The sequence below is a fragment of the Arachis stenosperma genome, chromosome 4 (genome assembly GCF_014773155.1).
Source record: "Arachis stenosperma cultivar V10309 chromosome 4, arast.V10309.gnm1.PFL2, whole genome shotgun sequence".
NCBI classification, from domain to species: domain Eukaryota; kingdom Viridiplantae; phylum Streptophyta; class Magnoliopsida; order Fabales; family Fabaceae; genus Arachis; species Arachis stenosperma.
The window spans coordinates 6,114,924-6,186,795 of NC_080380.1; the positions used below are offsets into that span (position 1 = coordinate 6,114,924).

At 35.2% G+C, this 71,872-nt stretch overlaps 6 protein-coding genes and 2 long non-coding RNA genes across 11 annotated transcripts in view; 5 read left to right on the forward strand and 3 right to left on the reverse strand.

The window, feature by feature from the left end:
• The first annotated feature begins 14,419 nt into the window (after positions 1-14,419).
• Positions 14,420-18,382, forward strand: LOC130974198 (calcium-dependent protein kinase 2-like). The gene is made up of 8 exons (XM_057898975.1): positions 14,420-15,304; positions 15,906-16,049; positions 16,181-16,333; positions 16,766-16,881; positions 17,198-17,365; positions 17,467-17,594; positions 17,722-17,821; positions 17,903-18,382. The coding sequence occupies exons 1-8, from the start codon at positions 14,581-14,583 to the stop codon at positions 17,975-17,977; spliced, it is 1,608 nt and encodes a 535-aa protein (XP_057754958.1). The 5' UTR covers positions 14,420-14,580; the 3' UTR covers positions 17,978-18,382.
• A 6,832-nt stretch (positions 18,383-25,214) lies between these two features.
• Positions 25,215-26,452, reverse strand: LOC130976666 (MYB-like transcription factor ETC3). The gene is made up of 3 exons (XM_057901580.1): positions 26,239-26,452; positions 25,957-26,047; positions 25,215-25,469 (listed from the first exon to the last, which is right to left on the reverse strand). Exons 1-3 carry the CDS (start codon positions 26,303-26,305, stop codon positions 25,361-25,363), a joined length of 267 nt encoding a protein of 88 aa, XP_057757563.1. The 5' UTR covers positions 26,306-26,452; the 3' UTR covers positions 25,215-25,360.
• A 1,434-nt stretch (positions 26,453-27,886) lies between these two features.
• On the forward strand, positions 27,887-35,209 carry LOC130977133 (uncharacterized). Of its 4 annotated transcripts, none has more exons than XR_009084847.1 (5): positions 27,887-28,181; positions 28,267-28,394; positions 28,478-28,577; positions 28,658-28,804; positions 34,563-35,209. It is a non-coding gene; the product is annotated as an uncharacterized LOC130977133 (long non-coding RNA). The 4 variants fall into 4 exon arrangements; XR_009084845.1 differs by lacking the exon at positions 34,563-35,209 and adding an exon at positions 30,352-30,795; XR_009084846.1 differs by lacking the exon at positions 34,563-35,209 and having other exon boundaries at positions 28,262-28,394; positions 28,658-29,095.
• An 11-nt stretch (positions 35,210-35,220) lies between these two features.
• LOC130977134 (uncharacterized) lies at positions 35,221-37,336 on the forward strand. The gene is made up of 4 exons (XR_009084848.1): positions 35,221-35,332; positions 35,416-35,515; positions 35,596-35,742; positions 37,270-37,336. It is a non-coding gene; the product is annotated as an uncharacterized LOC130977134 (long non-coding RNA).
• Positions 37,337-43,970: 6,634 nt separating this feature from the next.
• Positions 43,971-47,592, reverse strand: LOC130974472 (uncharacterized). The gene is made up of 4 exons (XM_057899351.1): positions 45,944-47,592; positions 45,446-45,834; positions 44,838-45,172; positions 43,971-44,522 (listed from the first exon to the last, which is right to left on the reverse strand). Exons 1-4 carry the CDS (start codon positions 47,590-47,592, stop codon positions 43,971-43,973), a joined length of 2,925 nt encoding a protein of 974 aa, XP_057755334.1.
• A 95-nt stretch (positions 47,593-47,687) lies between these two features.
• Positions 47,688-48,725, reverse strand: LOC130974473 (uncharacterized). The gene has a single exon (XM_057899352.1). It carries the CDS (start codon positions 48,723-48,725, stop codon positions 47,688-47,690), a length of 1,038 nt encoding a protein of 345 aa, XP_057755335.1.
• An 18,026-nt stretch (positions 48,726-66,751) lies between these two features.
• On the forward strand, positions 66,752-68,353 carry LOC130976007 (ATP synthase gamma chain, chloroplastic-like). Its single transcript, XM_057900734.1, has one exon. It carries the CDS (start codon positions 66,906-66,908, stop codon positions 68,031-68,033), a length of 1,128 nt encoding a protein of 375 aa, XP_057756717.1. The 5' UTR covers positions 66,752-66,905; the 3' UTR covers positions 68,034-68,353.
• Positions 68,354-71,641: 3,288 nt separating this feature from the next.
• Positions 71,642-71,872, forward strand: part of LOC130973900 (soluble starch synthase 3, chloroplastic/amyloplastic-like) — a 7,028-nt gene continuing 6,797 nt past the window's right edge. The window contains exon 1 of the mRNA XM_057898587.1: positions 71,642-71,872. This exon is cut by the window's right edge and continues 105 nt beyond it. The gene's annotated coding sequence lies outside the window, so the exon portion shown is untranslated.

Genomic DNA, 71,872 nt, shown 5'->3' on the forward strand with positions numbered 1-71,872 from the left:
GTTGGGCCTTTTGCCTTTCCAACTGACTTTGTGGTGCTGGAAATGGAGGAGCACAAGAGTGCAACTCTTATTCTAGGAAGACCTTTCCTAGCAACTGGACGAACTCTCATTGATGTACAAAGAGGGGAAGTAACCCTCAGAGTCAATGAGGATGAGTTCAAGTTGAATGCTGTAAAAGCTATGTAGTATCCAGACACACCAAATGACTGCATGGGCACTGACATTATTGACTCTCTGGTAGAAGAGATCAATATGGCTGAAAGCCTAGAATCAGAGCTTGAGGACATCTTCAAAGATGCTCAACCTGATCAAGAAGAACTAGAGGAAGTAAAGGAATTTTCGAAAATTCCTCAGGAGGAGGATAAACCTCCCAAACCTGAACTCAAACCTCTACCACCATCCCTGAAATACGCATTTCTGGGAGAGGGTGACACTTTTCCAGTGATCATAAGCTCTGCTTTGAATCCACAGGAAGAGGAAGCACTGATTCAAGTGCTAAGGACACACAAGACAGCTCTTGGGTGGTCCATAAGTGATCTTAAGGGCATTAGCCCAGCTAGATGCATGCACAAAATCCTGTTGGAGGATAATGCCAAACCAGTGGTTCAACCACAGAGGAGGCTAAATCCAGCCATGAAGGAGGTGGTGCAGAAAGAGGTCACTAAATTACTAGAGGCTGGGATTATTTATCCTATTTCTGATAGCCCCTGGGTAAGCCCTGTCCAAGTTGTCCCCAAAAAGGGAGGAATGACAGTAGTTCATAATGAAAAAAATGAATTAGTTCCTACAAGAACAGTCACAGGGTGGCGTATGTGTATTGACTACAGAAGACTCAATACAGCCACCAGAAAGGATCATTTTCCTCTACCATTCATAGACCAAATGCTAGAAAGACTAGCTGGTCATGATTACTACTGCTTTTTGGATGGCTATTCAGGCTACAACCAAATTGCAGTAGATCCTCAGGACCAAGAGAAAACAGCATTTACTTGCCCTTCTGGCGTGTTTGCCTACAGAAGGATGCCATTTGGTCTGTGTAATGCACCTGCAACCTTTCAGAGGTGCATGCTCTCTATCTTCTCAGATATGGTAGAGAAATTTCTGGAAGTCTTCATGGATGACTTCTCAGTATATGGAGACTCATTCAGCTCCTGTCTTAACCACCTAGCACTTGTCCTGAAAAGATGCCAAGAGACTAACCTGGTTTTAAACTGGGAGAAATGTCACTTTATGGTGACTGAGGGAATTGTCCTTGGACACAAAATTTCAAGCAGGGGAATAGAGGTGGATAAGGCAAAGGTAGAGGTAATTGAAAAATTACCACCACCTGCCAATGTTAAGGCAATCAGAAGCTTTCTGGGGCATGCAGGATTTTACAGAAGGTTTATAAAGGATTTTTCGAAAATTGCAAAACCTTTGAGTAACCTGCTAGCTGCTGACACGCCATTTGAGTTTGACACACAGTGTCTGCAGGCATTTGAGACCCTGAAAGCTAAGCTGGTCACAGCACCAGTCATCTCTGCACCAGATTGGGCATTGCCATTTGAATTAATGTGTGATGCTAGTGATCATGCCATTGGTGCAGTGTTGGGACAGAGGCATAACAAACTTCTGCATGTCATTTACTATGCTAGCCGTGTTCTAAATGATGCACAGAAAAATTACACAACCACAGAAAAAGAATTACTTGCAGTGGTTTATGCCATTGACAAGTTTAGATCTTATCTAGTAGGATCCAAGGTGGTTGTGTACACTGACCATGCTGCTCTTAAATACTTACTCACAAAGCAGGATTCAAAACCCAGGCTTATCAGATGGGTGTTGCTTCTGCAAGAGTTTGATATAGAAATAAGAGACAGAAAAGGGACAGAGAACCAAGTAGCTGATCATCTGTCCCGAATAGAACCAGTAGCTGGGGCGTCCCTCCCTTCTACTGAGATCTCTGAGACCTTCCCAGATGAGCAACTCTTTGCCATTCAGGAAGCTCCATGGTTTGCAGATATGGCAAACTATAAAGCTGTGAGGTTCATACCTAAGGAGTACAGCTATGTGCAAAGAAAGAAATTAATTTCAGATGCCAAGTACTACCTCTGGGATGAACCATATCTCTTTAAGAGATGTGCTGACGGAGTGATCCGCAGATGTGTACCCAGAGAAGAAGCACAAAAGATCCTATGGCACTGCCATGGATCACAATATGGAGGGCATTTTGGAAGTGAGCGAACAGCCACTAAAGTCCTCCAGTGCGGCTTCTACTGGCCTACTCTCTATAAAGATTCCCGAGAGTTTGTGCGTAACTGTGACAGTTGCCAAAGAGCTGGTAACCTGCCTCACGGATATGCCATGCCTCAACAAGGGATATTAGAGATAGAATTGTTTGATGTATGGGGAATTGACTTCATGGGGCCATTCCCACCATCATACTCAAACACCTACATTCTGGTGGCGGTAGACTATGTATCTAAGTGGGTAGAAGCAATTGCTACACCCACTAATGATACCAAGACCGTGCTAAAATTCCTCCAGAAACACATTTTCAGCAGGTTTGGTGTTCCCAGAGTACTAATCAGTGATGGGGGCTCTCATTTCTGCAACAAACAGCTATACTCTGCTATGGTTAGATATGGAATTAGCCATAAAGTGGCAACTGCATATCATCCACAGACAAATGGGCAAGCTGAAGTCTCTAACAGAGAGCTAAAAAGAATCCTAGAACGGACTGTGATAGCCCGAAGAAAGGATTGGGCAAAGAGCTTGGATGATGCTCTATGGGCATACAGAACAGCATTCAAGACTCCTATAGGAACCTCTCCATACCAACTGGTGTATGGGAAGGCCTGTCATTTGCCTGTGGAACTGGAACATAAAGCCTACTGGGCAACCAGATTCCTAAACATGGATGCTCAGTTAGCTGGTGGAAAAAGATTGCTCCAGTTAAATGAGCTAGAGGAGTTCAGACTCAATGCCTTTGAAAATGCAAAAATTTATAAGGAAAAGGCAAAGAAGTGGCATGACAAGAAATTGTCAACCAGAGTCTTTGAGCCAGGACAAAAAGTTCTGCTCTTCAACTCCAGGCTCAAATTGTTCCCAGGAAAACTCAAATCCCGGTGGAGGGGTCCGTATGTGATCACAAGAGTGTCACCATATGGATATGTTGAGCTTCAGGATGTTGATTCTAACAAAAGGTTCATTGTTAATAGACAGAGAATCAAGCATTATCTTGAAGGCAATTTTGAGCAAGAATGCTCAAAACTGAGACTTGAGTGATTCTCAGTAAAGGTCCAGCTAAAGACAGTAAAGAAGCGCTTGCTGGGAGGCAACCCAGTGATTAGGAGGTTATATGATTTGTTCTTACAGAGGCAAGTATCAAAAATGAAGGAATTTACAGAGTTGCAGACAGATTCAGCTCAAAAAGCAGAGAAAATGAGCTTACTGGCGAAAAAACGCCAGTAAGGGGCATTTTGGGCGTTAAACGCCAGAATGGGTACCATTCTGGGCGTTTAACGCCAGGAATGGTGCCATTTTGGGCGTTAAACGCCAGAATGGGCACCATTCTGGGCGTTTAACGCCAGGTGTGCAGCATCCTGGGCGTTTTGGAAAATCGCCCAGTGATAAAGGATTTCTGGCGTTTAACGTCAGCCAGGGCACCTGGCTGGGCGTTAAACGCCCAAAAGGGCAACAATGGGCGTTAAACGCCAGAATGGTGCCATTCTGGGCGTTTAACGCCAGCAAGGTGGGGGGACCACAATTTTGTTTTCAATTCAAATTTTTTTCAAACTTTCCTTTTCTCACCCATACTTTTCTACAAAATCACACTTCAATCATTCATTCTTCACTTTCAAATCTTCAAAAAAATCAAAACCTTCTTCAATTTATTTCAAATCAATTACAAACATTGTTCAAAAATTCACCCTTTTCTCAATTTCTTTCCAATTCTCAAATCTCCTTTCAAATTTCTCTTCTTTTTTGCGAAAACTTCCCTCCCCACCTTATAATACACGTTTGGCTCCCTCATTCCACCACACCATTCGATTTCCTCTTCCTCCCCCTCTCTTCTCTCTTTTCTTTTGCTTGAGGACAAGCAAACCTCTAAGTTTGGTGTGCTTTTCCGATCACTGAGCCAAGATTCATCAAGATCATGGCTCCTAAGGGAAAACAAACCAATTTAAGAGGAAAAAAAGGCTAATCCAAAGAATCTTGGAATCAAGAGAAGTTCTTAACTAAAGAACATGAAGACCATTATCACAAATATGGGTCCTGAGGTCAGTGATCCCGGAAGTAAAATTTGATCTGAAGAAGATGAATATCCGGGATCCAAGAGCAAATTCGAAACAGAGGATGGGAAGTTCAACCATCCGAGACAAAGGTTGGAAGGAACATGGTTCAGGAATTCTACTCAAACTGTGGCTGACAGACAAGCAGAGAATGACTGGAACCGCTTCATCTGGACAAAATAAGAGAAATCTTCAAGTTGCCTCAACTGCAAGATGATCCTGACTTCCTAGGAGGATGGTGAGAGTAGATAAAGGGTTGGATCAAGTTCTAGAGGACATATGCCTCCCTGGAACTAAGTGGATAACCAATTCTAAGGGTGTCCTAAACCAACTCATGAGGGGAGATCTCAAACCAATTGCAAGAGGTTGGCTAGACTTCATTGGGCATTCCATATTGCCCACTAGCAACCGTTCTGAGGTTACCATCAAGAGAGCAGTGATGATTCATTGCATTATGCTTGGAAAAGAAGTGGAGGTTCATCATGTGATTGCTTGTGAGATCTACACAATTACAAATAAAAATTCCACTGAAGCCAAACTGGCTTACCCAAGCTTGATCTCCTTGCTCTGTAAAGAGGCTGGGGTGAAGATGGGAGTAGATGAATTCATACCCATTGAACATCCAATCACCAAGAAGTCAATGGAAGGACAAGTGCAAGAAAACTCTATCAAAAGGAGGGCGCAGGAGTTCCTCCCTGAATTTCCTGAAATTGGCTACTGGGCCAGCCTAGAAGCATCTATTACCAAGTTGCAAGAAACTATGGAGCAGCTGAAGGAAGAACAGCAGAATCAGAACTGCATGCTCTGCAAATTGCTGAAGGAACAAGAGAAGCAGGGGCGTGAACTCCAAGAGATGAAACGCCAAAAGCTCTCCTCTCAAGCTGAGGGAGCATCTACTTCTCAAAATCAAGGTTGTTGAGTCCTAACTCTGTGAAAACCTCTATCATTAGGAGCCTATTTTTGCGTTTCTCATTTGTTTTCTATTTTTATTTTTATTTTTTTTAGTCTCATCTTATATCTATATTTGAGTCTTATTCTAAATTCATAATTAATAAAATTTAAAGTTTATGCCTTAAAGCTATGAATGTCCTATGAATCCATCACCTCTCTTACAAGAAAAATGCTTTAATCACAAAAGAACAAGAAGTACAGGATTTCGAAATTAATCCTTGAAACTAGTTGAATTAGTTTGATGTGGTGACAATACTTTTTGTTTTCTGAATGAATGCTTGAACAGTGCATATGTCTTTTGAATTTGTTGTTTTGAGAATGTTAAAATTATTGGCTCTTGAAAGAATGAGGAGAAAGAGAACTGTTATTGAGGATCTGAAAAATCATCAAATTGATTCTTGAAGCAAGAAAAAAAAAAGCAGTGAAAAAAAAAATTTTTTTCGAAAAAAAAAAGAGAAAAGAAGAAAAGAAAAAGAAAGAAATAAAGTTGTGAACCAAGGCAAAAAGAGTGTGCTTAAGAACCTTGGACACCTCTAATTGGGGACTCTAGCAAAGCTGAGTCACAATCAAAAAAAGGTTCACCCAATTATGTGTCTGTGGCATGTATGTATCCGGTGGTAATACTGGAAGACAGAGTGCTTTGGGCCACAGCCAAGACTCATACACACTAGCTATGTTCAAGAATCATTATACTTAACTAGGAGAATCAATAACATTATCTGAGTTCTGAGTTCTCATAGATGCCAATCATTCTGGACTTCAAAGGATAGAGTGAGATGCCAAAACTGTTCGGAGGCAAAAAGCTACTAGTCCCGCTCATCTAATTGGAACTATGTTTCTTTGATACTTTGGAGTCTATAGTATATTATCTTCTTTTTATCCTATTTTGATTTTCAGTTGCTTGGGGACAAGCAACAATTTAAGTTTGGTGTTGTGATGAGCGGATAATTTATACGCTTTTTGGCATTGTTTTTAGTATGTTTTCAGTATCTTTTAGTTAGTTTTTAGTATATTTTTATTAGTTTTTAGTTAAAATTCACTTTTCTGGACTTTACTATGAGTTTGTGTATTTTTCTGTGATTTCAGGTATTTTCTGACTGAAATTGAAGGTTCTGAGCAAAAATCTGATTCAGAGACTGAAAAGGACTGCAGATGCTGTTAGATTCTGACCTCCCTGCACTCGAAGTGGATTTTCTGGAGCTACAGAAGCCCAATTGGCGCGTTCTCAACGGCATTGGAAAGTAGACATCCTGGGCTTTCCAGCAATATATGATAGTCCATACTTTGCCCAATATTTGATGGCCCAAACTGGCGTAGCAATTTGGCCTCAGAAATTCCTGCGTTAAACGCCGGAACTGGCATAAAACTTGGAGTTAAACGCCCAAACTGGCATGAAAGCTGGCGTTTAACTCCAGAAAAGGTCTCTACACGAAAATGCTTCATTGCTCAGCCCAAGCACACACCAAGTGGGCCCGGAAGTGGATTTTTCTGTCATTTACTCATTTCTGTAAACCTTAGGATACTAGTTTTCTATTAATAGGACCTTTTTGACATTGTATCGGTACCTCATGACATTTTTATACGTTTCTTTGTGTACTTTCCACAGCATGAGTCTCTAAACCCCATGGTTGGGGGTGAGGAGCTCTGCTGTGTCTTGATGGATTAATGCAATTACTACTGTTTCTTATTCAATCATGCTTGCTTCCATTCTAAGATATCACTTGCTCTTAACCTGGATGAATGTGATGATCCGTGACATCATCATCATTCTCAACTATGAACATGTGCCTGACAACCACCTCTGTTCTACTTTAGATTGAGTAGATCTCTTGGGTTCCTTAACCAGAATCTTCGTGGTATAAGCTAGAACTAATGGCGGCATTCAAGAGAATCCGGAAGGTCTAAACCTTGTCTGTGGTATTCGAGTAGGATTCAATGATTGAATGACTGTGACGTGCTTCAAACTCCTGAAGGCGGGGCGTTAGTGACAGACGCAAAAGAATCACTGGATTCTATCCGGCCTGATTGAGAACCGACAGATGAATTCCGCTATGACTGTGATAGGGCATATGCAATCGCTTTCACTGAGAGGATGGGAGGTAGCCACTGACAACGGTGAAACCCTACATACAGCTTGCCATGGAAGGAGTCTTGCGTGTTTGATGAAGGAGACAGTAGGAAAGCAGAGATTCAGAAGATGGAGCATCTCCAAAGCCTCAGCCTATTCTCCATTACTGCTGAACAAGTACCTATTTCATGATCTTTTGCTTTTCACAATCATTCCTGATAATTTCTGACATCCTCACTAAGATTTACAAGATAACCATAGCTTGCTTCAAGCCGACAATCTCCGTGGGATCGACCCTTGCTCACGCAAGGTATTACTTGGACGACCCAGTGCACTTGCTGGTTAGTTGTGCGGGATTGCAAAAAGTGTTATTGCAATTTCGTGCACCAGCTAGCAAGACCTTTAACCACACCTGTAAAGAGATTTGCAATCAATATAAGCCAGATTTGGTTATTTTTCTTGAAAGCAAAATAAGCAGAGGCAGAGCTAAAAATGCTATTAGAAATATGGGTTTTGATAACTGAATTATAGAAGAGCGGAGGGGTTTATAGGGAGAATTTAGATTTGTTGGAAAGGGAATGCTTTTAGCATCACCCACTTAGAGTCCAATCACCAATACATTCATGTTAAAATTGAGATTTTTGAAAAAGAAGATGAATTTTTGACAGCAGTATATGCCAGTCCTCAACCTCACATTAAAAATTTGCCCTGGCCAAAGATTCAAAATCTTGCCAACAACATTAATACACCCTAGATTATGGTAGGGGATTAGAATAAAATTAGAGATCACAATGAGAAGAAAGGTGGTAGCCCGATGGATGCTAGAAGCTGCAACCGTTTCAATGTTTGAATTAACAAATGCGGACTCATTGACTTGGGTTTTGTGGGTAGTAGATACACTTGGAGAGGGCCTCTTTGGGACGTTTATGAGAGTTTTCAAGAGACTTGATAAAGCTCTCTCAAATCTGAAATAGAGGCTCAAAAACCAAGAAAAAGTAGTGACTGTTCTAAATGAGAAAAAAACTAGTGAAGTGAATCGTTTGGTGCACGACATTCAATTTCAAGGACTAAAATGAGTCACTTAATGAAAAGTGAGAGACTAATTTGGTGCATCTACACTGATGACATAATGGACGACACGTAAACGAATACTATTGCGATACGTGGCAGAAACGAACACGTGGCCAAATAGTATTGTGACACGTGGCACAACCATCCACATAAGCATGCCACGTATCACTGGTCACCACATCATCATACCATTACACGTGGCTAAATCACGGAGTGATACGTGTTACTAACAGCCCACATCATCAAGTCATGTCATCACATTGTTAATGAAAAATGAGTCAAGAACTAACGTGGTGCTCTTTTATCAATCTCAGGGACGTAATTGATACAATTCTCATGAACAATTTTGAGTGCACGACGCCAATTTCAGGGACAATTTTAGGGTTTCACTCTAACAAAATATTAAAGTTTAGACCAATTTCTGATTAAGATAAACATCAATTAAAATATCAACCAAGATTTAAAATATATTTTTTTTAAATGTCTTCTTCCTTGAAAAGCAAAATTCACCAAAAAAAAAGAAAAATCTCGTTTTACCTGGATTAATTTGCATAAATGGTCTATAAACCAAATGCCAATTATAACTTTATAAGGTTATTTATGTTCTTTAATATTTAAAATGAAATTATCTTTGCTAAAGACAAAACCACCTACTTTTTATGTACGTCGTGAAAGTGATTCTTCTTCCATATTAATCGATTATTTCAAAATAGTTAGAGAATAGAAAAGCATTTTAATGTATTATTTAAAATTGTTAGATTTTGAGTCTGAATGTAAATGTTAAGATTGAGGTAGTTTCGATTTATTCGCTGTAAAAAAATTTAATATCTAAATTAACAAGAGTTTAAATAAATTTTAAATGAAATTAGATTAAAAAAGATATTTGAGTACATCAGTATTTATAGAAGGATAAATGAAACTTAGTCATTTTTTGAAAAAAAAAATTAAATATAATAAATGATTATCTTTTTTATAAAGTAAGAAGTTAGTTATCCTATGTTTGAGAATGGCGATAGTTATTAGTTTAGTGATAATAATTAAAGTAGTAAAAAAATTTAGGGGTATTCATAGATTAGATCGTATCCGTAGATTCGTAATAAATATTCGCATCCAATTTAAAAATTGTGGATACGATCTGATCCGCATATTGATCGGATCGGATAAGATCCGATTCGCATCCTTTAAGGATCGGATTGTGGATATCTACTCTACATCCGCGTATCCAATTCGCGGATCCGCAGATCTACACAATAATAATTAAAAAATAAATAGATATATGTATGTTTGGTATTATATTTACTTGTTTATATGTTTTAGTTAGCAATTATTGTTCATATATTGTATTATTTTATTTTTGTTATTTAGAAAAATTTGATTAAAAATTATTTTAGAAATAAATAAATTTAAAAGTGTGAAAGAAATATTTTTATTAAATTTTTTACATAGAAATATGATTAAAAAGAAAAGGTTCAATTATGCGAATATATTCAATATCCAATATCAGATCCGATCCGCACATTTGCGGATTAGATCGGATCGGATCGAATCTGTCATTAAAAAATGTGGATACCATACCCAATCCGATCCGATAAAAATTGTGCGGATCGAATCAAATTTTTGGCCAATCTGCGTATACCCCTAAAAAAGTTATTTAACTTTTTTTAAGTTAGGTCAGATATAGGTTATAATGGCCCGGATACAAGTTGGTCCGACCATGTAAATGAAGCCACACGGATCGAGTGATAATAATAATAATAATAAATGAAGATTGAGTGATTATAAATAATAATAGAAGATTGAGTGATTATAATTAAAATATGGAGTTTTTTTGTGGCGAGTATCAAAGTTAGAGCCCGGGCCTCGCTTCCTGTGTAACGATGGCCCAATGTATGCTACCATGGTAGATTACTAGCTCGCAATAGGTTGGCATTGAGAAATAGGGCAGACCACAAGTAAAAGACCCAACTTCTTCGTTTGAAGCCCATTTCCTTTTAACAAATATATAAAGCCTAGTGTTTGGGCCTTTAAATGTAGGTCAGAATATGGTATACTAAATATTTCATACCAAAAGAGAAATATAGGAGGAACAAATCAAATTGGTTGGTTCAGGTGACAAATTTTTAAATAGTTTTTATTTGCGATAAATTAGCCTTTAATCTGTCGGATTGAAGAATACTAAAAAAAATCTAACAAATTGTCTGTTATTTTTAAAGTTTTGAAAATCGGTTCGAATTGGCTAATCGAATCGATCGAACCGTGAACCGGCGAACAAAACCGTTCGGTTAGAAACCATAACCACTAAATTCAAAAATTGTTATTGAACCATTAAACCGGACGAGAATCGATCGGTTGAACCAAACCGAAACCCAACCGGTTTTCAAAAATTTTCACCAAACAGTGCCGTTTCGTTCATTGTGGGAAACCATAACTCTGCGAACGTGAATCTCTTTCCCAAAATCCAAACGAAGCACTCTGCCACTCTCTCACTCATGCGACACTCCTCCTCGTTCCTCTCCAACTTGAGCTCCTCCTTCACTCCCACACATACTCCGTCCAGCCATCGCTGTCAAAGCCACCACCTTGCTCGAAGCCGATCGTCTCTGTCGTTGTTCGAACTTTGAAGCCACCGTTGCCGCTGCAACTGGTCTCACCTCGTTCCTCCATCGCACAGCCACTGTCCCGCCGCACCACCTCTGTTCCACTGCGTCAGCCCCATCGTCGTGCTCCTTGTCCCGCTCTGTGCTCGGTTTCGAAGGATCTAGTCCGTTCCTTAATTGATTGAGCAGGCAAGTACATTCATCTTTTTCCTTGACTAAGCCCGAACGAGTTGAATTTTTCACAACGATACTATAACCTCTACTCTCTTTAGAAGTTTTTTTTTTTCAACTGTAACTGTTGTTTTAAACTTTTAATTGGTTAGTTAATGTATGATTTTTCCATCTTGCTTCTTCAATTGTTGTTATCATTAGTCATTATTTTGATTTAGGATTGTTGATAATCTTGAATATTGATTCTGATATGCTCTGATTCTATTAATTGATTGATTTGGTTTTGATAATTCTTGATTTGAACCTTGGTGAAGTTGTTCATTTATCTAACTTGTTGGAATTAAACTTGAGCAACAACAAACTAGAAGGAAGCATCCCCTCTGACTTCAAGTTATTTGGAGCTCTCTATTCTCTTGATCTTAGTGAAAATTTGTTGAATGGAACAATACCAGGAGTACTTGGAGAATTGAAGCAGTTGTAGTCGTTGAATCTCTCTCGCAACAATTTTTATATTACAATTTCATCTAATTTTAATAGCAGGTCAAGCTTAACTTTTGTCAAAATATCATATAACCGGTTAGATGGGCCTCTTCCAAATAACATAACCTTTCTTCATGCGTTAATTGAATCATTGAAAAATTACAAAGACTAGTGTCGTAATGTCACTGGCTTGGTGCCATGCCCAAGCAATGCTAGGCTGCTAGCGGCAAAAGTCTTGGTCATGTTATTGGTTCTGCTTCTTATCTTTTGAATATTAGCACTAACACTTTGTGTGATTGGTGTTTTAAAGAAATGCAATCAGAAAAACAAATTTTTCATATGGAGTCATCATGAAAAATTGGCATTTAAAAACATCAATAAAGATGCCAATAATTTTGATGACAAATATCTCATTGGCATTGGAGGGCAAGGATCCGTTTACAAAGCTAAGCTGCCTTTAAATATGGTTGTTGATGTGAAAAAAACCTTCACATGGAATCAGATGCGGAAGATAAGTTCAATTGGAAGGTATTTGAAAATGAGATCAAAATATTGATAGAATTCAGGCACCGAAACATCATAAAGCTGTATGTTTTTTGCCAGCATTAACGATTCTTCTTTTTGGTATATAAATTATAATTATGTTTTAGTATTTTTATTTATATTTTATTTATTATTTATTATAAAACAGTTATTTTGGTTGAACTACAATTAAATCGGTTGAACCAATAAATTAATAAACTAGTTGTCAGAGTAGTTCAATAACCGATTCGATTTTTAGAACCTTGATTATTTTGTTGAGAAATACTGGGGCCCACTATGTGTATATTATATGGAGGTCCCAACCTGGAATCGGTACCTTAAAATGTGACATTAATTCATTAAGAAAAAGTATAGGTAGACAATGAGAATACTAAATAATGTAAACAATTGATATGTTGGATGTTCAATTTAATATGTATGCAGATGATTATGATCATTATTTTTAATTGGATGATTATTTCTTTTGATTTAGTTTACTCATGTACAATTAATAATAGATAAATATTTAATTCATTAAGTGTGCAGATAATTATCTTAATGTTAGGATTTAAGAGATAATTTGGGAGTGAATTTTTTTCATTTTATTAAGCCAACTCTAAAATTTATTATTCATATTATCCACAAAAGTCATTATCTCCTTAACAAAATCCATTCATTAAAATCAGTAGATACCCAAGTGAGTGTCTATTGTGATTTTAATTTGTAAAGCTGCTACTAATTAGGATGTAGATACATTCTATATTAAATAATTTAATTAAATATTCTAAAATATCTAATAAATTTTAATTAATTTTTTGATATAAATATATTTATATTAATAGTTATCAATAAAATTACTCGGTGATTACCGGTTAAAAATGCAACACAAAAGTAGCAACTAGCAAGTAATTCAATAGAAACAAAACATCATGATTAGGTATGACGACGGTGAAAACAAAAATTATATTTCACCATGAAAGAAAAGCTCTAGTGGTCCAAGAAAAGGAGGTGAAAAATGAAAAGAATATCTTTGATAGATAAAATGATAAAATATTTCGGAATATTGCATTACATTGCGGGGCATCAAGCCATCACATGTTATAAAAGGATAATAAATTACATCATCACAACTATGATAAGTACAGGAATAAGTAAATAATATTATAAGAAATTAAATTTTAGGTTCTTTAAAATATAGTTGATGGAATTTCTTTTGTTTCTCATACTATTTTTTAACTTGACAAGAAAAATATAATTCATCATAATAGAAAAATTTTTAATTACAACAATGTGATTTGATAAAGAAGATGCGGAGAAAAAAAATAAATTGTTGCTATAAATCCATTACAATTATAATGTATTTCAAAAATATTAGCTTGTGTATATAAAAAATTAATTATTAACTTAATTAATATATATTTATGTATATATACTATTTTATATATTTTACATAAATAGTTGATTAGTAGTTAATTTTTGATGTAGTATGGCTAAAAATATTTATCTGTATGTCCTAATACTACTGGCATCAAATTTAGTTAATTTACTGTTTTGGAACCAAATAGAAATATTGGAGATTGTTAATATTATGTGTTAATTAAATATTTTATTGAAAAGCAAAGGCAATGCTCTGTCCTTAAACAAAGGAATTGATATTTTTGGGACATGACAAAATGCCTTGCGAAGTGTAAACATCAATGTATAAAATCCAATAATTGGAAATTTCATTTTTTTAATTTTTGTTTTTAGAGTTCAGACATAGTGTCTTCACCAATCTCAGTTATTTACCCAAAATAGAAAAATCTCAGTTATAAACCAAAATATTTCAAACTAAAATTAACTTGAAAAGACTAAAATGAAATCTAACATTTAAATAATTTCAAAAAATAAAACTCAGCATATTTTGCTAGATTCATAATTAGTTAAAAGGTATCTCAAGATTTTAACGTATCATAAATTATAAATATCTCGTTAAATGGTCATAGATATGTCATAATATGATAATACAAAAAAAGTTAGAAACTTTATTATTGAAGATTCCAAAAGAAAAATAAATTAGTTCCCAAAATTGACATTTTCTTTTACTTTAAACCTAAAAATATAAAGCCATCTCCTTTTTGTGGTTGTTGAAAACAACAACATGAAAGAAATAAATAGATGAATTTTATATTCCATCTAAAATAAATAAGAAAAAGATTTAAAAATGAAAGAGTAATTATGAATAATAATACAAATCTTTTTGCAAAACACGTTTTTGATGAATGGCTTTTGAATTTTTCTAATTTTGTATTGTCTGGTAGTGGCTGTCTAGCAGTAAAGCACTGCACTGTGTACCCCATTGCCATAGCCCATAGTCTCTTCATCTCAATCTCAGATTTCTCATTCCCATTCTCTTCAATTTCCAAACTTTCTGATCTTACTCCAAAGAAAGACAGAAACTTCAATCATGGGGTGCCATGGTAGCAAGGAAAAAAGACCAGCAACAAGTGGCTATGGATCAATTGAAAGCCAGCATCAAAGTAACCACACTGTTCAGACTCAAGCTCACACATCAGAAACAAAGAATCAGCCACAGGTTCAGCAAGTGCAAGTTCAAGCCACTACCACCACCACCACATCGAAACCTTCTTCACAGAATGTGAGGCCATTTCAGAAGTCTGAAGCAACCATTCTAGGGAAGCCATTTGAGGACATCAAGAAGCACTACACACTTGGAAAGGAATTAGGAAGAGGGCAATTTGGTGTCACATATCTCTGCACTGAGAACTCAACAGGGAGCACTTTGGCATGCAAATCAATCTTGAAGAGGAAGCTTGCTTCAAAAGCTGATAGGGATGATATGAGGAGGGAGATTCAGATCATGCAGCATCTTTCGGGGCAGCCAAACATTGTGGAATTCAAGGGTGCATTTGAGGACAGGTACTCTGTGCACCTTGTCATGGAGCTTTGTGCTGGTGGTGAATTGTTTGATAGAATCATTGCTCAGGGTCATTACTCTGAGAGAGCTGCAGCTTCCATGTGTAGGGCCATTGTTAATGTTGTTCATATTTGCCACTTTATGGGTGTGATGCACCGCGATTTGAAGCCGGAGAATTTCTTGCTTTCTAGCAAGGATGAGGGAGCAACACTTAAGGCCACTGATTTTGGATTATCTGTCTTCATTGAAGAAGGTTGAATCTTCACTTAGTACCTTGCTTAGCATATTATATATGATTAGTGTGTCTATTTGTATGTCTGAGTTCTCACCTTTTAGGCTCTGATTAAGCTTCGTCATAAGTAGTACATTCGGTTAGCCAAGTTAGAACATTACATAATATGCATATCATACTCTGCAGAACATGAGATGTAGTAGTGGAATAGAATAGAAATGGAATAAGATGGAATGGAAGAGAATTGAGTAGAGTGACACTATAGTTTCGTTCTGTTGTTCGGATATTTTAGCAATGGAATATACTTGTGAAGAGATTCACATTCCATCTCATTAGGATGGAATAGATTCCATCCTTCCCTATTCCACTCCATCCATTTTTATTCAATCCAAACATTGAACTCTTAAAATTCCTTCCACTCCTGGTCCTTTTTCCACCTTGTTCCACCAATTGATTTTCATTGTAGGTAGCTGATTGCTCCATTGTAAGTGATAATTTGTTTTACTAGTAAATGTGATGAAATGTATCAGAATTTTAGATGAGGTTTGTTCCAAAGGAACTACATGACATTGTCATTAATTTACCTGTTGATAGTATTTGAGTATCATATATCTTTTTTCAGGGAAGGTTTACCGTGATATGGTAGGAAGTGCTTACTATGTTGCCCCTGAGGTATTGCGTCGTAGTTATGGAAAGGAAATAGATATCTGGAGTGCAGGCATCATGTTGTATATTCTCTTGAGTGGTGTACCTCCATTCTGGGCTGGTAAGTACAAATTATAGTTTGACAAGGTTGCATGTTTGCACTTTAGGGTGAAGTGTCTAATTTGACAATTAGCACCCTGATATACATTTGGACTAGAATATGATGCTAAACTTATTTTGTTTTTATTGCAGAAACTGAGAAGGGAATATTTGATGCCATATTAGAAGGTGTAATTGACTTTGAAAGTGAACCATGGCCATCAATATCAAATAGTGCTAAAGATCTAGTCAGGAAGATGCTGACACAGGATCCAAAGAAGCGGATCACCTCTGCTGAAGTCCTTGGTACTATATTATTGTGTTATTTTTTCATGACATTCGGTTTTTGTTCAGTGATTTTTATGACATAAGTGTTTCTGTTGTTAAATTAAAAACCTTTATTCTCTTATTCTAGTACTAGTTTCAAAGTTCAGCTGCCTTCTGTTCTTTCGTTACTATGCTGTGAATTCTTTTATCTGCTATTCTTGTCCATTTTATAAAACCTATTAAGTATTGAATAATTTTGTTGGTGAAAACTAGAAATATTGATATTCTATTGAGTGTCACCAAAAATTCTCAGTTTGGGGAAACAGAATCACCATAGCAACAAGTTCTTCAATCAGATTATTAACCATCAACTAAATAAGTTATCATCCTTCGTTTAAGTTGCCAGTGGTTTGTCTATTTTTCAATGACACTTCTTATAGCCTGACAAAGATTAATTATTTGTTTGATAAGAACATCCATGGATCAGAGAAGGTGGAGAGGCATCTGATAAACCAATTGATAGTGCTGTCCTGTCTAGAATGAAACAATTCAGGGCAATGAACAAGCTAAAAAAGCTTGCATTGAAGGTATGGCATCAAACTCTGATCAGAGAGAACTGTTTTGTTTTCAACCTTTTCATTCTTCATGGTACATAAAGCTATGAACCCCTTTTGCTATGACTTGAAAAAGGTTTACACCTGTTCATTTAGCCCTTAGTAAGAAAACCGTCAAAGTAAATCATGCTTTTAGATTTAATTTAGGAATACAAATTCATAGATGAATTCATCTATAGTTGTCCAATTTACTGATATAAGATGGAAAAACCTGCACATCCAAGGTTTAAACTTCCACATACTGGTATCATGCTGCCTTGTCTGCATGATAAACTTTGTTATTTCATAGGTTATTGCTGAAAGTTTATCCGAAGAAGAGATTAAAGGTCTCAAAGCGATGTTTGCAAATATGGACACTGACAACAGTGGCACTATCACCTATGAGGAACTGAAGACAGGTTTGGCCCGAATCGGATCAAGACTGTCTGAGGCTGAAGTGAAGCAACTTATGGATGCTGTAAGTAGTTACAGACCTCTCCTTAGACCTTAATTTGTTGAACATATTCCTTGCATCCAGAACTCAATTGGAATTGTTGCATTTGTTTTAATAATTATCAGGCTGATGTTGATGGGAACGGATCGATTGATTATATCGAGTTCATCTCAGCTACAATGCATAGGCACAGACTTGAACGAGATGAACAACTCTATAAAGCATTTCAGTATTTTGATAAGGATGGCAGTGGGTGAGTCTATTAAGAAGCAAATTATTAATTCCACTCTAAAAAGTTTAGCAATAACTTGTTGAAGTTGTAAAATTTATGGCTTGGAAATGACTCTGATGAACTCTGCCGTCTTCGAATTCACTCACAGGTATATTACTAGAGATGAATTGGAAACTGCTATGACTCAGCATGGTATGGGTGATGAAGCTACTATAAAGGAAATAATTTCTGAGGTGGATACAGATAATGTAAGTTGGTTCTAAACTTAAATCTGGGGAACTTCCTTATGAAAAATATTGTTATCATTACTGAGATTCTTAAACTAACAGGATGGAAGAATAAACTATGAGGAATTCTGTGCAATGATGAGAAGTGGAACCCCACACCCCGGACAACTACACTAAATCTCTTGAATTCAGTCAATTTCACACCATTGATCAAGTGGCTTAACATGTTAATTAGATGTCTCCAAGGTATGTATAACTTGGCGCTTTTCGGGTTGATGATTTCTATTGAAGTTCTTTGTAATCCTGATCTTCATGCAAGGTTGGTTGTTTATCTATAGCACTAAAATCTGTATTTGTTGAAGTATTGTTTGGTACGAATTTAAATTCGAGCTGTCACATGTTATTGTACTGAAGCCGGAATTTTCATGTTAAAGTATCAGCTATGATATCCTATGAGGATTTATCATTCTGTATGTTGGCTGAGGAAAGAGCAGCCAATGAGGCAAGGAAAGTTTGGTTTGCTGAATCTGTATGGAAGTACAAGCTTAAATATAGTTGTTCAATTTGGAAACCTTTCCTGCATATTCTTTCTGGTCATTACTTCTCATTCTTGTGTGATTACTTATTGATATTACATTGCTACTATTACAAGTCCCACATCGGATATGAATTCGTAAGTTTACACTTGTTGAACCAGCTTTTGAGGTAGCCATGATGATCATACTCTAGATTTAATTGCATATTCTATTCTAAAATTGGTTGATTTCTTTTTTGGCATGTTGAATAATATAAAGACTACATCTCTAAAATGGGTATAGAATTTTATGAGAAATATGGTAATACATTATACTAAATTTCACCATTAAATGATTACTTTTTATTTGTCTATTTCTTTGTTATAAAGGTTCTATTTAAAGCTTCATTTGATTGTTTCTTTTTCTTCAATTATATTTATATTCTATTTCATGAAATTACTAAACAATAAATATTTATAGAATCTTATAAATGGTTTTTCAAAAGTGTAAGAAATAAATAAAAATTATGAACTTAGAGGATATTATATGTATTATTTTCTTTTCTAATCTCTTTTTCACACATGTATATAACATCGGTCCCACTCTAGTCTGGGATGTATTTACTTTTCCACCACATCTTCCAAACAGATTTTGTTAGCTTATAACTCTTAATATAGTCTCAAGCGGAATTTATAAAACACAATTTCGGAATTTATAAAACACAATTTTAAGGTAAATCACTCGATTAAATGAAAGGTCACTCAAATTTACGTGAATCACTCGAAACAAAAAATGTTACGTAAATCACCTATATATATATATATATATATATATATATATATATATATATGACTCAATTACACATAAGAGTATATAAAATAATAAAATACGTATATTTTGTGTCTTCTCAAATAATGAAATACGAATTTTTATTCTAAAATACAAATTAAACTAAAATTTTAGACAAATTTATTTTTAATTTTTTTAGAATTCTAGATTTATCTAAGCCATTTGACCTTTTTCTTTTTTTATGTCAGTGCCTCAATTCTCTTCTTATTTTTTTCAGATCTTTTTTCTTCTTTCTTTCTTTTCTTTTTCTTTTTCTTTTTCTTCTTCTTCTCTCTTCAAAGTCTGACCACTGTCTTGCCTCCCGCCTTTCTCAATCTCCTCACCGCCATTGCTAACTGCATCCCTCACTTGAAACTCCACTGTCTCAACCTCTCCTCTCACCATTGTGTTGTCTCTCTTCTGCCTCTTGCCTCTGAGCTTCTGCATCTCGCCGTGCCTCCTTCCCTCGCTGTCACGGGTCTCAGCGTCAATGTGGATGCTGCAGGTACCCATTATTCTATCTATTTCACACTTTACCTCAAGAATTTTTTTCTTTTTAGACAATAATATTTAAACACAGATTTAGTTATTTGAGTTTAGTTTGACTGTTAAATTTTGATGCTGAATTTGCTGTAATTTGATTAGTGTTAATGTGAGTATCATTATACTGTCATTGTTTTGTTTCTATCTTCTTGTGTTTCTTTATTTTTATTTTTAAATTTTTTCAGAATATATATTGTAAATCTTGTTTTGTTATGGGATTATATAGATGAATGTTTTGGTTTTGCAATTAATTTTATTTATATTTTTTTGAAAAAGATATTAGATCTGGAAGTTGTTATGAGTAAAAAGATTGAAAGATTTGAGGGTGACGAAGATGACAATAATGCTCTTTTTTATGCTATGGAGGATAAAGTAAACATTTTACAAATTTATATGTTCTGTCCATTATAATTACCAAACACAATTATTTTTTATCATGTATTTGTGTATATGTCTGTGTCTCTTACTTTTGTGTCTATGTCTTAATTTATGACAGACATCAAACAAACACAGCCTAAAAAAACATACTAAATATAAATCGAATTGACGCATGCAGACTCCCACTAAATCAAATTAGTAATCAATTTACTAAGCAATGCACATGGTTTCATGTCATCCATAGTAATTCAAATTTGGATAGTTTGAATTAGCCCAAGATTTGTGCCTATAGTAATTTGAATTGAGTGAATTTGAATTAATCCTACTAAATTGAAATGGATTGATTCGATTTACCTTAATTCGTGTTTCAATGTAAATCGAATATGCCTCATTCAATTTAATGACAAACTTCTATATATAAAATTCAAATTCACTTGATTCGAATTACATTTCACCAACCCAAAACGTAACATCCAGAAAAAATAAGGCAATTTATATTACAAGATTGATACTGCGAAAATGAAAGACGACCCAAATCGAATATATCGGTTGGACGGAGTTACGCACATTGCTGATAGCGTGCATAAAAAGGTTAGTAAACGAAATTTAAATTTTTGTTTATTTTAAATAATTTCTAGTGACATTAAATCGATTAAAACTTAATTATTAGAATGATTAGAATGTCTAAAATTGTAATAAGAATTAAGTGAATTCAAATTCTATATATATAGAGGTTTGTCACTAAATTGAATGAGGCATATTCAATTTACATTGAAATATGATTTAGGAGTTGTAGTGTATTAGAAGATTAGTGATATTAAATTGTTTAGAACTTGAATATTAGAATTATTAGAATCTTTAACCTTCAAATAGTTGTTAGAGTATCGAGGATACCCAAGTATTGATATATGGCTAGTTGTGTGTTACAATATTGAAATCAGAAATGCATGTTGGATAAGGGATGATTAAGTATGTTGGCAGATAGATTTAACAGGTTTTGATAGAGTTTGTGAGTTTTTAATGTTAGAAGTTTAACGAGGTTAAAAATTTTGTGGAGATAAATTTAATTTAATTTAATTTGGATTTGAAGTGTTTTATTTAAGTAGGCATTTGAATATTAGACAGAATTTAGAATGATTGCATTTATTTAAAAAATTGAATTATGAGACGTTAGATTAATGACTTAAATAGTAGACTAACTATGTTCTGTTAGAATTTAATCTAATTTTGGTTGAAGTATTTTTTGATTGAAATTATCCGTAATAAAAAATTTTGTCATTGTCATGCAGCCCACCGCAATATCACGAGCATGAGGAGACAACATGGACTGCATGGTATGCCATTACACGATAGGATCATGTCGTACCTGCAAATGGCTAGCCTGACCCATCTCGCAAGGCTTAACGACCACTGGTTTAGGTTAGACGAGCCATTAGTGAGTGCATTTATGGAGAGATGGCATCTGGAGACATACATTTCATCTGTCATTCGGTGAGTGCACGATTACGCTACAAGATGTAGTCTACCAGCTAGGGCTTCCGATTGACAGACAGTACATCAGCGGATGTCTGACAGACTTCGAACGGTACATCGACGGTGGCCGTGTCTTGCTACCACCGGATTGCATCGAAAAGTTCACTGTGAAGTGCACTTGGATGTAGGAGACATTCAGTGACATTCCTGAAGGCGCAAATGAGGAGACAATTAGGAGGTACGCGATGTCGGAAGGCCTCAATACACGGTGAGAATATCCAAAAAAGACGTGGAAATAAGCATGCGATTCATCAACTTGCCCACCTACTCACACAGGACTCGTCCTCAACACTGCAACACTACCCGGGATCGTCGTCTGCACACCTAGCATCCATCGTGACAACTCATTATATGACTCTTCTCAGTCTTTGTAAATCTGAGCCACGACTTTCTGCTTAACCAAATAAACCCTCCTGTAAATCGGTCTAAAATAAAAATGGACTTCTGTCGCATTCAGCAGTACCTTGATCGACACGGCAGCATCGACTCTAATCATAGACAGTGTGAAGACCGAGATCACATGATAATCAAGTCTCTAGTGATCACTGGATATCAAAATAGCCATACAAGTATGCGGTCCATTGTACCATTTTACGTCCCAAATATCTCTGCGTTGGCAGAGACTGATACGAATCAACCATGTTCACCTGTTGCCGAATTTCTTACACTTCTCATGATACTTGCGATAAACGGATTCTAACACTTTATACTCAACCCCACGTTGAATGCCATCAGTCTTCACGCTCAGCACGACCTCCACTTTATCCTGAAACTGTTGACCGACTTGGAACTCAACTAGTTCTCCTATATCATGTGTGTCTCTGGCCCCAAATTTGACAGGCACGCCAGGTACCCTACTGTTTCATGGCATCCAAGTCTAAAGTTAAAAAGTGCGGGGGATACTATTGAGTTCCTGAACTAGCCGCTCCACCATCCCTAACTAGAGTACTCCTTGCTATGTCATCATCACTGTCATCGGCAATCGTGACGGACTCCATATCATCATCATCATCCTGCAGTGCATCTTCTACACATCTGGTGCTCCACCTATCGAAAATCCGGTACCACATCAGGAGTATCGGCCATCGCAATTGCAACATTACCGAAGAGTCCAATATCACCTACTTCTCCATCACGAGTGCGGTTTAGATCAGCAAGAAAGGACAGGGAGGCAACCAAACATCCATCAGGCTCAATCACGAGCACAAATGAAGAGGCATCACCAGGCATCGAACTAGAACAGGCTACCGTGGCTGATGGCTCAGAATTCCAGTTCGAACCTCTTGAACTAGAGACGACATCCACAAGCTTGGCCAACAACTCAAGGGTCCTCACTTCGGAAAATTGCCAACGACAATGTAACATAACTTGCAAATTTTCGTCGCTACCTATGACGAAGGAATCGTACTTCACATCATCCTGCAACATGGAAATTGAAATTCTGTAGAATAACATCTCCACCTATTTCACGCCTTACATCCCCAATTTTTGGATTATCATATTCTGAAATTCGGTGAAACTCGTTGACGGTTTGAGGAAAACACTAAGCTGATCCTTATCAGTAAATTTAATTCCAGATCGCGTTGTCTTCTTAATCTATCCTCTATAGTGCATCAGAACTAAAAAACTACCATCACTAGCCATTGCGAGTCCCACTATGACGAGAAATTCACTTTCAACAGCTATTTATATACGTTTGTACCATAGTAAATCAATTAACTTACATCCATTTATATATCTTGGTAAATACATAATAAATCGAATTGTGCTAGGTCAATTTATTCATTAACTTACGTGCATGTAAATCAAAACAACTCCAATTGATTTACTTGGTTACTAATAGCATTGAGTAAATCGAATTGACCTCATTCGATTTACTAGAATTCGATTTTCTAGAATACCTTCAATATTTATGCATAAATAGAATCAATTCTCTTCGATTTGCATGTATACCTACTAATTCGAATCAGGCTTATTCGATCTAGTACCAACATTACTAAATCGAATATAACTATATCGATTTACATAAAAATATCCATTAGGGACATGCATGTAACGGATTAAGTTTTGGGTGATTAATGTAATATTCAACTCCTATTAGTTTATTAAATACGAAGTTTTTTATATTACATATTCTTCGTTTTGAAATAGTTACCACCAAATATTTACTAAAACGATTAATTAGGTGGTGAAACATAATTGAAAGAATTTTATACAGACAATTAGTTATATATTATTATATATATAAAATAAAAATAATTAATTTTTAAATTCATTACTTAAAAATAATCTAAGTAATCTAAACTTATAAATTTGGATAAATAAAATTTTAAACATACATCAAAATTAAATTATTTTTTTTTTCAGCCTCCTATTTTTTGGAAACGGAAACTGCCCAAATAATTATAACTTGCTGTTTATCTGCCACTCTGCGTCTCTGCCTTATCTGCCCCACTAACTTTTTTCATGGATGATGATGGTACTAGTTAGTATTAATATGGATTTTGTCAAATCTATACACATTACATCGAAAGTATATGGGAGACGAGGATAAGAATAAGTTTAAATTAATCTTATATTTATTAATTATTTTTAAAATAAATATATAATATTAAATATAATAAGTATATAATTTTAGATATATACATAAAATTATAAATATTAAATTAAATAAAATCGTTTTAAATTACTATTTTCTTGCATTGCTCTTATATTTAATGTTATTAAAATTTAAATTTCATATTTGCAAAAATTCTTTTTTCTTTATCCTTGACGAGTGCTTGAAAAATCTTGATAATATTTAAATCTAAAGCTTAACCATTTATCTTTTTCTATATAGTAGTGTATAAGTGATACTTTAGTTAATAAACGTTCAATATATATATATTCACAAATGAAAATGTCCATCTTGTCATAATTTTTTTTAAATTTAAACTGATAAAAATATATATAAATTATTATATCTCTAACATGTTTTTTAAAACAATAACTTTTTTTAAATTTTACTTGAATTTTTATATACGTTTTTTCTTCTCTTTTTTATTTATCTTATGTTCTTTTAAAATAAATCATAGAAATGATCGAACTTTAAATTTTTTAGTTATAAAAAAATTTAACATTATGTCATGAAACTATTTCTCTCACGCACTTATCACTTACAGTTATAAAAGTATTTTGAACAATATAATAAACCTAATAATGCTACTATATATTCTAATAACTAATATGATATAGATTATCTATTATTTTACTATAGTATGTTTTGTGTCATTCTATTTTAAGATGTATATTCTAGCAAGTGCACACATTTTTTTTGACAAATAACAATGTAAATATGTTTATTCTATTTTTTCCCCTTCCTTAAAAAAAAAAAACAATGTAAATATGTTTGCTTGGGATAGAAAAAATTTATATGAAAATTTATATGGTTACAAAAAAGAACTATTCATAAAATTTTGTATTCTACTTTTACTCTTTAACTATATATATATTTAGACGTTTTTATTTTCATCTTTTATATATGAAGTAAAATAATGTGCAAAATTTTAGAAAGTTAGACCATTTAATAATAATAATAATAATAATAATAATAATAATAATAATAATAATAGAAATTTAGAGCATTTGGTAAATAAGAATTTCCTCAGAAAAATTCAGTAAGCAGTTGAATTTATTACAGCAGTGAATCAGACCAAAATAAAAGCACAAGAAGGCCATATGATTGGGGTTTGTTGAAGGAAGATATTAATGGGTGGTATTAATATTATGCAGAGGAAGAGCATTGGTCACTGGGAAATGCGCACTTTGAACTCCAATACTTTTCAATCTCTTGTGCTGTTCTTCCAGGGATTCTCCCAGCGATAAGAGACCACCTGTCACAACCAAAATAAACAATGAATGGAAATAAAAGTTCTAAAAACAAAATTATTGTATATATCACATGCTTTAGAAAGCTTAAATAATAATCTTATATGGGACAGTGCTTAAGTAAACTTTTTTCTTAAAACTAATATTCTGAGGAATTTAAGAGAAAGCTAAGAAGAGAGATCGAAAAAAAAAAAGAAGAGATGAAACAATGTGGAATTAAAATCTTGACTGAAAAAACTAAAAAGATTTCCATTCCTCAAGATTTATGGATTAAAGGAGGTAACGCTACTTAAGCTAAGATTTGTTTAGCATAAATATATGTTCTCTCTCTTTTTTCCTTTTTTTTTTTTTGAAGAATTTAACTTTTATTTAGGAAATGTTTGGTTTAACATTAAAATCACAGAAAATATGTTCAGTCTTCTTGAACGTTTCAATTTTCTGTTTGACTATGTTTTTCTCTCTAAACACAAATTTGATGAAGATCAGACAAACCTCTTCCCAACTAATCTGAACATCCTGGCAACGAGATCTTCCTCATCTTCGGAGAATTCCAACATAGTAGGCTCCTCCTCTTGTCTCATCTCTGACATGATTTAAACATTCATACATATAAAACAGAGATATATAATATGTAATAAAGAGAGATCCTGTTATCCATAACCATATATATATGTACAGGAAAAAACAAGACAGAAGAAGCTAAGTGAAAGATGGAATAATAAACACAATAACACTTGAAAATGATGATGTTGGAGTAGTTCAATATATAATAACCTTTCACAAATTGGTCAGAGCTAGCAGTAGTTGCTTCAGTGGTACTATGATGATTGGAGTCACTCATCTTCTATTTTTTTTTTCTTTTTTCTCTTCCGCTTAGAAGATTATTGTGGAAAGAACTATAAAATATAATAAATGGTGTTGGTTGCTAGATAGGGGCCGGATAAGCTACTATTTATAGAAATGAAGATTGTGATGATTAGGTACTACCAATTTGATACTCAAGAGAGGATTTAGAACTGACAAAAATATTCTTAAAGACAAAATAGTCTATGAATAATTTGAGATGTCACAAAAATAATCAATAAATGTTATATTTTTTATAAGTAATTAAAAAAATTTTGTATTTAACAAATAATTTATCCATTTGATTCAAATTTTTGTGACAATATTTGAATAAATATTTAAAAGATGCACAAAAAAAAATTCAAAGCAAAAACTTATCTCTAAATTTTTCTTTTTTTTCTAAAAAAAATTGATCATTCACAATAATTTTTTAAAAAATTATTTAATATAAAATTATTAAATTTTGAAGATGATAATATCTCATTTTTCTAATGACATTTGTAAAAAAATGTGTTAAAATATGATTTTTAAATTTTTTTTAGAATATATATTTAATATCTAATTTTTTATCGTATTTTAAAAACTTTTAGATACTTATTTGTCATTAACATCTTTTAGAATTATTTTTATCAGCATTATGAATTTTTTAATACTATTTTAATAATTTATTTTTATATATTCATATTAATAGAAAATTCAACCATACTAATAAAAAGAGAAAATATAAGGAGTTAATTTTTTATAATTATTTTAAAATATTTTCTTTGTTCATTTTCTTTTCATTCACCCACACTTGTTAATGTAAGACCCAGAATTTTCAAATAAATCTTATTATGAATTAATTTCAATTAATATATTCATTAGAAATTTTATTCTTAGAAATTATTTTATTAAAGTTAATTAAATCAAAAATTAAATCAGGTTTTGATAATTAATTAGAATTTCACCTAATTTTATAATTATTGAATTATTTTCTATATTTAAATTATAAAATTGGTAGTTACGAAATAATAAGAATTTTATATGATTTGGTTTTAGATAATTTAATTTATATCATTTAATACTATATGTTAAAGATAAAGAAAATTAATCATATTACCGTGTATTTTCAATTGGAGTAATTTATTGAGAATCAATTAGTATTTTTATACCACAAATAGTATTTTAAAGTAATTTTAAATATTAAATTAGTTTTTCAAATATTAATACTTTATGCTCCAATTTTATTAAAATTACCAAACTATCCATATACCTAATTTTTACCAAAACACTAAATCCCCAAATCAACCAAAACTAACCCTATTTTCAAACACCCACAGTCTCCTATGTTCCATCAGCACCGCCACTCAATTTCCTTCTCCCCTCTTCATTGAGTTCACAAACATCACTGAGAGAGAAAGAGATCCAAGAAGAGAGAGCACTGACGGGAGAGGAAGACCGCGTAGCTCGCCGACGTCGCGCCACGCCCAACCGCGTCACTGGTTGCCGGCTGCGCTTGCTGTTTGCACCATGCCACTGCCCAATCGAACTGCTGCATGTGAGAAGCTGTGCCGTCATTGTCGTTGCAGCCCCCATGGATCCCGAGCCCGCACCTTGCCGCCGCATTGTTGTTAGGGAAAAGGGAGACGCGATGATAGGGAAAGGGAGGAGCTACAGCCGCCGCGCCTGGTCTCCGTTGTCGCTGAACTTCGACCGCCGCCGTTGAAGCCACGGTCGCTGTCGTCTTTGAGTGCCAGAGAAAGAAAGAGAACTCGAGGAAGAGAAGGACGCGATAGAGGTGAAAAACGTTGTTCCGCTATGCATCGTCGCCGTTCTGGGCTGCACCGCCGTGGATGTGGCCGCCGGAAACTGCCGCGAGAACCTCTATCTTCTGGGTAAGCATTTTTTTTTGTTTCCGGAAGCTTTGAAATCAGTATTTCGATATAAGTTGTCACAGATTCTGAGTTGTTGGTAGTGTAGGGTTGAGTTCCGATGATTTCATGTCAAAATTAAGATTGCCATTGAACCACCGTAACTTCTGGCCGTGCCTCTGTCGCCGGACAACACCGCTGCCGCCTGGAACCTCCATTGAAGTCTGTATCTGTGTGGTAAGCACTAAGCTTGCTTCAGCTTCTTTGTCTATTAAGTTGGTTTTTACCGTGAGGGTGGTTGCTGAGATTATCCGTGTCAGGATGTATGATCACATGGTCACTGCAAGTTTTTCTGTCCTGGGCCACCATTAGAGCCGCCCAAGCGGTGTTGAAATCGCTGCTGCTATGTGTTCTTTTATAGTAAGTATTTACGTTTCGAAAAACCTCCGCATTAGTGTCCTGTTACGTGTATTAAAGTCTTTGCGATATTGATGTGTTAGAGATCAAAAGCCGAGCTTACACGTAGCATTTGAAGCTATTTCTGCTTTTGGGAAAGCAAGCGGAGCAGAGGCTTCAGTTGCTGCTGAATTTGGGCTGAGAGAAACGAGTTCAGTTGACGCGTTTGGATTATGGTTTCGCGTATCGAGGTAGGGGTTTTCTTAACATCTATTTTATATTACAGAGTTGTGATAAATAGATATTGATGCAAAGAGATTTACTTCTGTGATTATATTTGTCTTATGGATGTGATGGTTTGTTGGACTGAATTATTGGGTGCTTGATTGCGTGAGTGGTGTGTGGTTATGGATAAAAACCGGTTTGGAATGTCATTTACTTGATTATTAAGAAAGGTGGATTTTCTTGTTTTTAGAGTTTACTTAGTAATATAAATGAAACGATTTTAGAAATAATTTGAGATATCAAAATAAATTGATTCTGGGAGTAGTTTGATTGTGAGTTGGTTTGATTTTATGACTGATTTAGTATTTGAGCTAATTCGATTTTAAAAGAGTTTTATTGTTAGAATTGGTTGATTTGAAAATAATTTGACATTGGAACTGGTTCAATTCTGGAAAATGTTTGAGATTTGAAAATGGTTGAGAAAAGGTTTGAGAAATGTTTGGATGGGACCCGAAAAGGGTGGCAGTGTTCGAGTTTTAGAGGAGATGCTGCCGAAATTTTATAAAATTGAAAGTTTTATTTAAAGTAATTAATTAAAAAGATTTGTTTTTAAGCATTATACGTTTTAAGATTGATTTGTCTATCAAAGAAAGAATTTTGTTTTGGAATTGAGATTGTTAACGAACAGAATGAAAAAGAGGATGATGAGGATTTTATTTGAAATATGGCTTTGAAAAGAACTTGGAAATGAGATTTGGATTGATGAATGATTATGGTGTTGAGAATGTTGATATGTGAACTTTGAATTATTCACATGGCTTATGAATTTGAAATATCCGAGATACGAGATTCCCTGGATTAAGTGCCGTGGCTTGCCACCACGTGTACCAGGTTGAAAACTCGATACTCTGTTGACCCTACGATGTAAGTGTGTGACCGGGCACTATATAAATTCCCGGGAATGTTACCCCCATTGAGTAATATTGATTATTTGAGAAAAAGCTATGCATAGACTCTTGGGGATGCACGTCGGGGGACAGTCTAAGTACAATTCAGACTTGTCGGGTTGGCTGGATAACCGACAGATGAGCCTCATCAGCCATAGGACAGGCATGCATCATATGCATTTGCATGCTTTTGCTTGGGTTTGAACTTGTTTTGGTTTTCCTAATTGCTAAACTGTTCTTAACTGCTACTTGAACTATTTGCTGTAACTGCTTCCTACTTGTGTTTTCCTTGTCTGTCTTGCTTGTGTTTGTCCTGGCGTGCTACATTTGAGAATAAACTTTGGTGTTGGATTAATGATTGTGTTACTTGATTGCGTGGTTGGTTTCTGATTGAGATTTTCTTATAAGAAAAAAAAGGTTTCGAATTTCTGAAAGATTAAACATTATTTTCTTCGAAAAGGTTTTGAATGATTACCCATTGGTTTTAAAAACAGAATTCATAAGGCAATGATAATCGCTGAGGTTGAAAACAGTTTTTTTAATAAATATCTTCTTATGACAACTTTAAAACTCAGTGGTGAGACCGTGTGGTTAGGTTCTCACCCCCCTACAGCTTTACCTTTCAGGAACCGGATGAAGAAGCATTAAGAAGAGTTATACTGTGTTTGGTTTATATACTGATGTATTAATTAGATTATTTTCTTCCCTCGTCCTTATTATTACAAGTTTGTAAGAGGGATAGGAATTGTATGTTTTATATGTATAATATATTGAATTATTATGTAAGGAGTCTTGTATATGAATCTATGCCTATTTGTATTTTTTCTTAAGTTAAAGTGTTTATTTCCGGTTTTCAAGGAAATCAGCGACACAGTGTCGAGTCACAGGCTCCTATTTTAGTATTTAGTATGTGAAGTAGTCGTAATACTCCTTGCTATCAGAGTAGCGCAGCCGGAAGCGTGACTTCTGATAGTGAGGGTGTCACATTATGGTATCAGAGCTGTCTTTCCTGTAGAGCCTTGGGAATGGACTGATTATGCTTCAATTGCATACTCTGAGAGTCTATCATGTAGTAGTCTTGTTTGAATAACGAGAACTAGAATTTTAAGCACATGACTGCCTATTAATTAACGTTGTTAGCTTACCGTTGCATATCTGTTGATGTTAAGTCTGGCCAACTTAATGTTGATGACTTATGTGAACGGGAAAGTTAATAGGTTATTATAGGCGAAAAGGAATTGATAAGTAATGGTTAATGCGAGTCACGTGGTTCGCGGATGCTAGGGTTCGCTTTTCGTGCTTGGTTTATGATTCTTGTTTACGTCGCTTAGGTTGGCATATCGTTTCTTTTTTTTGTTTACTATCCTCATTGAAGTTCTTTGACTTGGATTGCTTTCTTGAATCATGATTGATCATTCTCCGACCGTATTTCATTATTTGTCTATAATCTTATTTGATTGTACTCTTAAGAATTTGTTTGAGTCTTTTAAAAATATCTGTCTTTACTATTGATTATACTCTTCTTTAAGAATCCTATGCTCATTGATATGATCTTGAACTTGTTTTGGCATAATGCATGATCTTTAAATCTTGAGCGATTTGAACCTTGAAAATTATGATTCAAACTAAGCTAACTTTGTAAATTGATACTTTTGCTTCATGTCTAATGTATACCTTAAACTTTCCATATTCTTGATTATCTTTCAAATTCTCGACATTATAAATCCTGACCTTGAATTTCTCTACGTAATCTGTATATTTCCTTAACGTAATCTGAGCTTATTTTGGATTGGAAAAGTTTTGAATTGATCTTTTTCTTAATTGTGTTTCCCAATCATCCTTCAAATTTTTGGATAAGATTACTTTTAAATTTAGCATATACTTTCCTACATGGATTCTAAAATTTCTTTATATGGTTTAAATCTGTTTATCTGTAAAGCTTCACCTATTCTTTTTTAGAAAACAATTTCTACTTTGAATTTCCTTTATTAACTACAACTTGATTTATTTTCAACCTTATCACAATTTTTAAATATATTCTTATGTGATTTTACATTCGAGTATTTTTCAAGATTCTTAAAAAAAAAGAAATATTAAAGCAAAATAAAATAAAATTTTATTCATAGCCCAATTAAAATTTATTTTACAAATTTTGCATATTTTATTTTAACTACGATTGTTTTGATGTAATACCTTATTTAAACTTTTGTATTTCTTTTGAGAAAAAGAATTCATTCCTTCTTTAGATAATCCATTCTTTGTAAACGCTATTATTGATTTTTAGTCTTCTTTTCCCCTCAACTCAAAATCCGGTTTAAATAAAAGTATCGTTCTTCCTCTTGATTCTTCCTATCGAAGTTCTTAAATTCAAAATTCTTTCTTAGGGTTACAACTTGATTTCCTAGCTTATGTTTTTATGCCAATTCTTATTTAATTATCTTAAAAGTTTTTCAAAGTTTCCGATGAAAAATTTTATCCTTAGCCTAACTAATTTTCATTTCACAAATCTTGCATAATCTAGTTCGACTTGAATTTATTTTAAATGATGTAATATTTACGTTTTTGATGATTTTATTGAATTTTGTAAACAATTGCCCAGTTTTTCTTTATAGTTTCTATTGGATTTCTTTGAAATTAAAATTCTTTCCTAATTGCATTTTGATTCTTCCTCCCGACATACTTCATGACTTTTGACCATTCTTATTTGTTGGTGGTTTGAACCATTTTGAAGAAATTTTGAATTCTTTTAAAGAAATTTAAGTTTTAAATCAACTTTTTAAGTTTTGAGTTCCTTTTTTAGCGCATCTTAATATTATTGAACATCCTCATAAAGTTGTGACTTCAAGTATATTATTAGAGTTTTGTTTTAAACCTTTTTAAACAAGTTTCGATTTATTTTTAAGCAAAGTTGTCCCTAACTTTGAATTGCTTTACTTGAGCAGTGCCTCTCTTTAATGTGATTCGAACTTGTTTCGGGGCGATATAACCGCCTATTAAAGTTTTAATAAAATCGCTTTCAATTCAGCCTACACTCCTTTATCTCATACTCTGAAAATTCTTGTATGTGATTTAAACCTGTTCGATTGTAATGCATCATCTTTTCTTCTTTTCTTTTATGAGTAAAATTTTATGTCAAGTTTTTTTCCAACAAGATTGTAGTTTTCATACATGCCTGAAAAAGAGAAAAATACACTTTAGCTCTTAGCCAAATTAATCTTTCATTTACAAAGTTTGTGTAATCTATTTCGACTCGAATTTATATTGAAATAATGCTACATTTATGCTTTTATTAATCTTTTGAAGGATGTTTGTTACCCATTTTTTTTCCTTTCAGAACATGAAATGATTTTCCCTTAAGTTTTCCATTCTTTATGAACAATGCATTCGAAAATATTTTCAAACCATACTCTTGAGTTATACAAACTTTGTTTTTAGTTTGGATATTCTTCTTTTGTAAACCTCATATTTCTTGATTTAGCTTGAATTCGTTTCAAAATACTGTGTTGTTTTTCATATTATTGATCCTATCGAATCCCTTCAACTCAAGAGTTACCCTTAAAGTTATCGGTTGATCCTTTTTCCAACATTCTTCATTACTTGTTTATCCTTGTCTATTTGTGATTTCAATAATTCTTTCAAATTCTCGCAAACACGGTCCTTATTACTTTTCTTTCTTTTCTAAGATCTGTTATCTTTCTGAGTATACTCGAGATTAGTTTAGTATCTTATGTGCCTATTGGACTTAGTAAACGACACGTAATTCTTTAGGGTACGTTTGGTGAACGCAAAAGGTGAAACTCGTAAGTGTACGACGTCACAGGGAATTGTGAAACCTTATTTTACGTGAAAGAGTTCTGTTGATGTGGGACTGATGACCAGTAATAAGGTTTGTAAAGTGTAACAAAGTTGAGAACCTTTGGATGAGTTGCCTAATAAAGTACAGTTGAGAATGGTGGAGATAAGTTATGTTGAAGTTTGAATATTTGTATCTCTGAAGTTGGTATGAGATTAGTATACGGACATTAAGTACATCGTTTTAACCCCAACTTATTTTATAACCTTTTGCCGCCTTTCTTTACCATCACATGTTTGAAACATATAATCTTGTACATCAAGCCTATCTTGTAACTTCTGTTTCACATCATACTTATACCCTTTATATTTTTATCCCATATGAAAATTATGATATCTGAAATTATATGAATATATATACTGAGAACTTTTTGTTTTTTTTAATAAGTTCAAGAGTGAAATAATATGAAATCTTTTTTTTACTTTGTATCGATTTTCGAGGACGAAAATTTTTATAAGGTGGGTAGGATGTAAGACCCAGAATTTTCAAATAAATCTTATTATGAATTAATTTCAATTAATATTCATTAGAAATTTTATTCTTAGAAATTATTTTATTAAAGTTAATTAAATCAAAAATTAAATCAGGTTTTGATAATTAATTAGAATTTCACCTAATTTTATAATTATTGAATTATTTTCTATATTTAAATTATAAAATTGGTAGTTACGAAATAATAAGAATTTTATATGATTTGGTTTTAGATAATTTAATTTATATCATTTAATACTATATGTTAAAGATAAAGAAAATTAATCATATTACCGTGTATTTTCAATTGGAGTAATTTATTGAGAATCAATTAGTATTTTATACCACAAATAGTATTTTAAAGTAATTTTAAATATTAAATTAGTTTTTCAAATATTAATACTTTATGCTCCAATTTTATTAAAATTACCAAACTATCCATATACCTAATTTTTACCAAAACACTAAATCCCCAAATCAACCAAAACTAACCCTATTTTCAAACACCCACAGTCTCCTATGTTCCATCAGCACCGCCACTCAATTTCCTTCTCCCCTCTTCATTGAGTTCACAAACATCACTGAGAGAGAAAGAGATCCAAGAAGAGAGAGCACTGACGGGAGAGGAAGACCGCGTAGCTCGCCGACGTCGCGCCACGCCCAACCGCGTCACTGGTTGCCGGCTGCGCTTGCTGTTTGCACCATGCCACTGCCCAATCGAACTGCTGCATGTGAGAAGCTGTGCCGTCATTGTCGTTGCAGCCCCATCCATGGATCCCGAGCCCGCACCTTGCCGCCGCATTGTTGTTAGGGAAAAGGGAGACGCGATGATAGGGAAAGGGAGGAGCTACAGCCGCCGCGCCTGGTCTCCGTTGTCGCTGAACTTCGACCGCCGCCGTTGAAGCCACGGTCGCTGTCGTCTTTGAGTGCCAGAGAAAGAAAGAGAACTCGAGGAAGAGAAGGACGCGATAGAGGTGAAAAACGTTGTTCCGCTATGCATCGTCGCCGTTCTGGGCTGCACCACCGTGGATGTGGCCGCCGGAAACTGCCGCGAGAACCTCTATCTTCTGGGTAAGCATTTTTTTTTGTTTCCGGAAGCTTTGAAATCAGTATTTCGATATAAGTTGTCACAGATTCTGAGTTGTTGGTAGTGTAGGGTTGAGTTCGATGATTTCATGTCAAAATTAAGATTGCCATTGAACCACCGTAACTTCTGGCCGTGCCTCTGTCGCCGGACAACACCGCTGCCGCCTGGAACCTCCATTGAAGTCTGTATCTGTGTGGTAAGCACTAAGCTTGCTTCAGCTTCTTTGTCTATTAAGTTGGTTTTTACCGTGAGGGTGGTTGCTGAGATTATCCGTGTCAGGATGTATGATCACATGGTCACTGCAAGTTTTTCTGTCCTGGGCCACCATTAGAGCCGCCCAAGCGGTGTTGAAATCGCTGCTGCTATGTGTTCTTTTATAGTAAGTATTTACGTTTCGAAAAACCTCCGCATTAGTGTCCTGTTACGTGTATTAAAGTCTTTGCGATATTGATGTGTTAGAGATCAAAAGCCGAGCTTACACGTAGCATTTGAAGCTATTTCTGCTTTTGGGAAAGCAAGCGGAGCAGAGGCTTCAGTTGCTGCTGAATTTGGGCTGAGAGAAACGAGTTCAGTTGACGCGTTTGGATTATGGTTTCGCGTATCGAGGTAGGGGTTTTCTTAACATCTATTTTATATTACAGAGTTGTGATAAATAGATATTGATGCAAAGAGATTTACTTCTGTGATTATATTTGTCTTATGGATGTGATGGTTTGTTGGACTGAATTATTGGGTGCTTGATTGCGTGAGTGGTGTGTGGTTATGGATAAAAACCGGTTTGGAATGTCATTTACTTGATTATTAAGAAAGGTGGATTTTCTTGTTTTTAGAGTTTACTTAGTAATATAATGAAACGATTTTAGAAATAATTTGAGATATCAAATAAATTGATTCTGGGAGTAGTTTGATTGTGAGTTGGTTTGATTTTATGACTGATTTAGTATTTGAGCTAATTCGATTTTAAAAAGAGTTTTATTGTTAGAATTGGTTGATTTGAAAATAATTGACATTGGAACTGGTTCAATTCTGGAAAATGTTTGAGATTTGAAAATGGTTGAGAAAAGGTTTGAGAAATGTTTGGATGGGACCCGAAAAGGGTGGCAGTGTTCGAGTTTTAGAGGAGATGCTGCCGAAATTTTATAAATTGAAAGTTTTATTTAAAGTAATTAATTAAAAAGATTTGTTTTTAAGCATTATACGTTTTAAGATTGATTTGTCTATCAAGAAAGAATTTTGTTTTGGAATTGAGATTGTTAACGAACAGAATGAAAAAGAGGATGATGAGGATTTTATTTGAAATATGGCTTTGAAAAGAACTTGGAAATGAGATTTGGATTGATGATGATTATGGTGTTGAGAATGTTGATATGTGAACTTTGAATTATTCACATGGCTTATGAATTTGAAATATCCGAGATACGAGATTCCCTGGATTAAGTGCCGTGGCTTGCCACCACGTGTACCAGGTTGAAAACTCGATACTCTGTTGACCCTACGATGTAAGTGTGTGACCGGCACTATATAAATTCCCGGGAATGTTACCCCCATTGAGTATATTGATTATTTGAGAAAAAGCTATGCATAGACTCTTGGGGATGCACGTCGGGGGACAGTCTAAGTACAATTCAGACTTGTCGGGTTGGCTGGATAACCGACAGATGAGCCTCATCAGCCATAGGACAGGCATGCATCATATGCATTTGCATGCTTTTGCTTGGGTTTGAACTTGTTTTGGTTTTCCTAATTGCTAAACTGTTCTTAACTGCTACTTGAACTATTTGCTGTAACTGCTTCCTACTTGTGTTTCCTTGTCTGTCTTGCTTGTGTTTGTCCTGGCGTGCTACATTTGAGAATAAACTTTGGTGTTGGATTAATGATTGTGTTACTTGATTGCGTGGTTGGTTTCTGATTGAGATTTTCTTATAAGAAAAAAAAAGGTTTCGAATTTCTGAAAGATTAAACATTATTTTCTTCGAAAAGGTTTTGAATGATTACCCATTGGTTTTAAAAACAGAATTCATAAGGCAATGATAATCGCTGAGGTTGAAAACAGTTTTTTTAATAAATATCTTCTTATGACAACTTTAAAACTCAGTGGTGAGACCGTGTGGTTAGGTTCTCACCCCCCTACAGCTTTACCTTTTCAGGAACCGGATGAAGAAGCATTAAGAGAGTTATACTGTGTTTGGTTTATATACTGATGTATTAATTAGATTATTTTCTTCCCTCGTCCTTATTATTACAAGTTTGTAAGAGGGATAGGAATTGTATGTTTTATATGTATAATATATTGAATTATTATGTAAGGAGTCTTGTATATGAATCTATGCCTATTTGTATTTTTTCTTAAGTTAAAGTGTTTATTTCCGGTTTTCAAGGAAATCAGCGACACAGTGTCGAGTCACAGGCTCCTATTTTAGTATTTAGTATGTGAAGTAGTCGTAATACTCCTTGCTATCAGAGTAGCGCAGCCGGAAGCGTGACTTCTGATAGTGAGGGTGTCACAGTTAAGCTTCAACTTTAATTCGAAATATATTTTACTCATCTCTTTTATAACTTCTAACCAAAATCAATAAATCATCATTAATTTTGATAGCAACAACATCAAATATTATGTTTGTTCAAGCCAATCTTTCTAACATATATAGTCATTAATCTTCTATTTTAAAATCTAGTGCCTTATGAAACGCGTAAAATACAATTCGGATCGTATTTGCATAAAATTCCTTATGAATATTATTCAACAAATTTACTTTCAAACATTATAAATAAAAGACTTAACACATATTTGAAATATATTATTTAATCTTAATTTTTATTTTTTTTAGACTATCATTAATTTAAATATCGAAATCTCTTACAACTAAAGGTGTGTTTGGTTTTGTGTTAGAAGGAAGAGAAGCACGTTTGAGTGCATTAAACGCTTCCTCTTTTTGTTTGGATGCTTTTTTTTCTTTAAACGCCAACGTGATTTTAGGTTCTTAACGTACGTTTATAAGAAGCTAGTGCGTTTAGATAATCACGTTAGGATTGGATTTATTTTGTTTTATCAATTCTACCCTTTACTTTTTTGCTTGTAGTCCTTTTAGTATTCAAATATTTTAAATATATAATTATATTTTTTATTATTTTTACTTTTGATTTATTTTATTATAATTTTGTTATAATATAAATTATTGATCTCATTAAAAGAACAAAATAAATAAAAAATTAATTATAACTAAGAATCAAGTCATGAATAATTAAAATTTATAGTTTAAAATAGTATTAATAAAAGAGTACTGAGAGTATTAAAAAAATTATAAGTAATATAATTTAATAAAGTATATTTTGATATATATTTTTCATATATTATTTTGCTTTTGATATAAAAATATATTTTGTCAATTTTTATATATTATTTTTATTTTAGTAAGTAAATATTAATTTATTATAAAATTAATTAATATTTATTTAAATAAATAAATTAAAATGATAGAATAATATAAAAAATTTATTTAATTTGATGTCTATTTTAGTAATTTTTTATCTAAAAGTAATTTTGAGTAGTGTAATTCAAACAATATTTACTTTACTATAATCCATTTTGATAAAAGATTACCAAACATAAATCACTTTAACACAAACTCACTTTTCATCAAAATGCAAACTCCCATTTACAAACTGATATCCAAACACGCATTAATTCTACTGATCAATTTAAGGATTGTGACCTTGTGAAAATCTCCTTCCCCCTCCCTTACAAAGACTTCACTCAAATAATCCCTATCGAACAATATATTAGCTTGTGTTTGTTTATTAGAATAGAACACTGAAATATAAATATAAAAATATAAAATCATGTTTAATATGTAAGATATGAATAAAAATATTATATTTTAAAATACTAAATTAGTATATTTTATATGTTCTTCATAACAAAATAAATATTGAATTATTAGGTAAAAATACAATTTATTTTTTTTATTATCACTATTAAATTTTTATAATTATATTTTTTAAAATTTTGTGTGAAAAAAATAAAAATAAATTAGACTTTATTAATTATTCTATTTTATATTCTGTGTATCACAAAATAAAATATAAAATACTAAATTTTATATTTTGTATTTTTTATATTTTATTTTTAGTATCTTGTCTTATCTTATTCAGTCTTATAAATTTATTAAAATTTCAATATCCTTTTGTATAACAAGAGATGATGAAGGAAACGTTAAAATTAAACATATCTATATATAACCTTTTAATTTGTTTAGAAATTCGAACACAATTTCGGTTTGCACAAGTTCTCTCAAACTCTACGTAATCAACAAAAATGATTTTTCTAATTAGTATTTAGAGTAAAAATAAGACAATAATGACTTAACAAATAAACTGTAAATACTAAAACGTAACATATGTTATATCTACGACATAGAATATGTTGTTTCGGTATAATTAGAATTTACTATAAATATTGGGATAAAAACGATATTTTATTTTTTTAAAAATTATCCATCTTTTATTCTTTAGAAAAGAAGAAAACTAAAAGAAATTTCAAATTGGCAGTTTTTAAATAAGTATAAAAAAATTATACGATTTAAACTATAACTTGTTAGCATAATATTTTTGATGTTGTTTATAACTTAAATGAATAGTTAAGAATTAAGACTATTAAAATTGGTCAATTACAATATACAGATGTAAATTCATACAGAAAATATAGATATTTATTTTAAACCATACAAATTAATATTTAACAATGGATTTGGATCTTCTAAAGTTTGAATTTCACTTTAGAGAGTAAAGTGTGATCTTCTACCTTTAAATAGTTTCTCTTTTATATTTATTCTTGGTCCCACTTATGAAATTAATGGTAAAAAAGTACACTTTACTCTCTAAAGTAAAATTTAAACTTAGAGAATCCAAATCCTTTAACAATAGTAATACCACTGTTAATATATATGTGTCATTATTTTTAACCACAAAAACTTAATCTGTACAAAATAAATATTTACAATAATGTTTCCCCTTAAAATTTTGTAGATAAGACCGTACCAATAATAGGTCTTTATTGAAATATAACAAAAAATAGACAATAAAATCCTTAGAATTTTTTAAATAAGACAAACTGGTATTTACTGTGTGGTACGAAAGCAGAAAACAACGATTCAACGAACCCATTAACAGTGTAACGGTTCACATGTGGAACGATAAAAAAAAAAAAAAAATTAAAATAACAGGAGAGCTTAACGTGTAAAATTCGTATTTCTCATCAGGAACTTGTTTTATATTTTTAATTGAATCCCTGGATATATATACTAACTTGAGCAACACAAAATTTCTTAAGAATATGTATATATAGTTGATTAATTTTAACTATTTTTTGTCACAAATTTTCCTTTTCTATTGTACCCTTAGCCCTTTCATTTCAATTCAAAGACATTATTATTATTATTATTATTATTATTATTATTATTATTATTATTATTATTATTATTATTATTATATAGACTGAACGAAACTGACAACATGTCTCCAAGTTGTCCAGCAATTTTTTGGCGGTTTCAGTTTCAATGGCATGATTTCAGGAACTTCTACACCAAAATTCAACTTCAGACCTCAACTATACTCATAATTTTTCTTCACATAGTTTCAGCCTTAATTATTTCTCATTTGTTTTTTTCTTTTGCTTTATATAGCCCACAATGACAATGATGATGACCATTCAACTTCGAATCCAAGTACTTTAATTTCCTCATCATATTAGATATAAAAGAAAAATGGTTACCACGAAAAACACGAGCAGGGTGATGAAAAGCACAAACTTTACATGAATAAATAAATAAAAAGACATCAGTAATTTCAATTTTATATATATTCTGTTCCGTCCTGAGTGCGCCGAGGTATATGGTTTTCAGTTGAGCACTTGACTTCTTGACAAAGTCATACGTCGTCTTGGCTCAATGGTGCGGAATGACCTCGGTTCTCTGAAACACGGCAGCGGGAGCACCTGCACAAGACACTCCGACGCTCAAGTAAGTATTTGAGTTATAAGAGAGTAAAGAATAACAAGTAAGAATGAGTTCTGTGACCTGCCATTTGTGGTTGGGTTAGTTTTGGTTTTATAGGCGAATGGTGTGTTGGTAAGGGCCTAGTTTGTTCCGATGTATCTGGTAAGCGCCGTTACCAGTATCTTTGACTTGTGCAGAGACGTGATTTGGTTTGAGAGGTGGGTTTTGTTGTTGTGGATAACGGTTAGGGGATAAGGATGACTTAGTCAGAGGTTTCTGTTCTTGCTTGTTTGTTTCCGGGGTTTAAGCTCGGTTTCAGTGTTAATCTTGTTCCCGAATATAGTGGGGTACACATCATAGCCCCCAAGTTCGGCCAGTGTTGTATGTAAGAATAGTGGGCGAACTTTAGTTGATTTGTTGCTGACTTCGTTTTTGTGGCTCAATAGCTTTTTGTTGCTGCTGGGCCTCCGTGGCCCATTTAAAGGATTTTGAAAGGAAATTGGGGTGACTCTTTGATTATTCTCGTGACTCGTTTACTGAGCCATTATGTGGATTGATTCCCCACGTTGACGGTAGTTATTGACTAAGGTTCCCACTAATTTAGTGGGCTTTGTAATAATAGCTGTACTTCGCTTCGGGACTCTACATTTTTGCTGCTACGTTTCTTCTTCTTTTTTACAGTTTACCCTCCCTCATGTCTTCGCAAGGTTAGTGTTTTTCTTCATTTACTTTTTTGTTATTACTACTATGGCGAGAGAGAAGTTGAAAGTGGTTGAGGAGAGGGAAGACGACCTGTATCATTGGGTTCATGACGATGTTAAGACTCGTTCTTCCTCGTTTACCACTGCGGAGTCCATTTCTGATTTGGGTAGTTTGACTATTGCTAGGGTTGGTTCTGCTGTTGCTGTTGAGCTTCTTCCCTGTTCTGATACTGATAGGGTTTGTGAAATGAAGGGTGATTGGGGGTATTTCTATATGTATACCCCCTGTATCTTTGAACTAGGTGTGAGATTCCCCTTTACTTCTTTCGAGTGTAACGTTCTTACGCAGCTTAACTGCGCGCCTTCGCAACTTCACCCAAATTCGTGGGCATTTCTTCGTGCCTTTGAGTGTTTGATGGATTTTCTCAGTTTTCCTTGTTCTTTGCCACTGTTTTTCTCCTTGTTTCAGTCGAAAGGTGTTCGAAAGGGTTTGTGGGTTTGTCTTAGTAGTTTCCCGGGTCGTTCCTTGTTTCTCTTGTACAAATCTTCATTTAAGAATTTTAAATCCCTGTTTGTTAAAGTTAGGGCAGTCGAGGCCGAGTACCCATTCTATTTGGATAATGAGCTTATCGAGAGGTTTCCTCTTTACTGGTGTTCTGAGTCGAGTCAGATTCTTGAGGCTTCCGAGTTGAATGGGGAGGAGGAATCTCTTTTGGATTTTTTGGTTGAGGGTTTTGCTGCCGGAGAGTGTCTATCAATTTCTGAGCTTCTGCATTTGTATGACTCTGGTGATAATGAGGGCTTGAAAGCGTATATATGTATCCTTGTTTGTCTGTTATTAGTTTTGCTGAGGTTTGTAGTGTTTTCTAATCTTTGATGTTGTCAGGTGGCCGAGCTCCTCTTATTGATCCGACGAAGTTTCAGTCTTTCCTGAAGAAGAAAAAAGAGAAAAGTATTGGTGGTGTGGGGGTGCTGAAGGACGATGGTGGTCAAGTTGCTCATTCTGCTGCCCAGCCGACGTCTTCGTACAAGAAGAAGAGGGACGAGAATGAAAATCCGGAGGGCGAGCAGGAGGCTCGGGGAGGTGGTGAGGTTGCTTTTGATCGTCAGAAAAGACTCCATGGCTTCGTTCCAGGGTCGAGTTCTCAGTCTCTGTGGAGTGAGCAATTTGATTTTGCTGGGCTTTCGGATAGGGCGTCTCAGTACCCGGGGGACATGCTTATGACTCGAAGGGTTGGCGTGGATGCCCTTGGGAAGTTTGTTCAGGTCGGTTTTCTTTATGGTCTTTTTTATTTTCGTTTGGTATTTGATCCTTACACCTTGTTGTTTCTTTGTAGATCGTTTCCTCTCGCCTATTATGTGTTGGTCGTACCGTCGAGCTTATAGGCGCTGAACAACAACAGGTAGTAGATAAAGCTTCTCAGCTTGAGGCGTCTTATAAAGAAAAAGTCGCCGAGTTGGAGAAGTCTTTGAAAGAAAAAGATGATGCCGTGGTTAATGCTATAACCAGGACAAAGGATTCTGAGGATGAGGTTGGACGCTTAAGGGATCAGGTTCGATTGTTGCAAGCTGAGATCAAGGAGAGTGATGTTGCCAAAGGGAAGTTAACAGCTCAGGTTCACGAATTGGAGGAGGTAGGGATGGAGATGTTTTCTTCTGGTTTCGATCGTGCTGTTAGTCAAATCTCCTTCTTGGCTCCTGAGTTTAATTGTGATCTTTTGGACGTGACCAAGATCGTAGTTGGTGGGAAGATGATCGTGGATGGTACTGCTGAGGAGCATGACGAGAATGCTCCCTGATTCGTAGTTGTTTGTAACTTATTTTTTTGTTTGGCCGAGTTTAGCTTTGTAGACTGATGTTTTGGTCTTTTTGATTTTGTATTAGTAACTTGAATGGTGTATTTTGTTTCGGCCATGTGTTGAACATGTTTTGAAATATTGCTTTACTGTGATTGATTTAGCATATGCTTTATTGTTTTCGGATTTGTGGGTTAGAATTAGATTTGTCTAAAAATAGTCATTCGTATTTCTTTGAATGTATTGTGCGTCCGGCCTCGTTAAAACCCTCCTTAGGCAAAACCCTTTTTTGGGAAAAAAGCTCTAAGGGGAAAAAGAGTGCCCTCATTCGCTAATTATACAAGTTATGATCTGTACATTTTCAGGGAGGAGACATTCCAGTTCCCCGACATTGTATTGCCTTGTAGTGTTTGAAGTTGGTAAGCCCCCATTCCGAGTACTTTTGATATTCGGAATGGGCCTTCCCAGTTTGTGGCTAGCTTGCCGTGTGAATGAGGTCGTCTAGCTTCTTCTGTTCGTCTGAGAACCAGATCGCCTTCCGAGAAGGTCCTCGGCACAACCTTTTTGTTGTGCTTCTTTTCTGCTAGTTGTTTCTGAGCTCTTTGTTTGATGGCAGCGATTTTCCTATCTTCCTCGGCTAGGTCGAGCTCGGCTTTTCTGGCTCTTGTGTTATGTTGTTCGTCATATAGCTCGGCTCTTATTGTTGGAATCCCGATTTCTACGGGGATTAATGCTTCCGAACCATAGACTAGTCTGAAGGGTGTCTCACCCGTGGTGTTTTGTACCGTGGTGTTGTAGCTCCATAATATTTTCGGTATTAGCTCGGCCCACTCTCCCTTCGCGTTATTGAGCTTTTTCTTGATCGCCTGTAACACAACTCGGTTAGCAGCTTCGGCCTGCCCATTGGTTTGTGGGTGTTCGACCGAGCTAAAATGATGTTGTATATTAAAATTTCTTAAAAACGAGCCGAGCTTATTATCTGTAAATTGTCTACCATTGTTTGATATTATTTCCTTTGGTATTCCAAATCGGCATATTATGTTTTTCCATATAAAAGATCGTACCTTTTCGGCTGTTATTCTTGCTAAGGGTTATGCTTCTATCCATTTTGAGAAGTAGTCTATTGATACTAAAAAAATTTTTACCTGACCTGGTGCTATTGGAAATGGGCCGAGGATCTCGAGTCCCCATTTGTGAAAAGGCCAGCTTACCTCCATACTGTGCAATACCTCGGCCGGTTTTGTGGAGATGGCTTCGTGTTTCTGGCATTTGTCACATGCCTTGACTTTTGCTAAGCAGTCTCTCTTCATGGTCGGCCAGTAGTATCCTGTCCTGGCTATTTTTGCAGCGAGAGCTCGTCCTCCTATGTGATTTTCGCATACACCCTCATGAATTTCGTCCATTACCTCTCTTGCTTCATCCTTGTTTAAGCATTTTAGCAATGGTTGCGAAAAACCGCGCCTGTATAGCTCTCCTGCTATCTTTGTATAGAAGCTTGCTTTACGTCTGAACTGTTGTTGGTTGGGCTCCGTACTGGGTATGGTACCTGTATTTATGTACTCCAAAAAAGGTGTTCTCCAATCATGAAGGCGGTTAATGTTTTCTATGTATATAGTTCAGTGCTTGGTTTGTGAGTGTGAGTTGTGATAGTGCCGATGTTTGTGTATTTGCCCTAGTGGCGGCAAGTTGGATAATATGTCTGCCCTAACATTTTGTTCTCTATGGACATGCAGTATAGTAAATGAACTGAATTTTGAAATGAGATCCTTTGCTATGAGCCAGTATTGTTCTAGCAAAGGATCTTTTACCTGGAATTCACCTCGGATCTGTTGAACCACCAGGAGGGAGTCGCAATGTGCTGTCAGGCTTTGTACTTGGTGGCTTAGTGCGAGCTTGAGTCCTGCTATGAGGGCCTCATACTCGGCCTGGTTGTTGCTTGCTGCGAAATGGAATTGGAGGGCTTGTTCCGCTATTACCTCGTCACCTTCTTTTAGGATTATTCCGGCCCCACTTCCTTCTCGGTTTGACGCTCCGTCCACATGTAATTCCCATGTTTTGTTATGTTCGTCAGATGTCAGTTCCGTGATGAAATTAGTGAGGATCTGTGCTTTCAGGGCCGACCTAGGTTGGAACTGAATGTCGAATTCCGAAAGCTCGATCGACCATTTGGTCAGGCGTCCGGCCAGTTCTGGCTTCGCTAATATTTGCCTTAATGGGTGATTTGTCCTTACTATTATTGTGTGACTTTGGAAATAGTGCCTTAGTCTTCTTGCCCGTGATTACGAGTGTTAAGGCTAGCTGTTCTATCTTCGGGTACCTTTGCTCTGTCGGTTGCATGACTCTGCTGACGAAGTATACTGGCTGTTGTGTCTTTCCTGTCTCAATGACCAGAGCCGAGCTTATAGAATGATTGGAAACGGATAAATACAAATATAGGGATTTACTGACTATAGGTCTCTGTAGCACGGGTGGCGATGATAAGATGTTTTTAAGCTCGTCAAACGCCCTCTCGCATTCTGCTGTCCATTGGAATTTTTTATCTTTTAAGATCGTCTGGAAAAACAGGTAAGATCGGCTTGATACTGCTGGTAGGAATCGAGAAAGTGCGGCTACCCTTCTTGCTAATTGTTGTACCTCTTTCATCGTTTTAGGGCTTGCCATGTTGAGTATTGCTTTGCACTTTTCAGGGTTCGCTTCAATTCCTCGTGAGGTTAGCATAAACCCGAGGAATTTGCCTCCTTGTACTCCAAAGGCGCATTTTTCCGGGTTGAGCCTCATATTGTATGATCGGATCTGTTCGAATATTTCTTTGAGGTCGTCACAGTGTGGCCGTTCTGGGGTGGTCTTGGCTACCATGTCGTCGACGTAAATTTCGATGTTCCGACCTATTTGATGTCGGAATACCTTGTCCACCAATCGTTGGTAAGTTGCACCTGCATTCTTTAGGCCAAATGGCATAACTCTATAGCAGAAATTATCATGTTCAGTTATAAATGCAGTCTTGCTTCGATCTTCTGGATGCATAAGGATCTGGTTGTAGCCAGAGTATGCATCCATGAAGCTCAAGCTTTTGAAACCTGATGTGTTGTCTACGAGTTTATCGATGCATGGTAAAGGATAAGCATCTTTAGGGCATGCCTTGTTCAAATCTGTAAAGTCGACGCACATGCGCCACTTACCTGAATTTTTCCTTACCATGACTACGTTTGAGAGCCATGTGGTGAATCGAATTTCTTTGATGAAGTTGGCTTTGAGGAGTTTCTCTGTCTCTTCTAAGGCTGCCCTTGACTTTTCCGCCCCAAGGTTTCTCTTCTTCTGAGCTATAGGTCGGCTTGTCCTGTTGGTGGCCAATTTATGGCAGATTACGTCTGGACTTATACCAGGCATGTCCGCTGGGGTCCAGGCGAACAAGTCGGCGTTTGTTTGCAATAATTTTATCAGTTCCGACCTTTGCTGTCCTTGTAATGCTTGGCCGATGTATGTTACCTGTTCCTGCATATGGGTCAGTTGGATCTTCTGGAGCTCGTCTGCTGGTTGAGGTCTTTCTTGGGTGTCCCCTCGAGGATCAAGCTCGGCCAAGGATAATACTTCCGTGCCATGTATTGAATGGACTTCACGTTGTTTCAGGCTTGTGTCCGATCTTTTTAGGCTCGCATTATAGCACTGCCGAGCTTGTTGGCGATCTGAATGTATTGTTACTATCTTGCCGCCCTGTGCCTGAAATTTAACACATAGATGATAAGTAGATATGACTGCTCTGAACATATTCAGAGCAGGTCTTCCGAGAATAATGTTATAAGGACTAGGGCAGTCAACTATTAGGTATTGTATGTCCAAGGTCCTTGACAACGGGTCATTTCCCATTGTGGTCCTTAGCCATATATAGCCCTTGATCGGCACTCTTTCTCCAGAGAATCCTACTAATTCTCCGGATGAGGGTTGCATTAGTTTTTCAGATAGATTCATTTTTGAAAAAGTAGAGTAAAACAGGACATCTGCACTACTACCTGGGTCCAAAAGGACTTTTCTTACCAGAAGGTCGCCTGTTTGAATGGAGATTACTACCGGGTCGTCTGTGTGAGGGGCGCCGAGCATATATCAGCTTGGTTAAAAGTGATTTCTAGGTCCTGCATATCTTTGTTGTTTGGCGGTGTTGTTCCTTCGATTGCTAGCATTGCACGGTAACTCCGTTTCCGTGCTGAATTTGTTTTGCCGCCTCCTGCGAATCCTCCAGATATGCAGTTTATAACCCCCTTAGGTGGGTTGTTGTTCAGCCATTTGTTGGTATCTTTGCTGGCCGAGGTTTGATGACGTTCTTCTTTGTTGCTTTCCCTGTGTTTTCGCCCCTCGATGTACTTGTCCAAGAGGCCCTGCCGTGCTAATCTTTCCAAGAGATCTTTGGCTATCACGCACTCGTCGGTTGTATGACCATATTTCTGGTGGAAGGCACAGTGCTTGCTTTTGTCGACGAATCGCTGATCTTGGTAGCTTCCCGCTCTGGTTGGTGGCTTTATAATCTTGGCATTGAGTATTTCTTTGATTATCTTTTCTCTCTTCGTATTGATTCTGGTGTAGTTATCAAATTTTGGGGTGAGCTTGAATGGTTTGCCGATGTCTCTAGTGTTCGCTGATCTGGAGGGTCTGTCGTCCTCTTTTCTTGGTCTCCTTTCGGTTTTGTCGGCCTCTCGGAGTTCTTCGATCTCCATTTGTCCTGCTGCCCTTTCCCGGAATTCGTCCAGTATTTTTGGCTTGGTAACCGCGATTATTTCTCTGAATTTTCTGGGCCTGAGTCCGGCTTTGAGGGCATGTAGGTGGACGGCAGGGTTTAGGTCAGGTATTTCCATGGTGGCATCTGTGAACCTGGTCATATAATCTTTTAAGCTTTCCTGTGGGCCTTGGCTGATGGTGCTGAGATAGTCTGATCCATGTACATAGATCCGAGTTGCTGCAAAGTAATCGATGAAAGACCTAGCCAGATCTTCGAAGGAAGCGATTGATCCTGCAGACAATTTCGAAAACCAAAGTAGGGCAGCCCCGTCTAGATAAGTAGGGAAAGCTCTGCAAAGCACAGGATCGTTATTAGGTCCGTTAAAAAACATCATAGATTGAAAATTTTTAATGTGAGCCCGGGGGTCACCAATCCCCTTATACGGCTCAAGAAAGGAAGGGAGTGTGAAATGCTTTGGCATTTGAAAATTCGTGATTTCCTCAAAAAATGGGTTGTCCAAGGTCAGTTTCTCCTTAGGGGGGTTGACACTTGACACCTATGAGTTCGGCTCTGCCTTGGGTTGAACCTTTGGAGTTGCCTTCCTCTTGTTTGCTGCTCTGGGTGGATAGCTCAGCTAGTCTCTTGACTTCTGCTTGCAGTTCGGCCATCTGGGCCATAAGTTCGGCCTGACTGGGTATTTGAATTCCGTTGTCGGCCATGTCACCAGCTTGATGAACCGTGGGTAGAAGAAGAAAATAAAAAAGGGAAAGTGGTAATAGAGTGGGGTTAGATCTTCTGCCCCACGGTTGGCGCCAAATGTTCCGTCCTGAGTGTGCCGAGGTATATGGCTTTCAGTTGAGCACTTGACTTCGTGACAAAGTCATACGTCGTCTTGGCTCAATGGTGTGGAATGACCTCGGTTCTCTGAAACACGGCGGCGGGAGCACCTGCACAAGACACTCCGACGCTCAAGTAAGTATTTGAGTTATAAGAGAATAAAGAATAACAAGTAAGAATGAGTTCTGTGACCTGCCATTTGTGGTTGAGTTAGTTTTGATTTTATAGGCGAATGGTGTGTTAGTAAAGGCCTAATTTGTTCCGATGTATCTGGTAAGCGCCGTTACCAGTATCTTTGACTTGTGCAGAGACGTGATTTGGTTTGAGAGGTGGGTTTCGTTGTTGTGGATAACGGTTAGGGGATAAGAATGACTTAGTCAGAGGTTTCTGTTCTTGCTTGTTTGTTTCCGAGGTTTAAGCTCGATTTTAGTGCTAATCTTGTTCCCGAATATAGTGGGTACACATCATATTCCAATAAATGAATGCTTTTGTATAAATAAATAATAGAATAGGTTGTCCTTTTGCGTAATTGCATGTGTTCAAGCTTCCCATGCAGTGCTGGATGAACACGTGGAGCCTCAGCCTACGACCAAAACCAAGCCTTAGCTCGTTTCCATCCGTATTCGGTAGCATGTTATACATACAAATACAATTTAAGTATGCTAGCCAACGAGTACACCACAGCATCAGATTTAGAGTTAATATTTAATGGGTCTGAAATTTGAGGTTGGATTTAATTTTAGTCAAAATTTTAATAGATTTAAATTGAATTTTGAAATTTATAATCATAATTTATATTAATTTTTAAGTTATTTTTGTTAATGATATGTTGATTATTTAATTTGATATATTAATTTATTGCGATTTAAATTTTTTGCTTAAGATCTATTTAATTGAGACTTATTAGAGTTTTTAAAAATTTGATTGATACTTTTAGAATTTCAAAATTTTTAAATTAAACTTATTATTATCGTATTTATAAAGATGTTAGAGAATTAGTCAAATTTATACTACGTTTAGTATATCTGATTCACATAAAATCTAAGCGAAAAATCTAAATCTTGACAAATTAACATACTATTTATAAAAATTAGTTTAGATATTAACGTGAGTTACTATTACAAATTTTGAAGTCTAAATTGAGTCAATTGTAATTTTAGAGATTAATTTAAATTTATCTTCAAATTTCAAAAGTCAAATAAATATTTACGAGTAAAATTTAATAATTAGTAGTTACTCATGTAAAAATGTAAAGATAATATTAAAATAAAAAACTAATTTAGTGAAATTTTTAAATTATTTTTTTGGTGATTATTTTTTTAATTATTTAATTATTTTTAATTATTATTTTTATATAAATATATTTTTATGTGGATAATTATTTTTTCAAAATAATGACTAGAGTTGATGGTAAAAGTCAATAACAAAAATCTAAGTTAAAACAGGGATAAATAAAATAGTTTAACTTAGTGAAAGGTTAATTTTAAGGTGAAAAAAGTTTTGTCATACATAGAATAAAAAAATATATTTTAAAAATTAATAAAAATAAAATAAAATATTTCATATCATGGTCATCCATCAACCAATCATAAAAGAAATTCTTCCTCTCTTTATTATTTTGACTTTCTGCCATAATATACACCTCAACGGATAAGATTGTATCTACTAACAAAAAAACTTTACATTTATGTAATTTTTTCATTTAAGCTATCCAAGTAATTTTAATCAGACAGCGTCTTTCCAACCTTTTTATGCGTTTGTTATACACATTCTTTATATAACGTATATAACGTAAACTTTCTACTGCATGATAAACCTTTCTCAACGTAAACCTTTCTCAACGTAAACCTTGTTCTCTTCTCGCGTTTTCGTTCTTTTTCTTCAATCTAATAAAATTCGTCGTTCTCATCTGTTCGCGTTTTTTTTTCTCTACTCGCATTCTTCATTATTGATCTGTATTGAATTCAACGTAATAAGCTCTGTCGTTCTTCTTCTTCTTCTTCTTCTTCTTCTTCTTCTTCATTTTCTTCTTCGATCTACACTTCTGAATAGAAACAATGAATGATTCAACTTCAAATCAGTTGAATGAGGTTATTACGTTGAGACAGCTAGAAAACGATTGTTGCATGCTATCACAATAATCTTAAACTCTGAACAAAGTAAAAGGAGGCCACCGAATCGAACAACATTCATTTGGTGAATCAAAATCACAAAGGCCACCAAACCGAACAATGTTCTTGTGGTGAATAAATGGTGATCAACTTTCAATCAACAAGAATAGTATTTCTCCTTCTCTTCCTCCTACTCCTCCTTCTTTCAAATTTGCGCACGTAGGTTCTTCTTCTACTTCTTCTTCTTCGCGCACGCAGATTCTTCTTCTTCTTTCGTTATAATCATCACCGATAACACCAATATTTTGCTCGGTTAATCACTTGATTGTTAATGTAGTGTTCAGTTGAGTCCTTGTGCATATAGAAATGTTTTTCTTACTGATTGAATGCTTATCAAGTTTTATTCAGCACATGATTGGTGTTCGGTTCAATGGTGTTGACTATTTCGGTTCACCTGATTATTATGTGTTCAGTTGACTTCTTTTGCATGAAAAAATACTATTCTTGATTATTGAATATTTATGACGTTTTATTCAGCACATGAATGTTGCTCGGGTCAATGGAGTTGCTCATTTTGATTTACTTGATTGTTAGTGTGTTCAATTGAGTCCTTGTGCATGTAGAAATATTTTTCTTGATGATTAAATGTTTATGACGTTTTATTTAGCACATGAATGATGTTTGGTTCAGTGGAGTTGGCCATTTCGGTTCATTTCTGTTTTGCACAATTCAAAACTCTTCCTCCTCACCTTCTACTGCTTCTTCACCAGGGAGAAAAAGAATTAAAAGACAAAAAAAATACAGCAGCAATAACAACAAAAGAATGAAGATAAGGAGAAAACATGTGAAGAAGAAGGAACGTGAAAAAGAAGGAGGAGAATGAGGAGGAGGAGGAAGGCGAATCTCTGTTGCTGTTTTCGTTCGATTCTGGTTGTTCCTTGCCAAATCTTCTCGCGATTCTTCTTCAGTAGTGGTTTTTGTAGAGATCGTGACTGAAGTTAAAGTGATTTTGAGAGAGATTTGAAGAGAAGGAGCGGTTTCCTGTTGAGGAAGAAGTAACATTTTTTCATAATAAACGCTAAGTAACGAAGGGTTTTTGGGCGCGTGTTTTCACTCGTCATTAATGTGTGTGACTCTATTTGGGCTTGGGCCAACTTGGTTACATGGTTACATGGATGTGTAGCACGTCCGATCTACTAAAGACAAAAAAGAAAAATAAATAAATAGACAAACTTAGATTAATTGTCTTCACAGTTCACATAAGAAGATTAGTATAGCTTTGATGACAGAGATGACAGCAACAATGATTGTGGCATAAGGAGGAGATTATGAGGATAAGAATAAAATAAAAATTAGTCATTTAGATTAAAGAATAAAATCACGACGTTTAGAAATGTTATAAATAAAATTGCAAAAAATAAAAAAAGATAGACATAAAAGTAAAACTAATGTTAAGCCTTAACACTAAAAAGATCTTTATCTATTAAAAGAATAACTATTTTTTTTGTTTTTTCTCTAAATAGTTTTTGAGAGCCAAACTACCGACGTTGAAAAAAGATTCACGTAAGAGAATGATTTTCTAGACAGAAGCATAAAGAAAATTAAGATGAACAAGAAAGGACATGTGGAGGATCACATGGAGGAGGAGAAGACCCCTTAGAAAATGTAGGAGAACACTGTGGTATCAATACAAGATATGCAAGATGTTGATATGGTTGTAGAAATTGTTCCTCAACAACATCAAAAAGCTTCTTATAGATATAAGTTGATGAATGATGGTTTTGATAAACTAAACCCTGAAAAAATTCTTGAAATGGTAGCAAAAGAGTACCTTTCTAGGATGAGGTGATGGACCATGAGGAGGTTCTAAAGTTCCCTTCAATCCAAAGCCAAATATTAAAGTTACACTGGAAGAGTATGATGAGTACTGCAGGCCTTGGAAGCAATCTCTTGAATTGCAATCACACTTTTGCAATCCCACACAACTAACCAGCAAGTGCACTGGGTCGTCCAAGTAATACCTTACGTGAGTAAGGGTCGATCCCACGGAGATTGTCGGCTTGAAGCAAGCTATGGTTATCTTGTAACTCTTAGTCAGGATATCAAAGAGTATCAGGATTGATTGTAAAAAGGCAAAAGAACATAAAACAGGTACTTGAACTGCAGTGATGGAGAATAGGTTGAGGTTTTGGAGATGCTCTGTCTTCTGAACCTCTGCTTTCCTACTGTCTTCTTCTTCAAACACGCAAGGCTCCTTCCATGGCAAGCTGTATGTAGGGTTTCACCATTGTCAATGGCTACCTCCCATCCTCTCAGTGGAAATGTTCAACGCACCCTGTCACGACACGGCTATCCAGCTGTCGGTTCTCGATCATGTAGGAATAGAATCCAGTGATTCTTTTGCGTCTGTCACTAACGCCCCACAATCGCGAGTTTGAAGCTCGTCACAGTCATTCAATCATTGAATCCTACTCAGAATACCACAGACAAGGTTTAGACCTTCCGGATTCTCTTGAATGCCGCCATCAATTCTAGCTTATACCACGAAGATTCTGATTAAGGAATCCAAGAGATATCTACTCAATCTAAGGTAGAACGGAGGTGGTTGTCAGGCACGCGTTCATAGTTGAGAATATGATGAGTGTCACGGGTCATCACATTCATCCGGGTTAAGAACAAGTGATATCTTAGAACGAAAGCAAGCATGATTGAATAAGAAACAGTAGTAATTGCATTAATCCATCAAGACACAGCAGAGCTCCTCACCCCCAACCATGGGGTTTAGAGACTCATGCTGTAGAAGATACAATGAGAAACGTGTAAAGTGTCATGAGGTACAGATACAATATCAAAAGATCCTATTAATAGTGAACTAGTAACCTAGGGTTTACAGAAATGAGTAAATGACAGAAAAATCCACTTCCGGGCCCACTTGGTGTGTGCTTGGGCTGAGCATTGAAGCATTTTCGTGTAGAGGCTCTTTCTGGAGTTAAACGCCAGCTTTTATGCCAGTTTGGGCGTTTAACTCCAATTTCTATGCCAGTTCCAGCGTTAAACGCTGGGAATTCTGAAGCTGATTTGTAACGCCGGTTTGGGCCATCAAATCTTGGGCAAAGTATGGACTATCATATATTGCTGGAAAGCCCAGGATGTCTACTTTCCAACGCCGTTGAGAGCGCGCCAATTAGGATTCTGTAGCTCCAGAAAATCCACTTCGAGTGCAGGGAGGTCAGAATCCAACAGCATCTGCAGTCCTTTTCAGTCTCTGAATCAGATTTTTGCTCAGGTCCCTCAATTTCAGCCAGAAAATACCTGAAATCACAGAAAAACACACAAACTCATAGTAAAGTCCAGAAAAGTGAATTTTAACTAAAAACTAATAAAAATATACTAAAAACTAACTAAATCCTACTAGAAACATACTGAAAACAATGCCAAAAAGCGTATAAATTATCCGCTCATCATTCGTCTCCATGGAATACTATATTATTGAGTTTGGAGTTCGTCTCCATAGAATACTATATTATTGAGCTTGGAGTTCGACTCCATGGAATACTATATTATTGAACTTGGAGTTTAACTCCATGGAATACTATATTATTGAGCTTGGAGTGTGACTCCATGGAACATTATATCTGAGCTTGGAGTTTGACTCCATAGAATATTATTGAGTTTGGGGATGCGCGCACAGAGGGACTGTCCAACGGTTAACTACTAGGACATGTCGGGTTGGCTGTATAACCGACAGGTGAGACTCATCAGCCATAGGACAGGCATACATCATATGCATTTGTTTGTTTGCTTGAGTATGCATCGTTTTGGTTTGCTTAACTATTTAATCCTGCTTATTTGCTACTTGTTCTACTTGCTGTAAATGCTTCTCTATCTTTGTTTTTCTTGCTTGAACTGTGTGTGTTTGTTTTCTGAGAAATTCCTCTTGACGAAGGTGTGAGGGAAAAGGGTTGTTCCATCAGTGATTCGAAGGATTGGAGGAGACAGAACGTGAAGTATTAGGTTAAAGTTAGTTTCAGAACTAGAATACCTTAGATACTTACCTAACTTTTGGTTTAGTTTATTTTCCTTAAGAATGATTCTGAGTGTCGGAGTTCTAAGAATGCCTCCGGTTTTCCTGAGACCTTTTATATTAACTATGCGGGCACCTTTACCATACTGAGAACCTCCGGTTCTCATCCCATACTATGTTATTATTTTTCAGATGCAGGTCGAGAGACACCTCATTGAGCGTCTGGATATCCTCCTTTCAAGCGAAGAACTACTTTTTTTGACGGTCATATTTTGTTTTTGGGCTATGTATACATGTTTATAGAATCTCCACATGTACATTTTGTGGTCGACTTGGAGATACAGGGGTTTATTTTGTGGTTTGAGTTTTATTTTGGGTTGTATATATATATAATCGTATACTCTGGCCGGCCTTAGATTCGCAGGTCGAGTCTGGAGCTTGCTATTTAAGTTTTGGAACTCTGATATGTATATATGTTTTCAGCTTCCTTATGATTTTTCCTGTCCGTTTTACAAATATCCATGCGAGTGTGACTCAATTTTCTGTTTATCATTTTTGATTAGCTTATCCTTCAAGGCTCCTAGATATGATTTCATCCAACTATATCTATGTACATATCCTTTCTTTTATAGGTCGTAATACCTTGCAACCTCTGCTTTACGACTTAAGCGTAAGGCTCTGTGTGGTAGGATATTACAGATTACATTCCATTTAAGACATGATAAAACACATATTTTAGGGTTTATTTTTGTTTAAATTAAATAAATATAAAATTTGCAAAAATACATAAAATACAGCGTAATTACTTAAATACACAGGCTACATCTCAGGTACTGAGGGGTTTTCGAAAATTGAACACATATCGAGTACTGAGACTCCATTCTGTGTTAGAAGAGTTAAATGGAGTCTCAGTACCCGAAATACATGCAAAAATAGAATATGAGCTTAGTACCCCGAGATATGTACAATGTGCAAATTGATGACTCAGTACTCGAGATATGGTCATCCATTTTAATTCAAATAATTTTAAAATTTAAAATTATAAAAATATTTCATTTAAAATTTAGATGATTATAATTTAAATTAATAATTTAATTTAATTCAATAAAAACAAATATACTTGTATTGTTGCACTAGTTATTTATGAGTACCGCAAAATTAATTTTAACAAAACGACATTATTAAATTAAGTCATGCGCGTATAAAAATAAATTAGCTAAACTATACGCGCATACTTAATCTAATAACGCCATCTTCTATGTTAATATGGTAAGATAATATCTTTACAATATAAAATTAATCTAATAATATCACACAATAATATATAGGATACAATAATTTTATTAAATATAATACTTTTTAAAATAATCATAAATAATTTAATTAATAATTTAATTTATTTCAATAAAAACAAATATACATATTCATTATTTACAAAAAAGACTTTATTTTTTTTATAAAAAAATTAATTTTTAATTTATTTATTATTTATTATTAATTAAATAATACTATCAAAACCTAAAAAAAACAACAAAGTACGAAAACTTATATACTAAAAAAATTCTTGAAAATAGTCCATCTCTCCATCATTTGTATAAAGAAACACCGATCAATTATTATAAATATTACAAAGACATTACTAACAAATATTCTTTTGAATATATTTTTTTAGAAAAAATATTAAAAATAGTCTAACTTTCCATTATTTGAATATATTTTTTAAAAAATAAATATTTTTAAAATTTTAAAAATACTCTCAAAATACTTGAATGTAACAGTGGGATAAAAAACATCTATGACGATTTTACATAATCCAAGACGAGCACATATACCTCTTTTCATTCGTATGTATCCTTTTACATAATCCAAGATCAGCACATATATCTCTTTTCATTCGTATGTACCCTCTTTCATCTCATTCAATGCTTCATGAGTTTTTAACAATCCAATCATTGATACCAATTTCATTTGTACCATAACCAACCGTCGTAACACCATGATCAAGCTCATATCCACATGTTCTAAAAAACACGACTGGAATAAAAGATGACCATATATCTCGGATACTGAGCCACCAATTCGCGCATTGTGCATATTTCGAGTATTGAATTTATATTCTATTTTTGTATCTATTTCGATACTGAGACCCCATTTAACTCTTCTCTTCTGACATAAATTGGGATATCAGTACCTGAGATGTGTTCAATTTTTAGAACCTCTATCAATACTCAAAATATGGCTAATTATATAGTTATGTAATTATGATGTATTTTATGTATTTTTATAAATTTTATATTTATTTAATTTAAATAAAAAAATCTCATATTTTACCGGTAATTGCAATTGAGGTAAAAAAAATTAATTAAAGGGGACACAATGCCCCCTCCTTTACCACTATGCACACATGTTTTTTAATTATTATATGTGACAAAAGGTAATTATATAGTAACTTTAAACAAATTTTATTTTTACCTTTATCTTTTAAATATGGATTTATATGGATACCAAACTTGATATATTAGTTGTGTTATATTTTTTTTCTCTTGTTCATTTAAATTGAGAAAGAATTTTGTACTAAGGACTAATTTATTATTTTTTTGCGTCATAAATTATATCTAAAAACTGATACTTGATACTTGATTGTTATTAATATATTTGTAAAAGCATATATTTTAAGTTTTAACTTTTAATTTTGATTTTACTTTTATAATTTTATATTTTTATTTAATTATGATCAGACCAACTGGGTGAATCAACGACTCACCGGTTGACCCAATGACCCAGTAACCCCATTGTATGACCGATTTAATTACCGGTTCGTTTATGATATTTAAAGGGTTAATAGTCAAATTCGTCCTTGAAGGATCACTCATTCTTCAAATTAGTCCACAAATAATTTTTTTAGACATATTAGTCCTTGAAAGATAAAATATAAGTCAAATTGATCCTTCCATTAGTTAGATGATGATGTGTCACATCAAGTGTCACGTGTCACCAAATGATTGGTTGACGTGCCAGATCAGTGACACCTATCATGCCACGTGTCACTTGGCATCGCTGCAATTCACATGGCAGGATCAACGATCCCTTGGTTCTAAATGTCTCAGCGCACAACTCAGTTTCGTTCATGGAATCAACTGAAGAGAGCTCTAGAGCTGGAATTTAGGCCCTCTCTCTTTGAATCACTCAGGGAACTCTTATTCAAATTACAACACACGACCACAGTAGATGAGTACTATGCTGAGTTGTTTCTCTGGCCAATCATACTAGTATAGAGCCACCTGAGGCTTTGCGAAATTGTTTCATTAGTGGATTACAACAGGAGATTCGCCGTGAGGTTAAGCCTCAGTTCCCACCATCATTGATGCACGCACTCACCTTAGTCCGCCTCTACGAGGATAAGTTTGCTAGAGTGCCGAGAGCCACTATGGGACCTGCCAACCATCGCGCATCCACTGCAACTCCAAATCTGGCCCTGCCTCGGGCTCTAGTGCATAGTGCCTTATCACCCCTGTTACCATCTTCGCCGTAGCATCTAGTACAACTACCTACCAAATCCCCTATTCGTCGTCTAAGTCCCACAGAGATGCAGAGTAGGCATGACAAAAGGTTATATTACTGGTGAGATGAAAGGTTTTTGGCTTCTTATTATTGCTCAAATCGACAGTTCATGATTTTGCAATTGGAGCAAGATGAGGATCCTCCAGCTACGACCGTGCTGGTAGAGGTTCCAACTTTCGATGATACTATGGCATAGTTGGAACAACAAGTATTGGAGCATCACCTTTCTTATAATGCTATGCATGGTACTATTGGCCCTACTACTATTAGAATGATAGCTTCGATTAATGGAATGCTGATTCAAGTGCTTTTAGATGGGGGAAGTTCTAATAGCTTTATTCAACCCCAAATAGCAAACTTTCTGAACCTTGCTGTCAAAACTGCTTTAAAGTTTAAGGTGATCGTGGGTAACTTTGATGTCATGACACTGGAGGGGCGAATCCCTTCCTTAGAGGTAGATTTTCGCGGCTCTACTATGACTGTTACTGATGTATATGTCCTTAATGTTGATGGGGGTGATCTGGTATTGGGCACTACATGGTTGAAGCGTCTTCGAGCTCACATAGTTGACTATGACACGGGCTTCATTAAGTTTTTGCATGAAGGGAAGTTTCTCACAGTTTCTGGTGACGAAAATCCCACACTTATGCAAGCACAATATCATCACATTAGACGATTTGTGAATACTAATGCTATAGCAAAATGCTTTACATTGCAGGTCCAATATGCTAATCAAGAGGAGAGAGGTGGCTTGAAATTGCATAGTGACATGCAACTTGACTTTGCAGCCTTACTGTGTCCACATGCTGCTGTATTTGATACACCTTCGAACCTACCTCCTCCAAGATCCCATGATCATGCCATTTTATTAGTTAAGGATGCTGAACCTGTCAAGGCAAGACCCTATAGATATCCCCACAATTAAAAGGCATAAATTGAATTTATGGTGCAGGATATATTGAAGGAAGGCATTATACATCCTAGCAAGAGTCCATTTTTGTCTCCTATTCTTTTGGTGAAAAAGAAAGATGGATCATGATAGTTTTGTACCGATTATCGCGCCTTGAACAGCATCACAATTAAGGATAGCTTCTCTATCCCAATAGTAGATGAATTATTCGACGAATTGTTCAGAGCTACTGTGTTTTCGAAACTGGATTTGCGTTATGGATATCATCAAATTCTGGTTAAACCAGAAGATTGCTTTAAGATGGCTTTTCGGACCCACCAAGGCCTCTACGAATGTTTGGTCATGCCCTTCGGTCTAACAAACGCTTCAGCTACATTTCAAAATGTTTTTTGTCCTTACTTGAGGAAATTTGTGCTAGTTTTCTTCGATGATATTTTAATCTATAGCTCAATATGGGAGGCTCATTTACATCATTTAAAGTTGGTGTTGCAGCTTTTTTAGCAAGAATGCTTGTTTGTAAAATTCTCAAAATGTCTTTTTGGGGTGTCTACGATGGATTACTTGGGTCACACAATCTCAGGGGATGGAGTTCACATGGACCTGTATAGGGTTCATGCAGTTAAGGAGTGGCCAACACCTTTTAATCCTAAACAGCTTCGAGGATTTTCAGGATTGACTGGATATTATCGACGGTTTATTCAGGGATATGCTTTTTTAGTAGCCGCTTTAACTGATTTACTAAAGAAAGATGCATTTGAATGGACTTCTCTTGCAGCTCAAGCCTTTGAGAAACTCAAAGTGGCTATCTCTTCAAGACCTATTTTGGCGTTGCCAAACTTTGATCTATCCTTTGAACTAGAAACTGATGCTTCGGGTATGGGAATAGGTGTAGCACTCTCACAAGGCAAACACCCCGTTGCTTTTTTCTCCAAGAAGCTGTCCCCATTGATGAAAAGGCAGTCATCATATGTCAGGGAGTTTTATTCAATTATTGAAGCCGTGGCAAAATTTTGCCACTATTTGCTTGGTAAGAAATTTGTGATCCAAACTGATTAGAGGAGTCTCAAGTCCTTGCTAGAACAAGATCTGCATACACTTGAGCAACATAAGTGGCTCCATAAGCTGTTGAGTTTTGATTTTGAAATTCAGTATAAACCAGGTCCAGAGAATATCCCTGTTGACGCTCTTTCATGTTGCTATTTTGAGGTTTGGTCTACATATAAGTCTAATTGGTTGAAGATTTTAAAGCAAAAGGTTGAAGTAGATGCAACACTACAAGAGATTCTACAACAATGCCATACTAATTCTCTGAAGAATCATAATTATTCTTTGAAGAATGGAGTGCTTCTTTGGCATAACCGGGTAGTGGTCTCTGCCAACAGCAATTTAATTCAAGTAATTCTCAAGGAATATCATGATGGTGCACTAGGAGGTCATGCTGGGATAGCTAAGAGAATTGAACGCATTTGTTCCTCCTTTTATTGGCCAAATATGCAGTGCGATATATGCCACTATGTTCTTTCCTTCTCCATTTGTCAGCGAGCTAAAGTGGATACTAAGTTGCCAGTTGGGTTGCCACAACCACTACCAATTTCATCACAAGTTTGGGAGGGTATAGCCATGGACTTTATTGTGGCTCTGCCTTCAGCTAATGGCTACTCGGTTATTATGGTAATCATTGACCGTTTGACAAAATTCTCCCATTTTATTCCACTTAAGCAGATTTCTCTAGCAGGACAGTGGCTGAAGCTTTTATCAAGAATATAATGAAGATTCATGGGTTTCCAAAGTCAATTGTATCAGACAAGGACAAGGTTTTCATGAGTAACTTTTGGCAGCAACTATTCAAACTCCAAGGGACAACACTAGCAATGAGCTTGGCCTATCACCCTCAGTCTGATGGCCAAAGTAAAGTTTTCAACAAATCCCTTGAGATGTGTTTGCATTGCCTCTATTCTGATCAACCTCGAAGATGAATGGAGATACTTTCTTGGGCCCAAAATTGGTATGATACATCCTTCCATAGTAGCATAAAGATGACTCCATTTAAAGCCTTGTTTGACCATGACCCCCCCATCTCTTATGCACTATGAATTCTCCGTCGAGGATGAACCTTCACTACAGGAATTGTTATTGTAGCGGGACAAGCTTTTAGCTTCTCTCAAGATGCACTTGTCGTGTGCACAATATTTATGCAGCAATTTGCTAATCATCGCCAGGAAGAGTTTGTTGAAGGCGATTTGGTGCTGGTCAAATTACAGCCTTATAGGCAACACTCGGTGGCCTTACAAAAGAACCAAAAATTGAGAATGTGCTACTTTGGACCCTTCTTGATCAAGAAAAAGCTAAGTGTTGTCGCATATAAGTTGGACTTGCTACTGGCGGCGAAGATTCATGATGCTTTTCACATTTCTGCTTTAAAGAAGTTTCGTGGAGAACAAAACCCTCCATACTTGCCACTACCGCTTTAGTCCAATGAGGTTGGTCCCGTACTGCAGCCACATGCAATACTTGAGGCGCGAACAATAATCAAGGATGGTCACGAGAACTCTAAGATCTTGGTCCAATGGGGAGAATAGAATGCGATTGTCTCAACTTAGGAGAATGCTGACACTTTTGCCAAAGTTTTTTCTCAATTCAACCTTGAGGACAAGGTTGTTCTCAATGGAAAGGGTAATGTTACGTGTATGAATAAAGGATCAAAACCCATAGCAAGCCATGCAAAACAGAATCATGATGGAATGGTGAATGTAAGCATTTCAATTGGGGAAAAGTTAGTTATGGAAAGGGGACACGTGGAGAATGACTCGCTGCATCAAGGACCAAGAAGAAGTGAGAGAATTAGAACTACAAATACTCGCTTGGAAGGCTATGAAAGGGCATCGTGATGTGGTACTCCTTTTCTCCCTGATAATTCTGTTGTGCTTTCCTCTCTCTCAACTACTTATTCTCTTCTTAATTCCTTCCTCTTTATTTTCTTTAGGTATCCAGCACTCACAATTGACTCTGGCTTGACTTCACAATTATTTCCTTAGTTCTACAATTTTTGTCAATATATTTTTTTGTTTTGTTTTCTTCTTTCATTTACTCACAATTATATGTTACTGTTACATTGACTAAGAATTTTGAATATTCATTGTACCACATTACCAATTCACATCAATATATATACGCATATTTCATCCTCCTTACAATGACATTAGCTAGTCCTTTGCTCTCAAAAGTTGCATATTAGAAGGGGTATAAATGGTGAGGACCCTGCTTCCGTAAACTTGACAATTGGTAAAGCAGTCACAGAGAAGGGAAATACCATAGACATGGCACAATTGTAGGTCCCTTTGTGTTCGCCACACCATGAAACACCTGGAGAGTGTTTTGGCAAACCAAATCAAATTTTATATAGGATTGGCTGTTTGAAATACAAAAGAATAGATGGTTAATTGAAGTGCAGCAAATGATGCACCATACGAACTGACCAAGTTTGTTTGCATTGTTCACGATGGTAGCTTTGGCATGCAATATAGTTGCAAATGTTTGATGGCAGTTTGCAGTGCTCAAATGGTGGGATAAAGAATTCTTCTTTCCATTTGTCTTATGAATAATGCTCTACAAACAAGTTAATTACCCAATTAAGTCCAACTAAGTTGGTATAATCTAATTGACATCCATGCGCCACTATTTGTAACAACCTTTGACTAAACATGCCACTATCTGTAACTGTCTTTTGACGGCTTCTTTCTCTTCTGACTTTGTTTTTTTATTCAAATTTCTTTGCGTTATTCTTCTTCTTTCTCATCTTGCTCTTTCATTATTGTCGTTGTCACCACCACAACGCCACCACTTCCACCTCTATCTCCTCCTCCTCCTCCTTTTTCTTTTTTCATTTGAATTTCTTTGATCTCTTCCTTTCTTTTCCTCCCCCTCCTCCTCCATCATCATTATTATCATCATCTTATCGTTATTATTATCATCGTCTTCTTTTTCTTATATGTATAACATTTCAAATCCATAATATAGCAAAATTCTTTAATGATGATGACACACAAACAAATTCAGTTCAAAAGAAGTTTAGACCAGAATGCATCGAAATAAAATCCAAAATGCACCAAAATTAAATCCAAAATGCACCGAAATTACTAAATGATAGGCATGGCAAAAATCTCGAGCGGGACGGGTATCTGCGGGAATTTACCCGTCGGGGGACGGATACGGGGATGGTTTTTTACCCATGGGGACGGGAGACGGGGACCCGTGTAATAAACGGGGCAGGGGCAGGGATAGAGGTCCCCCCTTCGTGGGGACCCATTAAATTTTTGTATATATGAAAAGTCTAAAATACCTTTACTATCTATATAACATATATGAAATAACCCTAGCTGTCACTCCCAAAATTGAAACTCTTCAAACTCTTCACCCTCAAACCCTCAGCCTCTCCTCTCCTCTGAGTCCTCTCACAAACGCACACATGGTCACCACTGCCGATCGCTACCTCTCAGCCCCTCACCGCCACCTCCCACACCCTCAGTCCCTCATCGCCACCTATCGAGGTCACCCTCACGCTCACCGCAGCAGGGAGTGTGTCTTCACGTCGGAGCCTCGCCGCGTCTTCTCGGTGCCACCTCCTACCCCTCACCGTCAAAATCCTCCCCTCTCACTCTTGAGGTCATTGGTCACCGGCTCACCACATAAATGCATCATCGCGTGCCTAAGTCCTATCTCGTGGAGAACATTGTCATTGCTGAGGAGAATGTCGTCGTCGCCGCTAACCCAACTGAGGAGAACGTCATCGCCTCCTGACCCAACCGAGGTAGCAGCATCGTATCAGAGCCTCTTCGCCATCTTCGCATTTCATTGTCTTCGCGTCAGGGCCTCCTCGCCATCAGAGCATGTTCGTCATCCAACAAGATCATCAGCCTCTTCGCTGTCATCGCGTCAGAGTCTCTTTAAAGTGATTTTGATTATGTTAGACCTAACTCATATTTCTGATTTTGATTGCTGTGATTTTGATTATGTTTTGATTACTGTGCTACTGATTATGTTAATTATTTGCTGTGATTTTGATTCTGTTAACCCTAATTTATATTTCTGATTCTGATTGTTGTGATACTGATTATATTAATTATTTGTTGTGATTTTGATTCTGTTAACCCTAATTTATATTTCTGATTCTGACTGCTATGATTTTGATTATATTTCTCAAATTTTTTCTGTTTTTTCTTTTTTTTTTCCTTTTTTTTGAATCCGCAGATACGTAGGTCCTCGGCAGATACAAGGTCCCCGCTACCATCGTGGGGATGGGGCGGGGACAAGGACAGGTAATGGAGGCGGGGGCAGGGGGCATGTCCTCGCCCCACGGGGACCCGTTGTCATCCCTACTAAATGATAACTCAAAACTCATCCTCTTCGTTGTTCTTCATTATTATCATCTTCTTCTTCTCCTCTTCCTCATTTTTTTCTCATCTTTCTCCTTTGTTATCATCGTTGTTGCCACTACCATCTACCACACCTCCTCCTCATCCTCCTTCTCTCATTTAAATTTCTTCAATCTCCTTCTTTCTTTCCTTTCTCCATCATCATTATTGTTATTATCGTTGTCTTCTCTTTATATATATAACATTTTAAATTCAGAATGCACTAAATTTCTTTAATGACGATGACACACAAATAAATTCAATTTAAAACAAGTTAAGACCAGAATGCACTGAAATTAAATCTAGAATGCACCGAAATTCAAATTCAGAATGCACCAAAACTCAAAACTCCTCCTCCTTCTTTTTCTTCATCATTTTTTTTTCTTTTTTTGTTCATCATCTTCTTGTTTTACCTTCTCATTATTCTTCTGGTTTTACTCTCTTAATAAGAATAAAAACAAAAAAAATTAAACAAAAAAGAAGAAGAAGAAATGCATAATAATACAAAATCACTAAGAGAGAGAAAAAACATGGAAGAAAACAACAAGAGCAAAAAAAGAACGATGATGTGAAGGAAACACGTGAAGAAAAGAAGGAACACGAAAAAAGAAGAGAAAAGGGAAGAAGAGAAAGAAGAAGAAGGAGAAAGAGAAGAACGCGGGACCATTTTACGTAGTTGGAGCTTGTATTCACGTTCTCACTAATGAAATTGATTTTTATTGACCTTGGACCAAATTAATTAGATATGTTTATCAAAAAGACTTAAATGTGTAACATGACTCTTATCTTATAATGAGACTTTAGATTTGTATAACTATTTGTTATTTAATGTTTGTAATTTGTAAATATTTAGTGCTAAAGGTATATGTGGCTATTAGAATTCTCCTCTTAGTTGGTTCATCTTTGAGACAATAAGACTCTTAGTCCCCCAAGTCCCCAACCCCTGTAATTTGTCATGTGAAGTTGTCTAGTCACTTTAATTATAGGCATACCATTGCCTCATAACTCATGATAGAATTGGGAAGAGTTTCAAGTGTATGGAGAATATCAATATTTCAATTGTTTTAATTATTGATCTGAATTATAAAAAATATATATAATATATATTAATTAAAATCAACGTTTAAAACAATTGAATTGTATAAATCTCTATTTATCGGATTTTTTTGTGTTAGAGTTAACAACTTCACATGACAGATTAAGAGCAGAAAAAGCCACAGCTCAAAATTGTGGCATGATGCTTTTGGGGTTCAAACCTCAATTATTACGAGGAAGGTGAAAATTAAGAGTTAAAATATGAATGATACAGTAACAAATATTGAAAAGTCGAAATTGGGACCATTTCACTTGAAACAGATGATTTTAGATGTCATAGTGTATCTAATTTGAAGGAAAGAAAAAAAATATTTTGTGTTACCCAGCCATGTCAGATTGGACCCACAAGAACCACATGTACACAGCAATCTGCTCTCTCCGCCAACCGTCAAAATCGTTATCCCAAAACCTCATCCACTCCCTCTCATTCCCTCCACTCATTCCCCATTTGATACAACCATGGCAAATTGGGCATCTATGAACACAGAAGGAGAGGATAACATCAATCTCAACATAAACCAACCAAACCAATACACCACAACCCTCTTTCTCTCCCTTTCTTTCTGCTGCTGTAATCTACTTACACTACAGAATCCCCAAAAGTACTACTCCATCTGCAATAATGTCTTGCTCCAACCTCACTATGTTGGTATCTTCAAAACCTTCCATTTCTGATGCCTCCAACCTCTCCTTCCGTTCTGTTCTTAATCCTTTTCAGCTCCCTTCACAAAACTCACCCTCATGTAGCCCTTCACGTTCTTCTGTCGCCCCAGTACAGTGTGGTCTCAGAGAGCTCAGAACCCGCATTGAATCTGTCAAGAACACACAGAAGATCACAGAGGCAATGAAGCTTGTTGCTGCTGCTAAAGTCAGAAGGGCTCAAGAAGCTGTTGTCAATGGAAGACCCTTCTCAGAGACCCTTGTTGAGGTCCTCTACAACATCAACGAGCAACTCCAAACTGAGGACATTGATGTCCCTCTCACAAAAGTTAGGCCAGTGAAAAAGGTAGCACTGGTTGTGTGCACTGGTGATAGAGGTCTCTGTGGTGGTTTCAACAATAACATCATTAAGAAAGCCGAGAAAAGAATTGCTGAATTGAAGGATCTTGGTCTTGACTACACTATCATTAGCGTTGGCAAGAAGGGTAACTCTTACTTCCTCCGTAGGCCTTACATACCAGTTGATCGGTTTCTAGAAGGAGGAACACTTCCTACTGCGAAAGAGGCTCAGGCAATTGCTGATGATGCCTTCTCATTGTTCATCAGTGAAGAGGTTGACAAAGTAGAACTCTTGTACACAAAGTTTGTGTCATTGGTGAAATCAGATCCTGTGATTCACACCTTGCTTCCACTGTCACCAAAGGGAGAGATTTGTGACATCAACGGAAACTGTGTTGATGCTGCTGATGATGAGTTCTTTAGGCTAACAACAAAGGAAGGAAAACTAACTGTGGAGAGAGATTCTGTGAGGACAAAGACAGAAGACTATTCACCAATCTTGGAGTTTGAGCAAGATCCTGTTCAGATCCTTGATGCTCTCTTGCCGCTTTATCTTAACAGCCAAGTCTTAAGAGCACTTCAAGAATCACTTGCAAGTGAGCTGGCTGCTAGAATGAGTGCAATGAGTAGTGCTACTGATAATGCTGTTGAATTGAAGAAGAACTTATCCATTATCTACAATAGGGAGCGTCAGGCTAAGATCACAGGTGAAATTCTTGAGATTGTTGCTGGTGCCAATGCTCTTCAATAGGTTACTTTTGGCCACATCATCGTCATCATTATCATGATCCATGGTTGGATTTATTTGTAGGTATCCAATATCATAAAAGGGTGTTGTTACTCCCTTTTGTTACATTCTAATGTTCTTATTTATGACAATTATGAAACTATGCAATTTTTGCACTTCTGAAATGCAAAAAACCTTGTGCACTAAGAGTCTCAACCGGAAACCTTTTGGTTTTTTTGTCAAGTTTTTTTCCCTACTTTTCATCTCACAAATTATGTATGTAATAAAACAGATCTATATATCATAAAAGATTCACAGAGTTCTCTGTGTTGATTTATTTGCAACCACCATGGACATGCTATACTTTTATTTTTTTTGGTAAATAAAGTTTAGGTGGATTTGCCACAGTTCAGTCTATTAAAAGTAGGGTATGCCCCTCAGTTCTATGATTGCTTGCAGAGAATAGAAAACTAGAATAAGAGGATCCTTTAAAAATACAAGGATTTTACATGACAAAAAAGAAAGGTTCTGAATAACACACGACTTCATCTGATCAGCGTCTTGCTTAAGGTATTAAGAAATTGAGGTTTTCATTGAGAAGATGAAACTTGCTTCTTGTTTTTTCTTTCTTAAATATTTTTGGAAGCATAAACATCTTTAACGAGCACTTGTTGCCAAAGCCAACAACATAAACTATGAAACTCTTGAAGTTGAAATCGATTTAGAAGTTTCAAACAAATTATGAATTGCTTCACCATGTATGCTAAACTTAACATTTAATTAGTGAAACTAGAAACTAAATCAGAATCATCAGGGTGAAGCTGGTCAGGTCAAGAAATCCTATTAACTTCTCTATGTTTATTTTACACGCATCATCACTCTTATCAGTAAACAGGACTCTGCTGAGTTATTAAGAGGAAGACCACAAACCCTGATTCCATGCAAACTCTAATAAAATCACATTGTTACCCATTTCTCTGAAAATTTAAAAAAAAATTATTCCAATAGTTAAGGATGGAATATTCCCATAACCAAATAAGAAAATGTATGTCACATCATTTTTATGTGAAACGAAGAGAAATAAATGTCACAAAATAGCTGGCTATTACCATATATATTGCTGATTTTTTTGTTGCTGTGGCCTGTGGCATCCCTTCAGCTTGATTGGTTCACATCATTTCTTCAAGTTGTCGTGAGAGAAGAAACTGAAAAGTAGAAAAGCCAAAGCAAAACGGGAAATCTGATTTTCACTTTTATTGGTTCACCTTCTTGAATGTTCCTCTGATCATGATGGAAACAGAGAATTTGGCATAAATGATAAATCTTCCTTCAGATAACTTTTCAACTACTCCGATAACTTAATATTGGACTATGCGCTTGGATTTATAAACAAATTTTTGCGAGAGTTAATACTGTTATTTAATTATATTCATTCATTTATATGATAATTTAAGTAGTAAATATACGATATATTTATATTCACTTATATAACAATATATAATTATAGATATTTATACGGATATCAAAAGTAAAATATGATAAATTTTGAGAGTTAAGTTTTATGGTGATTCTTGAAAATAACATCGTATATTACAATTGTTTTTGAGATTTTAATTATCTTAATTATATTTGTGAGATTGATAAAAATGCACAACGTTAATCCTTGACCTAATGTTTTGTTAATGGTATGTCGATCGTTAGTGATATGTATCACTTTATGGTATGACCATATGTAATAGTATGATAACGGGTCGATCAGTGACACCTAATATGTTGACATAAACGGTTATGTTAAGTGTCACAATAGTATTTGGTCACGTGTTGTACCATATATTCTAACATTATTCGTTCACGTATTTCACTTTATTATCATTATAGATGCACTAAATTGGTTCATGATTTTTTATTAAATGATTCATTTTAGTCATTAATTTTAATGTCGTGCACCAAATTAATTTATTCACGAATTTTTTCTATTTTTTTTAAATTCAAAATTTTTAATATTTTAGATGCACTATTTTTAATTTTATTTTTTTACATGTTGTTTAAATACAAATATTTTTATAAATATTTTAAAGATTTTAGCTTTAATTATATAATTCTTTTCTAATTTAACATTGATAAATTTTATAATATATTATTTAAAAATATATATATGATTAATTAGACAATTTTTTTATTTTCATAAAAAATATACATATTTTTAACAAAAAATCAAGAATCAAAATATGCATTTTTTTTTAAATTTTTTGTTTCCCATGAAATACACATTTTTGGATTTTAAAAATATTTTTTAATTAATCATATAATTCTTCTATTAAATAACATAATTATTGTTATGAGACGTACTTGAAATTGATTGATATACCTGTATGAGAGTTGATTATCTTATCTAAAATAAATATATAGTTTCTTTTTTTGTTGTATGAAAAATTAGCCTACGTCGTATATTTATCTGTATTAAATTATTATGTTAAAACTAAAATTTTAAAAATATTTATTAAAAGTACTTGTATTTAAATATGAGAAAAAATAGAATTAAATTTTTTGCATTAAAATATTGAAAATTTTAAATAAAAAAATTAATGAAGGAACTAATTTGTATACAATATTTAATTTTAAAGACTAAAATGAGTTATTTAGTGTAAAGTCAGAAACCAATTTAGTATATCTACACATAGTGGATGACATTTAAACGAATAATATTAGAACACGTAGCACAAATAGATATGTGATTAAATAATATTGTAAAACGTGACACAACTATCTATATCAGCATTAATATATCACGCATCACTGATCGATTTATCATTATATAGTTACAAGACCAAACTATAAAATAACATGTGTTACTAACTATCTACATTATCAATCTTTTTCACAGATATATTAAACTCTAGTGTCATTATAAACCCACTTAGTTTCCATTTAATCATTAACAAAAAAATTAACCAAAACGCTCACATCCGAAACTAACTATTGGAGGAGAGAAATTATAGTCAATGAAAGGAAGAAAACCATATTTAAGATAATTTTGCGATTACTGGCAAACTAACTACACATGACCCTCTCTTAAGAGAACTCACAATTGTCTACTTTCTTATTTTCAAGAATAACTTCTATCGTTTTTAATTGCGCGTTGATAATAATAAATAGATTAGAAACTAACCGAACAATGTATACTTTTAATAATCTTAGAGATATAATTGCTATAATTAAAATCAGACCACTTTGGTGCACAATATCAGAAATCACTCTAGGACTTAAATCTATGTTTTTGTTTAAAATCAAATTCTAATAACAACTTGATTTTCAGGTTGGCAGAATTTTAATTAATCATAATCATATCCTCCTCATCATATTATAATAACAATAACAATATATTCATGAAAAGTGACATGCAAATACGACAGAAGACAACATCTTGATTTCATCTGACAATAATCACTCAACATGAATCATTTTGAGCCGTTGGATGATCGATCAAATTGGCGAAACTGTCGTTACTTATTACACGAACTAATGAATGCTCATCACACTGTACTTACAACAAAGCTTCACAGAATGGAATAGCAGATTCGATCACGCAATACGAATTTATTTATATTATAATTATAAATATGTGTGGCTGTCAGATGACATGCCTAACATACATTGCCACTGTCACATAACTACAAACAAACTCCTACATTTCATTTTCATTTTCTTTTCCTGTTTTTCATTCGTTTACCCTCGGTTTTGATACGAGTTTTTGGTGCACGGATTCAGTGGCGGTTCATTGATCAAACACAAGCATGTGCAGAGTGAAGTTTGATCATATCATAGAATAAGAAACAAAAAAAAAAAGACATTTTTGGAAGCAA

Excerpts from the sequence above, each read along its gene's own strand:
- LOC130974198 (XM_057898975.1), top strand. The coding sequence starts at position 14,581 with ATGGGGTGCCATGGTAGCAAGGAAAAAAGACCAGCAACAAGTGGCTAT. Across the intron at positions 17,595-17,721 it reads TTTGATAAGGATGGCAGTGG|GTATATTACTAGAGATGAAT; the intron begins GTGAGTCTATTA and ends ATTCACTCACAG. Across the intron at positions 17,822-17,902 it reads CTGAGGTGGATACAGATAAT|GATGGAAGAATAAACTATGA; the intron begins GTAAGTTGGTTC and ends TTAAACTAACAG.
- LOC130976666 (XM_057901580.1), bottom strand. The coding sequence starts at position 26,305 with ATGAGTGACTCCAATCATCATAGTACCACTGAAGCAACTACTGCTAGC. Across the intron at positions 26,048-26,238 it reads CTCTGACCAATTTGTGAAAG|AGATGAGACAAGAGGAGGAG; the intron begins GTTATTATATAT and ends AAATCATGTCAG. Across the intron at positions 25,470-25,956 it reads TTCAGATTAGTTGGGAAGAG|GTGGTCTCTTATCGCTGGGA; the intron begins GTTTGTCTGATC and ends TGGTTGTGACAG.
- LOC130974472 (XM_057899351.1), bottom strand. The coding sequence starts at position 47,592 with ATGAATCTATCTGAAAAACTAATGCAACCCTCATCCGGAGAATTAGTA. Across the intron at positions 45,835-45,943 it reads ATGCAACCGACAGAGCAAAG|GCAAATATTAGCGAAGCCAG; the intron begins GTACCCGAAGAT and ends TCACCCATTAAG. Across the intron at positions 45,173-45,445 it reads GGTGGTTCAACAGATCCGAG|GTACCATACCCAGTACGGAG; the intron begins GTGAATTCCAGG and ends ACATAAATACAG.
- LOC130974473 (XM_057899352.1), bottom strand. The coding sequence starts at position 48,725 with ATGTTTTTTAACGGACCTAATAACGATCCTGTGCTTTGCAGAGCTTTC.
- LOC130976007 (XM_057900734.1), top strand. The coding sequence starts at position 66,906 with ATGTCTTGCTCCAACCTCACTATGTTGGTATCTTCAAAACCTTCCATT.